Source organism: Pristis pectinata, chromosome 4, assembly GCF_009764475.1.
Source record: "Pristis pectinata isolate sPriPec2 chromosome 4, sPriPec2.1.pri, whole genome shotgun sequence".
NCBI classification, from domain to species: domain Eukaryota; kingdom Metazoa; phylum Chordata; class Chondrichthyes; order Rhinopristiformes; family Pristidae; genus Pristis; species Pristis pectinata.
Window position 1 is genome coordinate 101,882,637 of NC_067408.1, and position 72,089 is coordinate 101,954,725.

The window sequence follows — 72,089 nt, forward strand, 5'->3', positions numbered from 1 at the left end:
TCTCTTGTTTAACCCTCCCCATTGTATGCCCTCACATCTGAGATATAAACATTGGTTGTTAATAAATCCTAAATACTGGATTATCTGTTGAAGTCACTGAAAGAAATTGGAAGCTAATATCATTACTTCTACGATGAGTAACTTCAACAACTAAGATGAATGTTGACTCAAACCAAAGCAAAAAGAGAAATATGCTGCATTTTTGGGAGTTTTATGTAGAAGTAAATGTGGCTGTTGCTTCTCTGTTGGCCAATCCAATGAATTAGAAGATTTAAATTGCAGTATAAACCACATAAGTTTTGTTTTTAGAAATGAGAAAAGTAAGCTAAAGAATCAATTAATCAGTGTTATCATGTCATTGGTAATTGTGCTGTTACACAATGGTGAGAAAATGAATTGAGTAGAAAAATATTAAAACAATTATTTTGATGGCATCATTATTGCCCTGAATTGATGGGACATAAGTGTCAGGAAAACTTTTATTACAGAATGGTTGCTTTTCATGATTGGCTCAATGCTTAAAAGTTCAAAAAGTTTCCAAGTCATATCACTTGATTTTAAATTCTTGTTTTCAAATCTCCAAGTCCTGTTAGGTTTTAAGATAGTTTGCACTCCTCCACTTCTAGCCTCTCTATCAGACGTAAGTATAATAACTGCACTATTAACAACAATGTTCTTCAGCTGCTTAGGTCTCGACTCCACATATCTACTTCTTGTTCCTCCCTTAAGGTAAGTATTAAAATCTACCTTTTTACCAGCCTTTAGTTATATGTGAATCTGTGTTTTTTTTTGATAATGCTACTGTGAAGAAGCTTGGAATATTTTGCTATGTCTGCTACTATATAAATTCTAGTTGTATTTTGTTTTTGTCGAGAAATCCATGGGGAAAAGTATCTCTTTGCTTTCTCTAACCATGTGGAAATATCATACTTAATTCTGAGAACTTGAGTAATGTTTGTAAATTGCAAAGACTGTGACCCATATGTGCTGCCCAGCTAAAGATTTGACTAACACGGTATTGATTAGCTTCCCACTGTTTAGAACAACTGTTTCTTCATATACGAAACAGCCCAATGTGTTTCACAGGAAGTTGTCATAGAAAATTTGATGCTGAAGCACAAGGAGATGGTACGGTATGATATCTTTATTAGTCACATGTACATCGAAACACATCTTTTGTGTAAAGTGTTCTGGGGGCAGCCCGCAAGTGTCGCCATGCTTCCGGCGCTAACATAGCATGCCCACAACTTCCTAACCTGTACGTCTTTGAATGTGGGAGGAAACCGGAGCACCCGGAGGAAACCCACGCAGACACGGGAAGAACGTACAAACTCCTTACACACCAAATAATCATAAGCTTGGCCAAAGAGGTAGATTTGAAGAAGTGCCTTAAAAGTGCAAAGAAGTTCAGGGAGGGAATTCTACAGTGCCTTGGTAGTGGGGGAACACTGCTGGTTGTCCTCATTGTACACATGGTAACTGCTAACCCGGCCATCAGGTTTATGAAATTGGTTTATGAAGCCAAGGATAGATCATCGTGACACACCAGAGCTAATGGTGCAGGCACACGGGGACAGAAGACTTGAAAGAGATTCTCTGCCTACGTCTGGATAGATAAGAATTGAATTGGGTGCACGTGATTCCACTCAAATTAACAATGAGAGAGAACCCTTAAAGCTGAAAAGAATTCTGCTCAATGTCAGAGTATTGGTACATGGGTTTATTTAGGATAAAGTGAGAGAATCCTCGCTCTCAGTGACCAGCTTCCATGAGTGAGTTAATGGCAATCAATCATCCCCACTGCCCTGGAATGCTGTGGACTTGTTTGGGTCAATTATTTTGTTCCAGAGTCTGCTGTGAATGGTTTATTCAGATCAAATCTTTCATGTCCTCTCATAACAGCCAGAATGTGGACATCAGTAGTGGTGAAGTTACTGGAAGGAACTCTGAGGGACAGGCTTCACCAGCATTTGGATACGCAGAGTCTGATTAGTAGGAGTCACCATGGCTTTATGCGTAGAAAGTCATGCTTGACAAATCTTTTAGAGGTTTTTGAAGAGGTGACCAACGGGGTAGATGAGGGTTGGGCGGTGGATGTTGTCTCTTTACACTTTAGCAAGGCCTTCAACAAGGTCCCACATGGTAGGTTAGGTCTGAAAGGTTAGGTCCCATGGAATCCAGGGAGAACTAGTTAGGTGGATTCAAAATTGGCTCGGAGGTAGGAAGTGGAGGGTGGTGGTTGAAGGTTGTTTCTCAGAATGGAGGCTGGTGACAAGTGGTGTGCCACAGGGGTCGGTGTTTGGACCTTTGTTATTCATTATTTATATAAATGATTTGGATGCAAATGCATAAGGCTTGATCAGTAAGTTTGCAAATGACACAAAATTAGGAGATGTTGTTGATAGTGAAGAAGGTTATCGTAAATTACAGGGGTATCTTGATCAGTTAGGGAAGTGAGCCGAGGAGTGACAAATGGATTTCAATACAGATAAGTGTGAGGTGATGTGTTTTGGGTAGTTGAACCAGCATAGGACTTATACTGTGAATAGTAGGGACTAGGGAGTGTAATGGAACAGTGGGACCTAGGAGTGCAAGTGCATAGTTCATTGAAAGAGGCATCACAGGCAGATAGGGTGGTGAAAAATGCTTTCGGTATGCTTGCCTTCATCAGTCAGGGCATTGATTATAGGAGTTGGGACATTATGTTGCAGTTGTATAAGTTGTTGGTGAGGTCGCACTTGGAGAACTGTGCACAGTTTTGGTCACCCTGTTATAGGAAAGACGTGGTTAAAATGGAAAGAGCCCAGAAAAGATTTATGAGGATGTTGCCAGGACTAGAGGGCCTGAGTTATAGGGAGAGGTTGGCCAAGCTAGGTTTTTATTCCTTGGAATGCATGAGAATGAGGGGCAACCTTATAGAAATGTTTAAAATTACAAGAGGCATAGATAAGGTGGACGGTAACATTCCTTTCCCCAGGGTAGGGCGAGTCCAAAACTAGGGGGCATAGGTTAGAGTGAGAGGGGAAAGATTTAAAAGGGACCTGAGGGGCAACTTTCATGCAGTGGGTGGTGAGTATATGGAATGAGCTGCCAGAGGAAGTGGTTGAGGCAGGTACAATAGTGTCATTTAAGAAGCACTTGGATAGGTACATGGAGGGGCGGGGCTTAGAGGGATATGGGCCAAATGCAGGAAACTGGGACTAGCTGGGTGGACACTGTGGTCGCCAAGGACTGGTTGGGCCAAAGGGCCTGTATCCGAGCTGCATTGCTCTATGACTCTATCTGACCCTTCCTACATTCTGCTCACATTTAAAGTTGTTCCAGAATGGTTTGAGGTGGAGGAAACATTAAATTACTCATTTAACAGAAAGGGGGGAATCAAGTTATTATTCTGAAGACCAATGACAGTAATAAAGCAGCTGGGTAATGTGGCCATTCCCACCCTATTTTTACCTTGGAAGACTGCTTAAACAATGAGCAAAGTCAATAAAGTTCAGAGCTTTGGCCCACAAATTGGATTGAGTAGCATTGTATTGCTAAGTGCTACTTAATGGAACATCATTTATTTCAATAAATCATGAAAATGCAATCAGTCTATAAACAGCGTAGTTTGTCCCACCATTTCCAGTTGAGACACGTGCCAGCACATGCCAGGTGTTTGGCAACAAGGCATGGTCTGCGTGACACTATCCATACCCATTGCTCATTTGGAGCACTGGCAACCTTAGTCATGCTTTTCCGATTAAATGAAATCCTTGGTGACTCACAGGGAGCCATTGCACTCCATTAACTGCAGCTAGTTTAAGTAGTGTTACTCAGCCATTTAACACTAAGGAGACGGGCTGCCACAAACGTTTCTGCATCTTTGGGTGAGGTGTACAGTCATTCCTCCACGTTGAAATTTTCCTATGTGATGATCCTGTGGGATGAACTGCACAGCTGGAGTTATAGGACAGGTATTAGAGGCAAGGCACACATGGCTTGGGACAATGAGGAAGGAAGGCAAGAAGTCTCATGCTTATAGATCCTTTCCTTCAATGGTCTTTAGAGAGTCACATTGCTGGCTTCATCTATCTGAAAATCAATGTACTTGGAGGCTATGATTTGCTAAATCAGTGGTGCCAAAGAGCTTTGACCTGCAAGCAGAGCTGCAGTCATGCACTTGTGTCTGGAGAGCAACATCTGTAGAGATCAAGATCATGGCTACCCAGAACTTCCAAACCTCTGGACCGTTTCAAGCAACAATGGCTAGGTTATGCTGTGTTTCCCAGTTTACTGTGAAAATTACAGAGGTGACTTTGGCTCTTTTCCCTTGAGAAGACATTATTAGGCAGAGTGGGCACATGGATTTGCAAAGATTGTGAAGATCCCAAATGTTCAGGAAATGATACCTTAATGACTCTTTGAGCTTCCTTTCAAAAACTCACATTCTACATAAAGCAGGAGTAGCACTATCTGAAAGTACAACTCTTGAAAACCGTGCGGGAAGAATTTTCCTGACCAATGTAATTTACTCAGGGAATACTGGCGACTCTTTTAACTTTAGTCAATATGTATCACTTGCCACATTTTTGGCTGCCACACCACAAGGAGAGCAGAATCGAGGGGAATAAAAGGTATCCCCTCCTTTCATAGGTTCTGATTCTGACCCATCCCCCACTATTGAAGATGAACACCTGTATAACAAATGGCATAAGACACCAGAATTGAATCGAGAATACCATTGGAGTCCACAAGGTATGACTCCAGTGTCTCCACTGATTGGGATGCCCTGCAGTCATTTTGAGAGAGTTGGATATTCATCGTCATTCGCATCCTCCATAACTTTACCATTAAGAAGGCTTGGCCTGTACCTGAGGCTTACCGAGAGGAGAAGGAAATGAAGGTGCCAATGGACAGGTTAAACAGTAACAGGCTCAGTAACTGGCACAACAGATGGCAGAGGAGGAGGATCTCAGCAGAAAGCAGTGAAGGGAAACCTTCTCTGGACATGCCATCAGTACCAACCTGTTTGTCCAGAGATTTATCTTGAGACTTTCACCACATGGATACTCTGAGGTAATTTAGAGAAATGATGGACCAACTAACTACCACCTGCCTTTGGTATTCAATAAGTTGTTGAGTTGCTGAGAAGTTACTGTCTGACTCACATGCAATACTGCAACATGGTGGGCATCATCTACAGTCACTTCTCAAGGAATTAACATTTATCCACAGTGAAAACTGCAATCTGCTTGCATAAAATTGACCGTGACAGCTGATCAGCTTCCATCGAGAGACAAAGTATACTCAGGCATCCAAACAGCAGAGTTTTCTTACCTTGTAAGCTATTCTCTGCCTGAAGTTGTTAATTAGTCCTAACGATTCTGAGCTACAGAAAGGCTTCATCAACACCAGCTCTGCTTATGAAAATTTTATAGCATACTCAGAGGAATGATTCAGTATAATCAAGTACTTTCATTAAGGATCCTTCTAGAGAAAAGCTGTGCTGAAAATCTCCACATCTAATATGCAGATATCATCCATGCAAACACCTATCCCAAAATCCTATTGCACTCTCATTGCATCAATTACTTTTAGTGATCAAAACTTGGAAGTGCAATTTCTTCTACCACATAAAGCACAAATAAGAGTTTAACCTAAAATTTGCAATGCAGTGCAACATTAACAATCTATTGTTGATACTATTTTTCTGTTCTCTCTGATTCAGCTAATGCAATGAAAGGATTATCTGTCCCTTGGTTGTAACATTATGTGTATCAAATGAGTTTCTGCTGTATATATTGGGTCTTCATATAACCCATCACCAATTCAGCATTAACTAAATTTAAACCGATCATATCAGTCAAAGCTGAATAGCCTGAGAGGAAAAAAATCCTTCAGTGATGTCGCCCAGCACCTGCTTTATAGGAGAAATGGTACTTAAAGTCGTGGATCTAAGAGTGGAAAAGAAAATACTGTATGCAGTGTATCTAACAAAATTAAGAAGCTTTGTAGGACAATTGTTCTCTACCTTGAGGTGGAAGACGAACACTCGCTGCATCCAAATAACAATTAAATTATATAAGCTTCTTTTGCCTTAGTGTGATTTCTAAACAGTGTTGAGGCTGGAAAAATACAGCAGACTTGTCCCAAAAACATCAAAGAGAAAGGATGCCCAGCGGAACAAAGAATAAAGAAAAATACAAATAAATATGGCTTAGCATATATTCTAGTATTTTTGAAAATGCTCCCAACCATTTATACAAATAAATGACTAATTATCAACTCTTTAGAAGGAAAAAAATCTGTTATTTGGATCATGTGGGAATAAGTTATCACCTACTAATGATCATAACATCATGTTACCAAGATTCTTCTCAAAGCCTGCAGCACCTCATACTTGGCACTTAGACAGCCTGGCACTTCATACTTCTCAACAAAATAAAATTGCTGCAGGAGTTAGTTATATAATAAGTCTTTTTTGAGATTAAAAAACAGACACGGTCCAAGATGACAGCAATCTAATTGTATCCATCAGAGGCAGCTTGGTTGTTGGTTATAACATGTAGAGGAGGTGTTATACATCTTCCTTTCAGCCATTAATTCAAGTTGGAGTCTGAACCTTAGATGATTTATTGGAAATTTTGATTGCATAATTCATCTAACCATTCATTCTGGAGATACTGGCTAACCAAGCAAATTAAGATGATCTCTGGTTAATCATAGGAAACTTCTGAGTCTCTGCTTTCTTGTGAGAAAATAGACAGAAAACTAGACTTTATTAAAATTCTTACCATATGCTGAGGCTGGATACTCAGAAACAAACAAACTCAGTCAGCTATCCTCATTGCATTATCTCAACAGTATGCACAGGATGTGAAGAATTAGAAATTATAACACAATCTGTGAAGCATGACCCTTTGTCTGTCATTTGCACCTGTCACGATGTAATGTTGCAGCAGACACATATGCTATGTGTAGGTAATAGGTGATTAGTATATTTGTTTGAGCTAATGTTTCATTTGAATAATGGTACATATGTTCCTATGTCTGTCACCGACTGGCCACAAAGACTCCAGAGTTAATTTCGCTCAATTCCGTGCTTTTTAAGAGAAATTATTTTGAGGATGCAGTTTAAGAAAAAAATAACGCATGAAAGAATGTCAAGAAAGCTATCTAGCCGGCATGTTTCATTCCAAAATCAGGAAACAATAGAATATGTGTGCAATGACAATAGGAACAACCATGTGCATTTAACAAGTATCTTTGCCCCTGACAAAATCGATCCAGATCCGAAGAAAGATATATTAAGAAATGTGGCCAAAAGCTTCATCAAGAGTGAAATAAAAATAGATAACGCTGAGTAACTCAAGCCATGTATATGGAGATACAAACAGAGTTAATGTTTCAGGTCAAAGACTTTTCACCAGAATAGTGAAAAATGAGAAAAGAAACGTAGTTTCAAGATGCAGATGAAGGGGGGAAATGAAAAAGATCTGTAATAAGCTCAAAGGCAGAAGAAATGTTATGACAAAAGGGATGATAGCAACGAAGCTCAGAATAGGCTCGATCAATTACTGAAGTTACCAAATGAATTAGGAAGAAATTCCAGAATTCAAGAATAAAAGTGCAGGAATGTTGCTTATCTGACATTGTTGAACTCAGTGTTGAGTCCAGAAAACTGCAATATCCCCAGTCAGAAGTTGAGGTGCAGTTCCTTGAGCTTATGTTGAGCTCCGTTGGAATATTATAGGGGGCAGAGGAGGAGTGAGATAAAAATTTAAAGTTACAGGTGACTTGAAACTTGGCTCCTGCTTGTAGACTGAATTGAGTTGTTCTGCAAAGCAATCACCAGTCTGCAGTTCTGGAAATTTGCATTATGTGCTCATGTCTCTGGAGTGGGGCTTGGATCTTCTGATTGTCAGGTCAGAGCCCTAACACTGGGTCAAGGCTAAAGTGGGGGTTAACTAAAAAAATAAAGAGTCTGTATAGAGTGAAAAGTGGGTACCAGTGAATTTAAGTAGTAAACTGGGAATTTCAGCAAATTGAAACAATCAGTGATTTGCACTGGCCACCAGTCTCAGAAGCCTCAAATGAACCAATGAGTATCTCATGATTATACTCTATGATTACAGTAGCATGTGTGAGCATTTGCTGGGGAAGGGACCTTCCTGTTGCTCGCCCAATATTAGATCTTTTCGATCTTTATAGATGGATGTGAATAATAATTATTACTTAAAAGTTGAGCAAAGGATTTATCCCCTGAGGCCTGACCAAGATTTCTTCCTCAGTCAGCATCATTAAAATTAGATTATCTAATCATTATTCTATTGCAGTTTGTGGGAAACGTGTAATTTTGCACTTTTTTGTATAAGAATAGCAACTACACTTTACAAGTACTTACTTGGTTGTAATGTGCCTTGGGACATGCTGAGCCTATTACACTGGTAAGTCTGGGTTCCTTTGTTTAGATTTCATCAAGCCAAAATGTTGGACCACCCTTGTAATGCACCATCAAAAATATAGGGGAGAGGAGCTTGAAGAGCAGAAGAAGCACCAACAACTAGTGGTGCTTCCTATCTCTTCTCATTCCTTCTACTTTCAAAAGTATTCTCAAAGTGTGTTAATCACACCGTGGACATCTTTTCAGACTCCTAAATCTGCTTAGTATTCTGTAGACACTAGTGGAAGATTCACGAAGTTAAAAATAAAACTAAGTTTTCTTCATACGAACTGAGCTGTATGTATTTGGAATGGCAGTGGTGGCCATTAAGATGGGACAGGAGAGATGGCGGTAAGTGGTAGAGATAAGTAGCTCTTCTCAGTTCTGCGAGCTTTGGTAAAATATCCTTCTGCAACCCCTTTCAGTTTCCTCGCCCTTCCACATTCCCTTGGTAATTTCCTAATCAGCCCGAGGCTGTCATGTTATTCCATTGTGCGGCCGCCTGTTCGGTAGCTGGAGGCTCTCCGCTGATCCGCCGCATCTGTCAGCGGCCTTAATCGCCGTCTCGAATAGCGGCTGAAGCCATTCACCATGACTCGCCCACCATTGTCACCTCACCCAGCTCTGTACTGTGTTACTGGACTAATTGGTAAAATGTTTTGCTTGTTTCACCTACACAGATGTACGAAAGGAACGAAGTACGTCAACTCACGACCCATTAGTCTGTGATTCGAACACACGGATTAACACGCACTTGGTGGTCCAATCTTTGCCTACTGAAAAGAAGTTAGGAATTGGAAGGGTAAACATGGTTCCCCTCGACAGCTAGCATTATGCATAATCTAAAGTTTGTGATTGCAATTAATATGCACCATTCATTGGGAGGGGCAATCTCATTGATATCTAAAACGCTTCGATAAATGTAGCATATTAAACATGTTCATGTAAAATTCGTCCTGCCCCTGTCCTGTTTCAGGATGAAATCTCTCCATTACATAAGCAGTGGTTTAAACCCACTCGTTTCGTTTATCCTCTGCATTAAATGGCCGGGCAAGCTTATAAAACAATGGTTAGGCGAATCATGAGTTTAATGACTAATCGATTAGAACTAGCAAACCGGGACCTTTCTAACATCTTCTACAATAAGACCAAAAAGCAGGGACATTAAGCGTTTATCATTTCACTTTAGTAAGTCTGTCCAGTTTGATAGAAATCCTAATAAAGGACAATAATTCTGCCAGGATTTGTACTCTGAGTCAATAGTTCAGGCCTACGGATGGTAGTCTGGTAAGCACCATGCTCCCATGCTCCCTGAACATATACACAACGTGATAATTGGAAAGCAAAAAACTATTGATGTTGGAAATCTGAAATAAAAACAAAAATGTGGGCAACACTTAGCAGATGAGCATCAATTGTTGAGAGATAGACAGTTAGCATTTCGGGTCATCTTCAAAATGTTACCTGATTTGCTGAGCATTTTCAGCATTAATATTCATTGTGCAGGTGAGCCCAAATTTTCAAGAGGGAGAGTGCACAGCAGTTACACCAATTATATGATGTCCTGGTTGACTGCTTACATGAAATTTCCCTGGGTCAGCTCATTTTCACATTCATTGGATTGTCAATGGAATATGCCCATGTAAAATTAGTATGTTGCTACTCTACATGGAAAACTGAGTACAATGAAAACATACATTGTATGCATCAAAGTGGCTATGGTAGTCCTTTAGATGACATTAATGGATGCATTTGAATCAGTTTCCCAGAACAATGCATTGTAGATCCAACAAGGGAACAAGCAATTTTAGATGGATCATTTGTAATGAGTAAGGATTAATTAATAATCTCAGAGTTAAGAATCTTCTAGGAAAGAGTAAGCATAATAAGACAGCACCTAGCATTCAGTTTGATAGTCCAAAACTAGAATATTCAATTTAAATAGAGGAATTACAAAGGAAAGAGGTTGAGTTGGCTAAAGTAGACTGGGAATCTAGATGGTACGGTAGCATAGTGGTCAGCGTAACGCTATTACAGCACTAGTGATCGGGGTTCAATTCCCACCGCTGTCTGTAAGGAGTTTGTACGTTCTCCATGTGACTGCGTGGTTTCCTCCGGGTGCTTCCAAAGATGTACAAATTAGTAGGTTAATATGGGTGTAATTGGTTGGCACGGGCTCGTTGGGCCAGAAGGGGCTGTTACCGTGCTGTATAAATAAAGTTTTTAAAAAAATCATGACAGTTAAGCAATGGCATCCACTTAAAGAAATATTTCATAGTTCTCAATGAATTTGATTCTAGTAAGAAATGAAAACCGTGAGATTGGGAGACTTTTGGAACCCAACAAAATATTGCTCAAAAAATGCTGGAGGGGATAAATATAATATGCCCATAAATGAATAAGAAGTATAGTAACAGAGCTTCTACAAGTGTTAAATATTATTGTATAGTGATCTGGGTGTCCTTGCACTAGAAACACATAATATTGATTGTAGTTATAGCAGGTAATTAAGGAAGTGAGTGCTCTCCCTATTTAAGGCTTTAAGGCTACTTTTGGCTAGTGCTTGTCATAGAACTAGTGCGGCAAAAGTTCACAGGATTGATTCCTGGGATGAGCAGATTTGTAATGTGAGTTGAGAAAAATGGGTCCATACACAACAAAAAAATGATGATTTCATAGAAAAGTACGACTCTCCAGGGCTTGATAAGATAGACACTGTAATGTTTTCCTTGGAGGGGAAAATAAAGCCAGAAGGAATCATCTTACAACAAGTGGTCAACCACTTAAGGCTGAGAAGAGGAGAATCTTCTTCCAACTGTGAGTCTTTGGAATTGTCCACACCAGAGAACTGTAATGCTGAGGCATTCTGTATATTCAAGGTTGAGATTGATTTTAGACAATTAGGGAATGAAAAATTATGGGGTTCTGGCTGAAAAATTAAGTTGAGGCCAATGACCATTATGTTTTTGAATGACTCACGGGCATTAATATCCACCCCCTGCACCTACTTCTTACATTTGAATGTTTTAATGTTTCTTCTTCCAGCATGCAAACAAACAAAAATTTGCATTGATATGATTCTAGTTATAGCACCTTTCAAGGTACTACAAAGCATTTTACAAATAATGGTTCAATTCTGAAGTGTTGTAATGTAGGAAGTGAGGTACCCAGTTGGTGCACAGCAAGCTCCCATAAATAACCACATGTCTATAACACTATCTGTTATTATGATGATGGCTGAGGGCTAATAATGGGCCAGAACTCTCAGGATAAAATCCCTGCTCTTCTTGGAATTAATGCCATAGGATTTTTTAGGTCCATTTGAGAGAGCAGATGGACTTTATTCAAAGTCTAATCTGAAAGGCTCACTTTAGCAGCATAATGGCAGACAATCAGTTAAGAAGCAATCCATTTATCTCTCTCTCTCTCTCTCTCTCTCTCAATCCTCAGACAGGCACTTCATATCTCAATATCCTTATCAAATCCTTCAAAAAATAAAAGCAACTGTCTTCTTATCAAGTGCATAGTAAGATATTAAACTATGCAAGTGAAGAACACAGAAGCTCACTGATTCAATTGTCATGTTCTACTGTGGAAGATTAAAGTGAGGACAAACAGATGATTTGCTTCACCATCTATAGGGGGATGACACTGGCACCGTACTCTAATACTCTCACTTCTGAAACTGCATAGTTACAGAACAACTCAGAATCAACTGACAACATTCTAGGCCCAAACATCTTCAGCTGTTTTATCAATGACCTGTCCTCCAACATAAAGACAAAAGTGGTGACATTCACTGAGATGCCAGAGTGCTGTTTAATGCACAGTTCCTCAGATTATGGAGCAGTTGATGCTCACATGCAGCATGGTGTGGACAGCATCCAGATAAGGGTTTTGAGTGACAAGTAACATTCATATCACACAGCTTCCAGACAATTGCCGTTTCCAACAAGAGAGAGCCCACCACTTCCAATTGACACTCCTATTGAATTGATCACCACCGTTATCCACAGATGTTGCCATAATTAGACCAGCCTCGTAAATACTGTAGCTACACAACTGGGCAGAAGTTGATAAATCAGTAGTAAATATCTCACCTCCTGACTCCTCATAATCTTTCACACCTGCATCTCACCTCAGGTGTTTGATAACATATTCTTCACCTGCCTAGTTGAGTGCAGCCCTAATAAAACTCTAGAATCTTGACTTGAGCCATGGCAAAGTAATCTATTTGATTGAATGAATCCATAAACAAACAAACAAACAAATAAATAAATAAAGGGATGAATGAGTAATTAAAAATGAATGTAGATCAGCATGGATTCTTATGTCCTCCATTTAAACAACTCTCCAAAATGTCTATACTGGGCATTTCTTCAATTCTGTTCTCTGTACTTTCCTTTACATCACACTAATGTTTGTCCCTCCAATTGTCACAGCTCTACACTTGAGTATGCTTTCCCTAACCTTCCCAAATTTTTGTCTCTCTCTTCTATTAAGTCAATTCCTAAAACCTACTTCTTTGAAATTAAATTGGCAAATTGGTTTATTGTTGTCATATGTACCAAGATACAGTGAAAAACTTTGTTTTGCATGCCATCCATACAGATCATTTCATTACAATGGTGCATTGAGGTAGTACAAAGGAAAACAACAACAGAATGCAGAATAAAGTGTTACAGTTACAGTGAAAGTGCAGTGCAGGTAGACAATAAGGTGCAAGGCCATAATGAGGTAGATTGTTCACCTTATCATACTAGGGGACTGTTAAATAGTCTTATAACAGCAGGATAGAAGCTCTCCTTGAGCCTGGTGGTATGTGCTTTCAGGCTTTTGTAACTTCTGCCTGATGGGAGGGGGGAGAAGAGAGAATATCCGGGGTGGGTGGGGTCTTTGATTATGTTGGCTTCTTTACCGAGGCAGCGAGAAGTGTAGACAGAGTTCATGGAGGGGAGGCTGGTTTCATTGATGTACTGAGCTGTGCTGTACTAACCAGGCTTTAGGTTACCCATCCTAATCTCTTTATTTGACTTGGTGTCAGCATTTTTATAGCTGTTAACAGAAAGAAAGTAATGATGGACTGTTTGTGAAAGCAAACATTTGTGGAATGTATGCAAATATAGGCTGTGCTTTTTTATATATATTTTGCCATCCATGTAGTATAGTAAGCCCTTAAAAAGTCAGTCATAGCTAAACAAGTTACCATTGCAGGAAACTGAGGGGATCTGGCACAACTCCTGGCATCTTTTGAATCCAAATCTCTTCCATCATGCACAGAAGTCATGACAAGCTTGCAGCTGGCATCTTGTTTTTCTTAGAAGACCAAGGCAGAGGTCAATTGTATTGTTTAAAAGAGACCAATTGATTACTGTTGGAAAATTCAACTTGAGAAGCAAAGACAGAAGAACATTACAGTTAATTTTCCAGCTGGGGCATATTAGAACTGTTTAAAAGAGGGGTTTAGTCTAATTGTATTGCTTTGTATTTATACAAATAAAATGTGCTGAACAGTTTACTGCACACAAACTTTAACATGTTTGTCTAATCATTCTGTGTTTGCAATGCCACAGTAATAATAAGTCAACAAGTAGGACAAGAAAACAACCCAGTCATCAGAATTGTGCAGTTATAATAATATCTATATAATCAAAATTCAGTTCAACAGAAATGTTGTAGATTAAGCCCTATTTTGTAAGAGATGCATTCCACGTTCTCTGACAGAAGGTTTTTTAAAAAATATAATTTCACCAAGATTTTTCATTACATTTTTAGTGGCCTACCTTTTCCACAAATATCTTGTTTTTATAATTAGGAAATATTGATGTTAAATCAGTGTATCTGGAAAATAATTGGGCAATATAAAATGTTTCTGAATGTAATCAGCTCTCCATCTGTTTCTTTCCCTTCTCAGGAGGCTTTTTTTCCTTTCTCAATTTTAAGGGATTTCCTCCCTTCTCCCACACTGGTCTCTTCTCTCCTCCTTTATCATGCTGCAACAATACCTTTTAGGATTAGAATAAGGGATTAACATAGATAGGTACGTGATGGCTGGCATAGACGTAATGGGCTGAAGGGCCTGTTACTGTGCTGTTTGATTTCATTGACTATAGCACCTATCTTTCCACATTCCTGGCCAATGTCAATGCTTAAATAAATCAGATTTAGCACTTGTTCATTGGATGTAAATATGCTTATGTACTTCAGAACCACTGCCAAATCCAAATTGCTCAGTAGTCTTGTGGATTACATTATGCAATATATGAAAGGAAAGAAAGTTGTTGTTCATTTCAAGTTAATAAGGGCATTTTTGATTTTCTTTTCTTTGACTTTTTTATGTAATAAGTTTGTTTTGCCAGATTATGATGTATAAGATTTTGATGCAATTTTAATAGGAGCATTTTTTGAGGAATGTGATGGGAAGAAAATTGAAATAAATGAGAATGCTTGGCATAATGTAATCCCTAATTTACATGAAATAAAAATAATCAGTTAGAGAGAAGAAAATGTAATGATGCAACAAATGAAGGGAATAGAAAATTCATTTAACCAAAAATAAAAAAAAATGAAACCAGAAAAAGGTGGAGATACTCAGCAAGACAGGTCCAATGAAAGTCCATTGATCTGAAATGTTGCATCTTTCCCTCTCTCCACATATGCTCCCTGGACTGCTGAGTATCTCCTACATTGTCTGGTTTTATTTCAGATTTACACCTTTTTTTAAAAAGAAAATTGACAGAGACATGATACTCATAATGTAAATTGCAGACTGGATGCATATGACATATGATAAAGATGAGAATTTTAAAGCACTTTTAATTCAAGCACCAATTAGTTAATTGCATGCTTGTGTTTTATATCTTGGAATTGGTAGTGAAGTTACCCTTTGCAATCTTTACTGGTAATATCCTTGCATTTTTGAAATTGCTATCAAGTAAAAGTGCTGGGGTTGCCCTGTTTACTTTTGTAAAGGAAGGGTATGAGAAGGTAGAGAAATTTGTGCCTCACAATCATGCATGAGAAATGGAATATCCACGAGTGAGACTAATTGGATGACTTATGAGTGATTATCTCCCAAATTAGCTACATTTAATCTGAAAATCAGATATTCATTATTATGCTTGTAATACATTTTACTTGTAGATGCATCTACTGTTTTTGATTAAAAACATTTTAATGCCCACTCTTGTGGGAAAATGCTTTGTGATGTTAGAGTGAAATGGAAATGTTATCATAATGTCAATATTTTTCTCATCTTTGTCCCTCAAACGTGCTATCCCTTGATTTGTCACTAGTCGGGACCTACAACACATTTCCTGAAAGGGTGCTGGGGCAGAAGTCTACATCACATTTAGAAAGTACTTGAAAAGCTGTGACCTGAAAGGCCATGAACCTGGTGTTGGAAGTGGGGAATTAGTCTTGGTAAACTGGCATGGATATGATGGCCAAATGGTTCCATGATTCTATAATTCTAGAAAACAGATACAAAGTTCTTTCTTTATGAGTGAAAAATAATTAGATCGCACCTGTATGAAATTTCAAATCGATGGGGATAAAATTATTATCTTGGCATCTTTGTTAAATATTGTCTTTTACCCCTGGTGGTTTTTGAAATTGCTTCATATGATACTGAGCTACACAGAAACGTCCTGTGCTTTATCAGTTGGGTGCCCTTATAATCATTGGATTCAGGAGCTGATAAATTAACCAATGATCCTGCTCTTCAGCTTCCCAATGATTCTACTGAAATGCACATTTATGTAGATGTCAAAGGAAAACAGAACAGGTACAGAACCTTTGTTGGAGAACCTGTTTGTGTTCACCCTTCAAGCTCAAGTGAAAATAATGCTTACTTGAATAAAGCATCATTGATGCCTTTGAAATTATATCATAGCAATAATCAAATCACTATTATGAAAAAAGATAGAAGTAACAATGATGTGGTTTCACTATGAATGTGACAATGAAATGTTATAGATGTGTTTTAATATATTTTAAAATCACATCTTGAAATTGATTTTACATTATTCACATTTTTTTCTCATACTTAAGTTGCAGTCGATACATTTGTAACAACCTACCTATGGCTCTTCTAAACTTCTGGGTGCAAACAAATTGTATTGCCCTCTGAACCTTAATGTAATTATTACCTTATATCAGTTTTTAATACTCTTGTCACTAAATATCCTTCTCAGTTCCTAACATGACTGTCGCTAAATAAAAAAGGTCATGGTTTCAAGTTACAATCCAGAAGTAAAAATAATCATAGCCAATCTCTCATACTGGTGATGCATTGTTAGTTCTTTAAGCTCTCATCTCTTTAATAGAAGGTCATGGGTTCAAGCCCCACAGCAGAACTTAACCACATAATCAAGAGTAATAATTCAGTGCAGAACTGAGGGAGGTTCACATTGTTAAAGGTCCTATCTTTCAATATTATACAGAGGCTTTGTTGCATGGTCAGGTAAGTGTATAATATGCTGCTGATAAGTTATCTGCCATGAGACATAATAATGGCTATATTTCAAAAGCAATTGGTTATTGAGTGGTTTGAGGTAGCTGAAGAAGCTAGTGTAGAAGTTTATAAATGATATGTTTTTCTTGAGACACAAAACCCATTTAATGGTTCAGATAACCATTAATGATTCCATCGAACTGTTTAAAGTTTTCACAGCATTCATGCCAATATTTTACCCTTACCCAACATTGGAATTGCCAGGATCACTTGTGAACTTGCTTCAAACAAACACAGAAGAGCTGGGTCCCAGTGGAGAAATGTGTGTGACAGCACTAGACATCAAGGTAACATTTGGCTGAGTATGGCTTCAAGTAACCCTATGGAATCAGATCAATGACACTCTTTGGGAATACTGTCCACTGGTTGAGTCATACTTTGCACAAAGATAAATGCCCATGGATGTTAGGGATCAATCTTTTCATTGATGAATCACCTGAAAATAGTTTAGCCCCTTGACACTCTCCTGAGAAAATCCTCCAGTGATGTTTTGAAACATTGCTGCAGGGGATTCTCAGGACATTATTCAAACCCTTGCCATTTTCATCTGCTCTGTTAGTGAGTTCCTTCTATAATAGTCAGAAATGGGAATGCTTGCTGATGATTGCACTCTGTTCATTTCACTTTCTACTCCACAAACAATAAATCCTCCATGCCTTCATGCAATAAGCCATGGACAACATTCAGACTTGGGCTGACAAATGGAAAACAACATTTTCACCACACATCTGCTAGGGAACAGCCATCTCCAAAAGAGAGAGTCTAACTTCCTTCCTTTAACATTCAACGACATTACCATCCACATATGCATTAACACCAATATCTAATGGGCAACCATTGACAAGAAAATTATCTCCACAATAGGTCAAGTGCGGTACATTCTTTAGCAAGTGACGCACTTGATTCGCCAGACTGCCGATAAAAAAAACTATTTTCCTCACAGGACATTTGTGTACCTTCATCACACCGATCTGAGGAATTCAAGAAGGTAATTCACCACTGCCTTCTAAAATGCAGTTATAGATGGACAATCATTTTAGCCTTGAATATGAATAAAAAAGTTTCAACAAGTAGAATAACTAACCTTTGGTCTGATTATTATTGGCGAGATATTGGTGCTTGCAAAACGGCCGTTGTACTCATTTAAATCACAAAATTGACCAGCACTACCTTAAAATGAATGCAACCTCTAGAGAGCAAAGTTTTCTCATGCATAATACTTTTTAATATGGGTATCGAGGGAAATCCTGCAACATGAAAATTTTGTATTTCAAACCCTTACATCTGTATGCATTTCTCGTCACTGCTTTCCTCTGCAAATTCCTACGTGCGGATTTATAACAGAACTGCCAATGGCATTCGCTATGGTGTTCCTGATTACTCGTTCCCGCGGTGGAAACAGAGCAGTGCCGCCACTGGCAAAAAATGCAATTACGATAAGTTTACTTTAGCAATTTCAATTATAAACACGGACATTGCAGCCTTTAATGGGACTATGAAAATAATGACAGAATGTATATTTCAAAATCGGAGACAAAATTCCACCTGTAAACACTGGATGAATATATCCTGATCACTAACCCAGCTTCATGTGCTCAAGTGTTGGTTGTCCGCAGTCAGCGGAGATTGGAATTAGCAGGAAATTATATGCAATAAAAAAGGCAATTTTTTTTGCTTTGTGCGAAAATATCCTTTGAGATCTTGTCAAGTAAAACACAAACTTTGTGATTTAAGTCGCAAAGTTTATTTACTTAACCTGTGATTATTTCATTCAAAGAAATTCAGTCCTCGTATTTCTTCTCGTTGACAGCTCCGTGTATTGCTAAATGTTTATTCCTGCTCCATAAAGAAATGTTAATTAAATGCGCGAATGGCCAGACCGTGTCAAATAAACTGAATATTTCTTGAGAAAGCACTGCTAATATACTCCGACTGAAATATAGTCAACCTACTTTGCAGTAACAAACAGCTATAAGTTAAACTTTTGTACGATATCAATTCTCACATCTGAAGATGACAAGGTCTTGACTATCTGCAGTGTCACTGAACAACTATTATCATCGTCGTATATAAGTACGACATACAGCGCAGTGTCTTTTAATAGATGACAAAATATTTTGCCTAATGTGGAATTATCCTCTGTGGCCTAATTAAAACGGTTTTCCACAATAAAAGCATTTCGGGGACAGAACTACACAGAAGTCCCGATGAAAGGTCGTGGGATCAGTTTGACACAGTCTTGCCTACTTAATTTCAAATATTTTTCTGATTTTATTTCTGCAGTATTTTGGTTTTGTGCTGCACCAACGCAAATTCGGCACTCCCTTCTTAAGGTATCGGTGAACATTTGGTAATAATAATGGTCATATCTTAGGCCGTATAATATTTCGATCCTACACACTTCTGAACTCTCTGCTGATGTGGTCCGCTTTCTGAGACACCATGGCTGCTGTCACATATCAGCAAGTACTGGGCGCATCAGGTGCTGTCTCCAAGCCCAGACATTTAGCCTAAAACATGCGCTGTATTTGCTATCACAACAACTTGAGTGGGGTAATCGGTTTGGTGATTACTTCTAAAAACACTCAGCCAATTCCAAAGCACACATTTGGAGACTTCAGACGCCCTCAGTGCTCTATTTGAATGCGAGCTGTAGCCTCCAGTTCTCAAAAGCATGACTTATGTTAATTGCTAATTAAACAAATCTACATTTGCGGCCGATGTGTATTAGAACAGTGATCGCTCGAGTAATTGCTCATAATACTACTATAAATATTACATTCGCGTTCACACGAAACAAAACAGTGTCGAGTATTCCCACCGCCCCTATATGACCGCTGTATCGATGTCGCCGACCATTTTGCGATTAAGCCACCAACTAAGTCAATCACAGAATGTATGTCAAAATAACCACAAAGTTGCGATCTAGTAAGTGTATATTGGTCAAATAGAGCAATTAATCAGCAATTGAAGGGCAACCTTTTACTCTACTGCAAGATCGTTAGTTTTGTGCAGTTAATGTTTGCGATCTGTTTTCTATACAGGCTCGTTTTTAAACAACCTCCGCCACCCACACACGTTTCTTTCACTGATCCAAGTAAAAGTAACTCTGCCAGCATGTTGTACCTCTCCCACACTCAATGTTCCACTTTATATTTAGTTTCTAAATTAAAACTTCCAAACTAAAATCGAAACGCTGCTGCGTTCGGCGTCGCCCAGTTATTCATTCAAATGTGTGAAGTTCACTTAACAAAAAGTCGCTTTTCTATCCCGTCGTGATAGTTCTATCACAGTGACACTGTGTTATGTAAACAGGCTTTCTCAACGGGGGCACCGAGGTTTCTATTTGACAGTTCGGTTCTCTTGGTGCTTCTGACGGCCTTTCGCTTTATAATTAAAAAAAACTTAAATGTTTCACTGAAACTTTTCAAGTTATTATCACCCCACTAATTCGTTAAAATAAAACGGAACATTTTACATGTGCCAAGATCAATACTATTTAGCAGGATTACATAACCACACATTGTATGTACGTGTGGTACTAACTTGTAAAACAATATAAAATAATAAAATAAAATGCATTAAATATTTATTTATGAAAAATCAAACTTTACTGATATAGGCAGAACGCTGTCAAAGTGAGGTAACCTCATGCGCTGATCACATTCGCGGCACTCTGCAGAATTCATGCGGCCCCCGCCCTCCCTACCGCACCTACGTTATAGAGAGCCTCAATTAAAATGATTCAAAAATTATGTATTTATTTAAAATCCGTGAAAATGTGGGGCTGTTTGCTGCGAGATGTCCTCCCTATAGTTCGCTTCTCATCGAACAATCACGTCCAAATGTTTACTCCCTTTGTTTTTGTAAGTTTTGACGCAATATTCCGGACGGCAACGGTCCTGGGAATACATCTGTGGGATCTATTTTTCATTTGCATGTCCCTTTTCAGCATGAGCAGAGAAAGACGGTTATAACTCAGTCTATGCAATTTAACTGATTATATACCTGAGAATGTTTTGTTTTGGTAAATATGCATGTGGCACTCTCCCATTATTGCTTTTGTTTAATAATTCCATTTCTTGCCGCAGTGCAAAAAGGGTACGATCGAAGCAATCCGTGGCCAAGTACAAATCCCTGCAAAAGTCTATGTTGCTCAATATTTTACAACCAGTAATTATGTGGGCTGCTACTTGGCTGTTAAAACGGAATCGCTTAGTGTGGAAAGAATTGCAAAATTCAAAGTCGTCAAAGTGAAAATAAATATATTTTATAAATATTTCGTAAATATTTCCTTAATTTTAATCATTTGCTTAGATTGCAGTAAGGCAGCTAGCTGGAGACAAACTTTATGTGTAGTCCGCGTTTCGTAAATTGAGATATAAAAATCTGAGATCCTTCGGCGCTGCATTTTGGACTAGAAATAGTGCAAGAAGGCGAGAAAGTTCTGGAGAGAAATAAAAACTGCAGATGCTGAAAATATGAAACAGAAAATATTGGAAACAGTCAGCAGGTCAGGCAGCATCTGTTGAAAGAGAAACGGAGTTAACGTTTCAGGTCGAAGACTTTTCATAAGAACAGACGAGAAAGTTCTGATTCTCGGGTCGATGCAGAAGGGATAAGAATATAGACGTAAGAATATTTTTCTCAAGAGTTCAAACTGAAAAGCACGCAAGATTTATTTATTATTAATTTAAAATCTCGACATTTAAAATCGGTCAGGAAAAAAAAGGGAGGAATAATTGGATTCCACAGGCCGATGCGAGTCCCAGGTTATGTTCGGTGGAGCATTTGGTCGTTGGGTTTCAGTTCTCCTCCCACGAAGTGTGCTGTACAGAAATGGAAAGGTGAGCAAAAACGTAACCCTCGTGATTCCTTGTGCGAGCTTCTTCGAACTGGCCCCTGGATTAATAGCAGGTGATTTATTCGATTACAGAATGGTTTTATTTTGGAACTGGACGTGGGGGCGGTGCACTTAAATCATGTTATTGATAGAACTTCCCTGTAGTACATTATAACAGAAATATGTAAGGCAGAGGTGTGTGTATCGAGTCAAAGGTCTGAAGTCGTGGAGGTATATCTGGAAATTCTTCATTGCTATTGTCGTTAAATTTTACTCATTTCACTTTCCCCAGTTCTTTTCTCTGCGATTTCCCGGAAATTATGAGCGAGGATTTAGCTGAACAAGGCTGGGCATCCTACTAACTGGGATTTGGTGTGCAGGAAATGGCTCTTTTATTCACCGGCGTCTTTCGGATGATTTTTTTTTTGCAATTTCCCAGCAACGTACAGTTAAAAGAATATTTTTCTCGAGACTTCAAATTGAAAAGCACACAAGATTTATTTATTTTTATTAATTTTAAAATCTCGACAGTTACGCCACCAGTCACTTCTTCTCCGAACGAAATAAGTAATAAATATTATTTAGCACATTTTTTTACAAAAATAAAAAGATGAAAAGCATTTTTTGCATTTTTTTCCTCCTTAATTTTCTCTCGCGAATGGGAAACAAAAATTTGTTATGGTAAGACGTTACAGGTGGTTCTTCGCAAGCAACCCGCTTAAGATGGGGGTGTGTTAAGCGCGGGACAGCGGTTGTTGTAAGATAAAACGGGTTAAACAGCCAACAACATCTCGGATCTGCGATGGAAACAGCGCAGAAATGATGCAGGTGAAGTCAGTCCAAGAACAAATGGAACACAAGCAGAATTCTCAGTTCACAAAATAACTCTGGGGTGCGGTCGGGGGGAGTGGGGTTCGGTAATCGATAAAAGAATTCATACAGTCGCAATGGATACCGCTTACCCATATTTCATAAAAGTTAACAACTACTTTACAGGAAAAGTATACAAACTTGTCTTTGTAAATTCAGGGCTGGAGCAAATATTCCAGACGCATTTGATTCTAACTGAACCGCAGGAGTGAAAGTTTCCAAGGCTGCACAGCTACACAGGAAATCATGTCCCGAAGTCTTTCCCATATATTCCTTTCTAACTGTTCCAGGCATTTAGTCAGTCGACCTTTTACGTGCAGACCCCAAAGAAAATCTGCTCGACTATTCTCTTCGTCGCGATTTTCTCGTCTCTTTATTTTCCTTCTATGGTCATAGTTGATTATGAAGACCAATGAACTTCGTACGTGTGATTTTAGAATCGTTATTTAGTGTAACACTATCGCGGAGTGGAGCAATGTTGCATAAAATATTTCCAAATGTAACTTACAGTTGAAAGCTATCATCACGTTTCATTGCTGGTGGGTCACTTTACAAAGAAATTCACATTAAATAAAGCTGCAGTACTCTCTTTCCACCGTTTCCTTCGACCTCGTTCCAACGTGGGAAAAATACATTCAATTTTCTCCGGGGGAGGGGGTTATCTAAATTGTGATGTTTTTCTTAATTCTGCTTACAGATATCCGCTTCCTTATCCGTTCTCTAGATACACGGACGCTGAAATAAACGAGAGCCGAAGGATTGGTTCGGAAAGGGGTTACTGCAACTTCCATTACAGCTACATAAAAAAGACACCTCATCACAAAGATAACGATTTAACCCGGTGTAAGATTTACCTCGGTGTACGGATAGGAATATGACAAGAAACGACCTGATGTTACAACCTGTCTGAGTTTAAATACTCAACTTCTAAAGGCGATTGGAAGAGTCTCTGCGCTTCTGACACAGTCTGTTACTTGCTGTCAGAGGATAACCGAGACATGCCGGCCGTGGTCATGCTTGCCACATGATGGGGCGGTGGTACCTGACACATGGTACACGGGCACGGTATTCCTCCCCAGTGCTGGAAACCGCTGCCCAGCGGGCCGGAGGCAGCCGATGCGGATTTGAGGAGACCGTGAGGGGGTCTGATACTGTTCACGGCTGGAATGCTGCCCCCGGACAGAGAGGCTGAAGTGACGGCCGGTGCCATGATGGGATGATGAACTTGGTGAGCCGCGTGTGAGGTCGGGTGTCCCGGCAGAGGCGCCCCGCCGTGGCTGAGTGTCCCGCAGGCAGCCGATGGATGGAAGCTGCTGTGATGACCACCATAGATCTCACTCACCAGCCTCTTCATCTCCTCCAACGAGTTAGTGAGCATGAGGATGTAGTTTCTGGCGAGGAGCAAGGTGGCGATTTTGGACAACTTTCTGACAGAAGGTCCGTGCGCGTAAGGCATGACTTCCCGCAGCCCGTCCATGGCGATGTTCAAGTCGTGCATCCGTTTTCGCTCCCGACTATTTATCTTCAGCCTCAGCTGCTGGAGCTCGGGCTCGCTCATCTGTTTCTTGTCTTTCAGCCTGATGTTGTCCTTGGCTCTCAGCGGCCCGCCTCGCTCGCCGCACAGCTGAGCTCCGCAGTCGCTCTGCGTGGACGACACGGTGCTGGTGAAGCCCGAGCTTGGCTCGTCAGACAGGAAAATGCCGTCTGCCTCCGGAGAAGACGGCTGGCTTGATATCAAACTGGCATCGGAATCCATTCGACAGCCTTGAGGCGGGGTGGGAAGAGAAGTTTAAACTTGCTCTGGGCGCCCCAACTGCTCATACATAAGAATGCCTCGTCCTGCCTAGCTCCCAGGTAAGCTGAAATGTTATCAGGGTTTGCGGAGCCGCCGTTGGGCTTCTTCCGCGTTTTATAAGCGGATCGAAGATGATTCGGAGAGTATCTGCTATTGTTTCTGGCACTGGGCTATCCAATCGTGACAAGGTAACGAATTACTGAATGGGAGTCTCCTCCAATGCCGGGAGATGTGGGAGGCGCCAATTCCATTTCCAACTAAACAGAAGGGGGAGAGAAAGGGGGTGGGGGGGGGGGGACAATAGCTGGAGTCAGCGACTGGGACATCTGCTAAAATAAGAGCTCGGACAATGTGCACTCCTTCTAAAAACAATAACACTTCAAAACAACACGGCCTCCATCCCCAACACCACTCCCTCGGCACACCAAGCTTCAAGGGATGCGCTTTCTTGTTTTCGAACTGAGTTTTATTCCGTGAGCAAACGAATCGAGAACCAAACACGCTCGAAGCTTGTATCAAAACAAAATAACAGGGGCCACAGCAAAACAAATCCAACCATATTCAAAACCTAATCATATACTCTGTGACAGAGGAACAGTAAAGCAATATTTGGATCGGAGCCTTCAAACATTGCAGCAATTTTACAAATTCCTTTCTTTATCCGTGTCGTAAGCAGAAATGGCTCTCAGATTTTTGTATAATTGCATAACATGTCTGGTATCACTCCGTGCAATTTTATGAATGAAAAGAGCCAAAACATTTTTTGATGGCATACTCCAGTATAGAAATAAAATGCATGCTCAATAAGCACTTCTAAGCTAGAATGAGCCCAACACCTGCAGTATGAACTGGGGCGAAATCTGTCTGTAATCCCCGAAACAATTCGATTCTCGGGAATGGAAGGTGGGTCGGTGCAAAGTGGAGTGGGGAGTGTGGCGGTGGCTTGGGAATTGCGGAATCGCATCTGCTTCGGTGAAACCAGCTGAAGGAGTTTCATTGCAAATTTTCAAATTCGATTCCAAGACTTTCGGTCGCTGGCTGAGGGAATAAGACCACTTCTATGTAAGGAAGGAAAGTGCTTTTAAAACATTTTAGCCCGGTTAAGTATCAACTGATCCACTGGATCCTGCCTTTCGCTGATTCATTGGTCATGACAACCATGCGACAGATTAAGCTGTCAGTTTAAAGAAATATCAAGTATATCTTCGACTTTCAATGGCGAGCTACAAACTATTTGAAAGTTGAAACCGTACTAAACAATCTGGTGCACTTTGCTACCGGGACACGCTCGCCTCTCAGTCCCTCGCTGTTTAACAGCTGACCCCACACGCATTAATGAACCGTTGAGAAGTTGTTGAAAGAGGTTCAGTATTAAAGCGTTGTAATTGTCCTTTAACGGTTATGATCCATGACGGTTCGATTAGTCAAGCTGTTAGTTTTAATCCTGTAGAAAAAGCGAGGAGCGGGGGTGTTATCTTGCCCCTTGGACAAAGCTGCATTTAAAAATGGACAATGAGAAATGTACAAAACGCTTGGTCTGTATAATAGCAGCATATGTGCAGCGATGCAGCAGTGCACAGATTTAGTAACTGTGTCATTTTGTTCCGCTATGATTGAAGTTTGGATGCCTGGCGTTTCCACTCCCCCCAACACCTGGCGACTGAAACTCCTTTGCAGATCCTCGTTTAACGCGCCATCTAGTGCCCATATAGAATAATGGCCAAAAATGATATATTCACCCCCTACAGCCACTCGCTCACCCGTTTTTCTTTTGTCTATGATTCTTGCTGCAATTTTGTCCTCTTGTTATTCCTTTGACTAACTTCGCTAGAGCCTCTTTCGTTTATCTGTCATAAATCGTTGATTTATTTCCACTTGGGAAGCTCCTGGAGGGGGTAAACAACTTGCCATTTTTTTTCCACTCTTTTCGATCGACTTCGTCGTCTTCTACAAGTCTCCTCCCCACACCCGCCCCCTCCCAACTCGTGGGTCCCTAGTGCGCGGAGAGAAATTGTGAACTTTCTTGAGGTATTCTGGTAATAAAAGCACTTATCGTGTGGGAAATGATCCGGTTTGCAACGGCGTGGGGAGAGAGAGCTGTTTTGGTACAACGCCTGCATACTGTACAGCACCTTTAAAAAGCTTGCCGTTGGGTTCCCCCCTGTACTCCTGATTGAGCTCCGCCCTGAGCTTTTGAGTCATTACACTTTGTGGTGGTAGTATGTCTAGGAAGGACGCATCATGCTTAAAATAGGTCACTTCGTTAGCGAAGTTTGCACATTTAATTGAAATATTTCTATTAAAAGTTGCATATACATTTAATGGAAATATGTTGCAAGATACCTACCGGTGCGCCCTCAATGACGCTGTTAGTCACATCTTGTCGAAATTGTGATGGCATAAGTTGACAATGGGGCGGAAGATAATGTTCCTCTGTGTTTAAATTTCAATTATTTTCAATGTTATCATATTCTCTAAAATTGATTTCTCATTATAATTAGTTTGGCATTTTTACTCTACTTTTTAAAAATTGGTTTTGTACTGAACCAAGAACATAGAAATTTTGACAAAATATATCGAATGAATATTAATGTTGTGGATGAATTCCATCTTCACAAACATACAGATTATTTAAACGTCCTTTCACCTTATGTGTTGACACCACAAAGTAGCATTCAAGTCAAACTTACAGAACTTGTTTTCAAGTCTAAAAGGTTATAGTATGTGCCATAGATACGCTGTAGGAATTAGTGGAAACTTCAAAAGTATCGACATGGTAGAGAAAAAAATCTTATCGATAGGATCCTTGTTCACTTTCTTTTTACATCACTGTAAAGCACAATCTTCGCCTGTTTTCAATTAAGGAATGGAGAGAGTCGTTTAACACCTTATCACAATTGTGAAACTTCAAATGAAGTAATGCCCTTTAAAGTACCTGCTGTTATGTCGGCAAATGTAGCAATGCCCCTTAAACAGCAATGCCACAGCCAAGAGTCAGTGTCATACAGCACAGAAACAGGCCCTTCTATTCACCGTGTCCATGTGGACAGTCGAGTAACCCGTCTTTACTCAATCTTGTTTTCCAGCACTTGGCCTGTAGCCTTCTGTGCCCTGGTGATAAATAAACACGATAGTTTTCAGCACCTGCAGTTCTTTTGATTTGCAATAAATGCAATCTGTTTTCTGGAGTTCATCGATAGAAGAACACTGGAAGAACTTACCGAATAGCAAAATCTTTAAGGAGTGGCCTGGGATCTTTTAAAATGCGCTCTAGTCTTATACATTCATCCAAAAAGCGGCAATACCGATAAATGAAGTACCCCACTAATATTACAACTAATGACGATGTGTTCAAATTCTTCACTAGAACTTGAACCCCGCTGCTTCAGAGATATTACTAGAGCCTTACTGAAATTTGGCATAGCCAGATTGTCATGTTCAAAATAGAAACTGGAATATCTGGAAGTATTATACACTATCTGATAAGACTTTTTGTAGACCACCTAATACTGGAACATTAGATCTGACTCTGTCCTAATAAATTAACAGCTACAATATATTAAGATATTCAGTTCATCATGCACAACATGCATTTCCTCTGGTACATTTGTCTAACCCTGTAACTGTGTACAACATTTCTGAAATATCTTTGTGGCATTCCTAATCATGGATGAATTTATCCAGACAAGGTTACCAACAGATTTATTGTGTTCTGGTGGGTCATCCTGCCTTCGTGATTGTCTTTCAGACTCAATTGTTGTTTCCTCAAAGTGCAAAATACAATGTAAAACAGACTATGAGCAATTAAACAATGCCAAGCCAGGTATAAATGAGGAATGGCACAGTACAAGATCCCTTTCCCAGCTTTTTCATTGATTTAATCAGACTCAACCAATTTCAATCCCCCTCCCCAGCACCACCACCCCCCTCTCTCTGCGGCTTTTATTTAGATGAACATTCTGGCATTTAAAAAATATATTTAGATAAGCACTTGAAATGCTTTGGCACAGAAGGTTATGGGCCAAGTGCTAGAAATAGATTTGGTATTGATAGGTCCTTGATGGCCAGCATGAACACAGTGGGCTGAAAGGCCTGTCTCTATGCTGTATGCCCTTTATGACACTTCAGTTTCCCCCCCCCCCCCCCCCCCAGTCATACTTTGCCAATCTTCCTTTGAAAGGTATGATGAAATCTGCTTCCTCTAGGCTTTAAGGCAGTTCATTCCATTTGAGAGAATCTCAGTGTACCACCTCTGGTTATGTTGTCAATCACCACAAATTGCGTCCTCTAGTGACCAAATATTCTGCTACTAGAAATTGCTTTACCTCATTTTATCAAAATCTCTCATGATCTCAAACACCTCTATCAATTTTCTGCTGCAAGGCAATGACTTCAGCTTGACTAGTCGCCCCATGTAACTGAAGTCATGTAACCTTGGCACCCACTCCAAGGACTTAGATATCCTTCCTATTGTGCAGCCTACAATTGACCACAGGACATCAGCTGAGACCATTTGATAACTTGCTTGCATTTGCATTCTCTATATTTATTAATAAAGCCTGCAGTCCTCAACCCTTTTCAACTTTCCTGCCATTTTCAAAGACTTGGATGCATTCACTTCAGATCTCTCCACTTCTGCACCCACATTAAAATAGTGTAACAACTTATACTGCGTTATCTGTCTTACCAATAATGTATTGCTCCATGCTAAATTTCTTGAACCATTTTTGTGTCCATTTCACTAGTCTATGTCCCCCTGAGGTTTGCTATTATATTGCCCACCATCTATTTTTCTGAGTTACATGTCACCAGGAAACTATGAAAATATGTTCTGTGTACACAAGACCATCTGATTAATACATTTCAAAAAAAGCAGCAGTATTGATGCAGTCTCCCCAGAATGCCATACAGTTATTTATCACTACACCTCACTTACTGTGTATGAGCCAGCTTCATAACCCAGTGACACTGACCTTTTCATCATGGAGGCTTCAATTTTGATAATAATTATTTTGTGATAGCTGTAAGTGAGATTCTGATGCCCGTGACCCTCATCAATTTCCCCCATTATTTACCAAGGGAGAACTTTCCAAAAGTGACTTTTGCAAGTAGAATATTTTGCACATTTTATTTTATATACTCAGACTGTATCAGCATGATATGCAAATAGTATACTAAGATGCTATTTGTGTACCATTTCTGTACAGTCTCCAATTTATTAACTGTCCTACCAATCAAAAAAGCCAGGCATCTAATCTGCAACATAGTCTACAAGAGATACCACAATTCACTTCAATTATACTTTCTAACTTCTGTATCATGTTCCTGTCCTTATAAAACAATACAACCTCTGACTTTCCATGCATGGCCCCATGGCATTGAAATACTAGTTGGATTCCACTGCTTATGGAATATATATCAGAACATTTATTAATCAGTTTACGTACTGTTGTTCATGGTGCATTGGGAGAATTCTTGGGTCTGAGCTGATTCAGGACTTCACCCTTCGGCACTGAGCATAGCTCACAATCTGAGAGCCTCCTGTAGTAGGGAAGAGGTTCACAACTTCACTTTTATTCAGATGTATCAGTAATTAATACCAGGGATCAATGTACAATAATTACTACAAATTAATGGCAAGTGAGAACTTTCAGTCACCTTGATCCCAATCTTACTGGATATGGGGATTAGAATGGGGCTGGCAATGTAAGCATGCTTGACCAATTTTAGGTTAGACTTGACCCCTTTCTGAATCTGCCTTTAAGGACATGGAGCTAGTGAACTTTGCATTTAAGTTTACTATTTTTACTATTTAGTGTGAATTGTTAAAGTTAATATGTGGCTTTCTCTGCAAGGCACCAATCTGCTTGACAGACAAAGTGGAACTAACATTGATTCAAGTGTAGTGATATTGCTCATCTAATGTCAACTTTAAGTTGAAAACACTTTACAAAGACACAGTTGAAAATTAAAACAAAAAGCAAATGCTGGAAATTAAAATGCTGGAAATGCTGAATTAAAAACAGAAAATTTTGAAAACATTCAGCAGGCTAGGCAGAATCTGTGGAGGAGAAGCAGAGTTAACATTTCAAGTTAGCAACCCTTTATCAGAATTGACAGAAGTTGTAATATCCAAACATGTATTGTAGACAAGTAGGATGTGAGGGGATCTACACAAATTTTATTCCTAATGTTCAAATTATATCTCAGTAAGCTATTTAAAATAATGCTAAAAATATAGAACACAACTTGAGGTACATCATTTCAAATTTAGTAAGAAAAATCCACCCACTTTCCTTCAAAAAAAACACCAGTTGACTTCACCCAGGTGTTTTTCCTTTGCATTATCATTGAGGTTTTACCTAGTAGATTTATTTTTAATATTTTGTTCCAGGTATTTGGTTTAAATTAATGGGTATTGAACTGCAGAGTAAAATCATTGTGAAAATGGGATTGATCCTTCAGCTGTGGGATAGAATTGAGGCCAGACTAAGGAGACTGAAGTAAAAACATAAAATGCTGGAAGTGTTCAGCAGATCAGGCAGCATCTGTGGAGAGAAAACAGGGTCAATGCTTCAGATACATGATTTTTCTTCAGAACTATGAAAATACTTACACTTGAAGAAAACAAGATGGAATGGAGAGAACAAAGGGAATGATTGTACTAGGATAGATAACACTGAGTGGTGTCAACTAGGAAAGGATGCTGAGAGCATGTTAATGGTAGCTCACCAGCCTGGAGGAGGTGTAAATAGAGGGAGGACATAAGAGAAAAGAAAACCTGCTGGAACTGTGTGAAAGAGAACAAATCTGAAATAAAAGAGAATACAGAGAAAGCCCAGCAGGTCTTAGAGCAAAGAAAGAAACTACCATGCATCGGAACTGACCGGAGACTGAAATACAAAAATAAAACTGCAGATGCTGGAAACATTTTGAAGGTCTGCTTCAAGAGACTCAAACCTCATCTGTTAGTAGTAAATGTTCAATGTAAAATCTGTTTGCCCATATTTTGCTCACTTTCTAGTGGCCTTGACCCCACGGCACAAAACGGACATTACTTAGAATTGAATTTGCTAATTTCACTCAGAGGCTACTGGATGGCAGGAGTGTTATATAAAATTCAGAGCACAGAGGCAGCCCAACTGTTATAGACCAATGTTTATGCTGCACAAGAGTACCCTCACAACTGATGTCATTGCAGGAAATGGCAAAATACTATGAATTATTGGGTTGCTTATTTGCCATCTAACTAAGCTATACCTGACAATTGAACACTTGATGCTGACAGAGTGTGCATGTAATAGCAAGAACTTATTTCCATTATTGGTTAAAAGAAAGACATGAGTTCCTCCAGCCTACAAAATACAACAAAAAGGGGGCCATATAATAGCTACTATTCATGAATGGTGTATTACTTCAGAATCAGAATGATGTAACCAGCATAAGTGTTACTGGATCAGATTAATTATGACTTAAAAATAACTCTGCAATCCAGCTGCCAGTTATGCCTTCTCATAAAGAGACAATATTTCATCTAGAGCCTGTGGCAGCCATGTCTTCTTTGGCTTCCCTCACATGTGAAATTATCTTTATGCTCAGTAGATTTAAGCTGAGGGCCTCATAAATATGAATGTGTTAACCCTCACCCTGTAGTATAAGCAGAACATACCATATATCTGGCATAAAAATAGGATAATGGACAGAGTTTCTATTATTAGTGGTAATTAATTTTAACATAATTAAGATAAGACTCTGACTGCATATTGTGAAATTGTTTAGTAAATATATTATTGTGGTGCACATAAAGATATCATGGGGAACATATATTCAGAGCCACACTTACATTCCACAATGCCAAAAAACTTCTGCAAACATCACCATCTAGGTGGCATTGTTTGCTATTATCAAAGCAGATGGCAAAAAATATTCTCAGTTCAGTCAAGAAGAAGCTATATGCAATTATAGAGCAGCACCTATAAGAAGAGGCACGATCACACTTGTTATTTGTTACTGTGTCCTGTTCGCCTGCTCTAAACCCTCTTTTAGCTGTGGTGTCAATCCTTGTGTGTCTTTATTCAAGTTTATATGTTTACTTGTGCTAAATAGATTATGCTAATGAGATACATAAATGCATTCAACTAGTATTTTGGCATTTTAATCAGAAGGATTTTCCTCTGGAAGCCTTCATTAGGATTCTTATAATCTCACTTGTCAGTAAGAGAAACAGTAATAAATGCCAAAGGATCTTGTTTTGTATATGAGGCATTTAAACATGAAAAAGACAAACATGAAAATAATTTGGAAATTCTGCATTTCTATTAAAATGTCAAACTAGCAGAAAACAGTGCACTTATTAATTCACTTTGCTACCTAAAATTCTAACAAAATATTCTTGTAAACATTACTAAGTGGCTTTGAACCACTCCTTCCATTTCAACACACTGGCAAGGAATTTTTGGACTTTTCTTTGTAACATTTATACTACTGATCTGAATATTCATTTTTCCCCATGTTAAATGCTAGTACAGATGAATCGCAGAGGATAGGGGGAAAATGTAACTCATCTGCCAGGAGATGCATATGGTCAGGATTATGTTTAATTAGGATTGTAACAGACGTGCAAAACATTTGTTGTTTGACTCATTTAGTCAATAATTATGCAACTGAAGATAAATCAAGTATCACAAAAAAGACTTTGGTAGTTGGCAAGAAGCTAAAATAAAGTTAAAAATAAAGCCAATTAAAAGTCAGAATTAGTTCTAAACACAGGAAATACACTGCCTAAACTGGCTGTTGTCAGAGTTTCGATGGTAGTCTTTCATTTACCCGGAACTAATTTGTACACAGATGTATGAAATTGCATGTGATTTTTTCCACTGATTCTAATTCAATTGGCCTCAGTGAAAGTGAACCTACCTCCACAGAAATTACAACTCAATTTTCTCTTAAAGTTTAAATGGGGAAGTTGAATGGGACATCCACTAGGGATAGTTCAAACAATGAATTTGGACAAGAAAACTGCTTTCTAAGTTATTAAGTTAAAATTTTGAAAAACATCCATTAAAAAAACGACTATGTGACTTTGAGCCATGCCTTGGATTTCAACACACACAAACAGACACACACACTTTATTTGTTTCAAAGTCATTTTTGAACTATTCTGTCTCATAACTTTGCTTTATTTTTATTAACACTAGAGTATCCACCTATTTCTTAAGTCCTCTCTATTCATTCTAATGTTTCTACTCAATAAAAATTAGGACTTGAATTTTCTACTTAGTTGCACTCAAAGAAAAAGGCATTCAGGGCATAAAACAAGTACGTGCTCTAAAAGAAAACAGAATTATGTAAATACACTATGTCCAAATGTCCGCAATCCTTTATGGTTATTTATTGATTACTGCATTAAAATACAACTTGCACTTAAGACAAGTTTTTGCATTTTCACATTTCCTGTGGGTTTTTACAAATTAAAACCAGGTTTTCAGTCGCTTGAAACTGCTGCAAATCTACTGCCGGCTCTGAAGGAACTTTTTCCTCAAACTTTTTTATAGTCATCTTGTACTCCAGCACCTTAAGGCTGCTTTGGTTCTGATGCAATTATGTTTAAAGAATTACTGATGATTTATGCATGTTTACACATATTTTATGTTCAGACATTTAGTAATGAGATTAACAGGAAACATAAGCATAATGACTTCAGGAATGAACACATTAACTTCAAGTTTGACCATATGCAAGAAATTCCAACACTCCATGTTTGTTTAATATCCTAATATTCTCTTGGCCAGCTTCCATTATCCTAAAATTACCTAAGGCACTAATGCCTTTATCCTGACCTCTACCAAGTCACATTCACCTATCAACCTAATTTAGGCTCCACATGTGCCAATCTCTACAAATTTCTTTAGTATGTAAGAACATAGGATGCAGGAGCAGTAGTAGGCCAATCAGCTCCTCGAGTCTTCTCCACCATTCAGTCAGAACATAACTGATCAAATCTTGGCCTCAACATCACCTTCCTCACCATAACCATTGACTCCCATGCAGTTCAAATATCTGTTGATCTCCATCTTGAATATTTTCATATTTTCAATGACTCTGCCTCCACAGTGCCAAAGAGTCATGACCCATTGAGCCATTGAGAAAGGAAATTCCTCTTCAACTCAGTTTTAAATTGGTGACTCCTTATTCTGCAACTATAACATTCTCACCACCCCCCACTGAGGTAAAACATCCCCTTAGAATCCATCCTGTCAATACCCCTCAGAGGCTTGGACATTTCAATAAGACCACCTCTCACTCTTCAAAAGTCCAATGACTATAGCCCCAAACTGCTCAACCTTTCTTCATATATCAACTGGTTCAGCCCAGGAATCAACTGAGTGAACCTTGTCTGCACTGCCTTCCATCTTCCTCAAATATTGAGACTAAAACTTTATGCAGTACTTCAGTCAGATCAGCACTCTATGTAGTTGCAAAACTTCTCTTCTTTTATACTCCATAACCTTTGCAATAAAGGTGAATATTCCACTAGTCCTCCTTTTTACCTGCTGTACATGCATGCCAACCCTTTGTATTTCATGCACCTAGACCCCTAGATCTCTTTGCACCACAACTTATAGTAGCCCCACTCCATTAAAAAAATGCTTTCTTGTTCTTCTTTCCAAAGTGGATAGCCTCATGTTTTCCCACATTGTACTCCCTCTGTCAACTTCTCCACTCACTTAACCTAATTGTGTCCTCCTCACAACTTGATTACCCACCTATTTTTGTACATCTGAGAATTCTGCATTCCCCTAACTCTAGGCTCTTGTACATCTGCCACTTTATTTGCCTCACTATTGGCAGCAGTGACTTCAGCCATCTGGGGCATAAGGATTGGAATTCCCCTGCTGATTTACTTAACTTGAGAATATTAAGGCAAAATTTTCACTTCAGCTGTTCTGAATGACATTTAGCAATTTGTTGCTATGGGGTCACACTCAGTAGGAAGTAGACTGAGGTGGCAAAATTATTTAACTTGGAACTGAGAGTGAGAGAAGACTTTTGATTCCTCATGTTGAGTTGGATTCAAGCTGAGGACCCCTGAGGTGAAAGCACAGTGTACCAGAATTCAGATGTTTTTATATTTTAAAGGCCCTTCTTCATAAAGTGACAGGACTGCAAGTATCTATAGATGATGAAAGAGAATTAACCGAATAGATTATCTTACACTTAGAATATCTGTTTAATCTTACAATAATCTGAAGAGGCTTTTATCAATAAAATCTTTGAATAAGTAGAGAATGTTAGTTTGTTCTTAAAAGTACAGCAGATATATAAAATTAATTCTTAAATCCAATGTATGTCACAAAATTCTATTAGTCTTTTCACAAACATGCACCAAGTCTCCAGAATCAAATCTCACAGTTTGGTTTATGTTAACGTAAGGCATGGGAAGGTAGGTATAGTAACCAGTTATTTGGTCCCTTGAGTCTGTTCTACCATACATGATTGATCTGTGAAGTAAGTTCTCATAACCCCCCTTTGCCTCAAGTCCCTTAACACATTTGGTTGACAAAATGTATCAGCCTCAGATTTAACAACTGATCAAGCATCAGTAGTCATTTGCAGTTCTAGGTATCTATCACCATCTGCAGCCCTGTATGTTAAAAGAGATTCCTACCTTCATCCTTGAATGGCTTGGTCTGAACGTTTAGAATGTGTCCCCTAGTCCTAGAATTTCCAACCAGCAGAAATATTTTCTCAAAATCTACCTTAATATATTCAATCATGTAACCTTACAATCTTCTAATACCAGGGAGCATGTTAAATTTACACTGCACTCCAGTATAGGTGGGTGACTGGAAATTCGTCCTCAGTGAAACTGTTAAACACTCTATATAAAGCAGAAGCACGTTTTACCCTGCCTCTGAATTTCTTTTCAAAACACGGTCTCTGCTGGTACTTCTGGGAATGCACTTCTAGGCAGCATTGTGCTCAGAACTGCTCACAGTTTTTCAGACATGATCTGTTGAGGGGTTTGTATAGCCATAACTTAACCTCTACGGTTTTGTATATCACTTGTCTGGTTATAAGGGGCAGTATTTCATCAACCTTTTGTTGCTTTCTGTATCTGTCCATGGCACTTTAATGGTCTGCAAAGATAGTCTTCCAGGGAACCTTAGAAACTCCACAGCTTCTAGCTTTTTATAATTTAGAAAATACTAATTTCTTTATTTTTCAGGCCCAATGTTTATCCTTTTACCTGAAATGAAATCTATTTGCTCAATCTATTATTGTCTCTTCATAATTTACTACTTCAGTCTATGCTGCTTATGATGCCGTCTATCTTTGTGCCATCCATAGAGGTGAAGTCAAGTGTCATTCACAGATTGCTGTAGGGGTGATAGAAGTTGACATCCTAGGAAGCAGCTCATCCATATAAGGAAAGCCAGCTGATGGGCACTTGAGGTGCTCAGCAGCAATGGATTGTTGTGAATGGACGAGCAGAGGGGAATACTGGAAGAAGTCATTGTCAAGTCAAGTTGAATTTATTATCATATACACAAGTACAGTGAGGTACAGGTGCAATGAAAAACTTGCTTGCAGCAGCATCACAGGCATGTAGATTCAGACAACACACAGACATTAATTAGACATAAATTATACAAGACAGTGAAGAAAAAGACTGTGCAAAGCAGGACATTAGTACAAAAAACACAGTCAGAAAGAAGTCCATGGTAGTGCAAGAGGTACATAGACCAAGAAATTGATGGCAATGAATTTGACAGTGATGGGCAATTTGTATCATCCAGGTCTATCAGAGAGCAGTTCTCCTTGGAAGAGGCTATAACCATGAGTGACCATACACTGTGTAACACTGGGCCTCAGGAAGCAAAGCATTTCAGACGGGTCTAGGAGGAGCTCTGCCATTAAACCTTTCCTTCATTCTAGAATTTAAGAGTTAGATTATAAGAAACACTGTACTCATCCATCAAAAGCACTCAGGATATGGTTTAGGAGCCACACCAGTGAGCTGGAGAAGCACTAGAGTGAAAGCCAAATGGCCAATATATTTCTTCCTCAGAAAGTCAACAGCATATAGAAGATGCTCTTCACATTCCTGAATAGATGTGGAAATCCCCTTCAGTACTTACCAGTAATATTGGTGTACTGTATTGCACAACATTGCAAAGCAGAAACAATTGCAGATGGAGAAGGCTAAGAAGGCTCATCACTCATCTTAAGATGTGGAAAGCACAAAGGAGGAGGACGATATAGAAGTCTAATACCAGTCGCCAAACCAGTCCCTATGTTGCTGGTCAGGACGCCTGAATATCAAAATGAAATCCTTTGATCTGTTTCCCATTGTCGCCTTTCCTATGTACTGAACTAATCTTCAACCAGCACTGGCCAATGCATAAAGTTGTTTATGGATATTCATCATGATATAAGTGTAAGGGCAAGGTCAGCAGTTAGGGTGCAGTGAACAGCACTGGTAATTTCTAAACTTGATTTAATGTTAATAAACTTGACAAAACATTTTGTCAAATGCACTTGGTGAATCACAATTTCTTACACTTCCAACTCTTCTACATGATGCATGCCATCTGGTTTTAGCAGAGGTTGAGACTGCTGAGGCCTTTTGGCCTCTGGGTTTCAGAGTCCTCACTGACTTGGTATTGATTGACCCATCTGCATCTGTACAGAAGCAGACCAGCTAGAGCAGCAGTACATTGATGATGTAGGTAATTTTGAGATCACCTACAGTGTAGAAAATGGCCAACCTCATTGAATTTCACAAGCTAAGAAGTGAGCCTGTGGGACCTGTGACCACTTTCAGGCATACTTTGGATGCCTGTCACCATAAGAAGGATAACAGATACCTTATCTGAGCCCTTACAATGATTCACTGACTTTTACCGAGCAGTATAGGGGTATTGTGACCTCAGGGAGGGACGATGGTAAAAGGAGATATGGAATTGAGAACTCCACTTAGAACACTCATTTCTCATCTGGTGCCTGTAGAATGTACCTGAAATGCAGCGTTGTTTATAATGTTTGTAATATTCAAGCCCTATTCTTTGGCCTCCTCCACTGCATTGTTTTAATGATTTGCTTGGCTTGGCTCGGTTTGTTTACACCCCCAGCCTGTGACAGCTTCATTACCAGATTTAGCACATTGAAAGTCTAAACAAGATACCACATCACCCTTGCTCTCACAATATCAAACACATTTCAATTTGTGTGCATTGAAACTGTTTGTATCAAAATTTATTTTTGTCCCAAATTCAGAGCTTGGAAGAATTTAGCTCCCACTTAAGCAGCACCACTATGCTCAAGAAGGTACCTGTGGCAAAATCAAGTCCACAAAAGTCAGCCCCTGCTTTCTTGTCATCTTTGTCATAACCTTTCTTAAATTATGTATAATCATGCTGATTAATGCTTCAAGTGTGCATGTGACCAGTTGGTGCTCTGGTAAGTGGCACCTCTGCCTGCATTTCATTAATCATAGGAATTTGCTTGTTTTGTTAAGAAACCAGATGGGAAAACATAAATACATAACCATATTAATCCTGTTTGCCATTGTAATATATCACATGCACTATTTTATACTTGCACACAATCACAATGCATGGATATTTTGAAATAATGCGTGAGGCAAATTACAGAAGGTATGATTAATATGATGCTTATCAGCTAGTCCACACAGCCCTCCAAAATGCTTGGGATAAAGGTTGTCCAGTATCCCTTCCTGAATCAATCTAATTTCTTCCTGAATAAATATATTTGTTCATCTTGTATTTGTGTTGTTTGCACTAATGGAGTCCTCATTTGTTCCATTTTGTAGCATGAAATTTTCAAGCATTTGTGACTTCAAATGTAAAGCAGCAGAGATACAGATAGGGCAATTTAGTCTATGGAAATTATATTTTCCAGAGCATTCTCTTCACCATCATGACATAGACAATGTAATTCAGTTAATTTTTTCTCTTACAATCCAATACCAGAGGGCATGCATTTAAGGTGAGAGGGGGTAGGTTCAGAAGAATCGTGAGGGGTAAGTTTTTTACTCAGAGAGTGGTGGATGCCTGGAATGCATTGCCTGATAGGGTGGTGAAGGCAAATTCACTTGGGTCTTTTAAAAGGGGCTTGGATGCGCACATGAATGAGAGGAAAATGGAGGGATATAGGCATTCTGTAGGTAGGAGGGATTAGCTATGTTGGCACAACATTGTGGGCCGAAGGGCCTGTTCTGTGCTGTACTGTTATGTGTTCTATGTTCTACATATTCTTTCTTATTTGCTGCATTCAATTTACTCAGTCTGGTATTGAAATATCTCCAGGTGCATGTACAGTATATTCTGTGTTTAGTGACAATATTGTTAGCTTATATTTGTGCTTTATTTTAGAAATCATGCACTTTATTCTGCATGATCTTCCCAATGCTTCATGTGTTTATCAATGATTGCACATTGTTGATAATGTACCTGCTCAATTGCTGGCTCTGGACAATAGTGCTGCCCATCTACTTGGAACAAAAAATATTTTCCTTTACCAAGTTCACAAGCACAACTACATATTTCTTACGATGTTCTGATGGAGAATCTTCAATGTGAAATTTCAACTACATTTCTTTTTCTACTGATGCTGTGTGACCTACGGAGTATTATTTCAAATTTCTAGCATCTTCAGGTTTCTTTACTTTCAAAGACTTGTTTCTTTCAGTGGTTTTTAACTCTTTAAAATGTTCTCTGCTTTACAGCTGGATTAATGGCTCTGCCAATATTAAGAGGAGTTACATGGCTTGTTAGTTCCTTGTGAATCGTTAAAGATCAATAAAGCCTGTCCACTGTGATTGGCCATTAGATTCTTATTGCCATTAATGAGACTCCATTTTCACAAATTGCATGGTTCACAGCCACGTGTTCCTGCTCTTTTGTTAATGAGCTGTAAATTAGAATGATAAATTAGACTATTAACCTGTGTTTTGACGTGGGGAAGTTAAATGTGAGTTGGTATTTGGGGAAAAAAATGTTATTCTTGAACATACTGGGGTGGAATTTTGTATGTACTAAATATGGCTCAAAAATAATCCTGAAATATTATTACTTGATGGGTTATAGTTTGTAACAGAGTCAGTCAAATCACTTAAAAACCCTGAATGATAATAATCATGCTTGAATCAATGACCCATCTATTCTATTCCCCTGTCCCAACCAAGCAGGGCTGGCTTGAAAGTGGGAGAAAGCTTTAACCAAAACTATGGTTTTCTAGTTCACCAAAACAAATTTTTGATGATGTTTATTAATTTTAATTTTTTTCTGTTACCTGATTAATGGTCTGTACTCTGTCATCATTAACATTAACATTTGTTCCCAAGTTAGCTGCCTCTAACCTGCCTAAAGCTAGCACGCTGTTAAATATAGAATGAGTGTCTTTGGCATTCACAGCTCACAGTTCACAACTGAGAAAAACTAATTTCAAATGTAAACTGATAAAGCAATGAATGGAAGGCTGCAGACCAAATGCCAGTAAGTGGGAATAGTGTAGATAGGTATGGTGGTCGGCATGATCACAGTGTGCTGAAGTGTCTGTTTCTCTACTGTATGATTCTGAAAGCAGATTCCACCCCCCCATTCCCAAGGGAAAATGTTGAAATTAGAGTTTATTTAAATGCAGACCAATCATCAAAATTCAGGGTAAAGGGGGGGGAGGTGGTTAAAAAGCTAGCCTAATTTGTCTAATGTTCTCAAGTAGTATCCATATTTATGGTTATTTGTCTCTTTAATAGTGCAAGTAATAAGGAATCCAGTGGAGTTATTGCCTTTGAATGCATTCAGAAGTGAGCTTCAAGACATTTGAGAAGGGTGAGCCAATGGATTATCTGGGCATGTTCTTATGTTGGGAGAAATAGAATGATCCCTGTGAAATAGAATCAGATTTATTATCACTGATTTAGATGATGTGGAATTTGTTGCTTTGCAGCAGCAGTACAGTGCAAGACATAAAATAACTATAAATTATAAAAATAAATATATAGTGCAAAAACAAAGGAACAACAAGGTAGTGTTCATGGACCTTTCAGAAATCTGATGGCGGAAGGAAAGAAGTTTAGGATTCTAAAGTGTCCAGATAATGTGAATTGTGATGATCAATTCTACATGCTCAAGATTGATCCAGAAGATCCAAACAGCACTTAAAAATAGATAAGTTCAAAACTAATATGTAGAAACAATAGCCCAATGTTATTATTCCTACCTATGGCAGTCTCTTTCCACCAACTGCCCTACTTCTCGTTACCAACTTCCCTAGTCTTAAATGATGCTGCTCACTCCCAGCTGTGGCATTCTGGTGCTTGTGTTCCTTACATCTTCCTGATGGAACTACAATGTATAATGATGTCTTTTTGCCTTCCTTATCATTTCTGTTTTCACCCTTTATAGGGTGGTTGAGGGAATAAATTATTGAGCAAGGGGTCAATCATTGGAACATACTCCTTTGGAAAGCAGTTGGTATTGTAGCAGAAGGTCCGTATTAAATTAAGAAATAAAATGGATTTCTTTCAAAAAATAATATCTTGAGATACATATGCACACACAAACATAGAGATCAGGAACAAGAGGAATACCACCCGGTCCCTCAAGCCTGCTCTGAAATTTAATAACACGGCTAATCTGATTGTAACCTCATCATCATATTTGCATCCACCCATGGTAACTTCTCAACCCCTTGCTTATGAAATATATGTTTACCTCTGACGTAAAATATTCATACTCTGCTTCCACTGCTCTTTGAGAGAGAGTTCTGAAGACTCATGGCTCTGAGAGAGAAACGTTTTAACCTAACTCCACCTTAAATGGGTAACACTTTTAAACAGTGACCCCCAGTTCCAGATTCTCCCACAAGAGGAAGTATCCTCTCAAACTCCACCCTGTCAACACTTCTTAGGATCTTGGCAATCAAGTCCTCTCTTCTAAACTCCTGCAGATAAAGACTTGCATGTGCAATCTTTACTTATAAGGTTAACCACATATTCCAGGTATTAGTTGAATAAACCATCTCAGAACCGCTTCCAGTGCTAAAATGTCCTTCACTAAATAAGAAAGATTTGAAATACACATAGTAAGTGCAGCATGCTTTTTTAACATGGGCCAATTTTCATTGGATCTTTTTATCAGTGACTTCAGTAACCTAAATATCAAATATGCTTTTTGAAGAATGTATATCAACAGTTAACTTTGGACCTATGTTTCTTAAGGTCTCCACCACTAGAGGAGGAATTCCTTGCCACGTGTCTGGATTTGTTGCAGACTAATTGGTAACGATCAATTGCTATGATTAGCCAATAACTCCACTATTCTTGCATCACGATAGAAGGCAAATAAGGTGAGTTTTAGTCTTTCCTATCTTCCATTTCCTGTGATTCTATCATGGTTAAGATGGAATTGGCTGCAATAAGAAATAAAACAAAAGTTATGAATATTCTTATAACCTCTGAATGTCCCAAAGCATTTAATAGCCAATGAAGCACTTTGTAGTCCCTGTTCTAACATATAAAATGCAAAAGCATTTGCATTCTGTAAGTTTGCACAAGTAGATAATGACTGGACAATCTGCTTTAATGGCATTGGCCAAGGGACAATTATTAGCAAGTACTCTGGGAAGAAGTCTCCTGGACTTGTTTGAGCAGTGATGAGGGGCTTTTTACATCCACCAAAGAGACCAGATGGGTTTAGAGGCTATGGGCCAAATGCGGGCAGATGGAACTAGCTCACTAGGTATTACAGTTGGCATGGACGAGTTGGGCCGAAGGGCCTGTTTCCATGCTGTATGTATGACTCTATGACTTAAAATTTATCTAAAAGGTTTTACCTCTGGCAATGCGGCGTCCCATGGTACTGCATTGCACACTCAGCTTCAATCATATGCTCAAATGTCTGGAATGGGATCTGTGCCCACAATCTTCTGCATCAGAGGCAAAAGAGACGCAACTGATTCCTTGAGTACTAAATTCTATTTGATTTTTACCTCAATGAATAAAAGCTCAAAGCACTGGCAAAAGGTAAAATTACAGCAACCAAAAATATCGCCAACTTAGCACAAGGTCATTAAACATATACAAAACTCTATGAAAACTCAATAAGGAGAGGAGATAGAAAATGTCTGGACATTCACTCCAAAACTAGTAAAGAATGGAGGTTTAATGCAACAAATTTACCCTGCCGTCAAGATGGAAACTTTAAACCTTTTATAAGCGAACAGTACGTAACTTGTAATACTCTAGAAAATAAAATGCAAAATATTGCAACTGAGTCACGTTTTTCACAGCCTTGGGGAATCTCAAAATACTCAGCAGCCAGTAAAATACTTTGAAGTGTAGTCATTGTGGTAAACAAATGCAGCAGTCAGTTTTCAGGAAATCCGAAAACAGTGTGAGACATGACTGGAAAACCTGACATTAACAAACAAAAACTGCCAAGGATATTTGATCAACTTTAGCAGAGAGACATTCCAGCACTGTGGTTTTCCATCTAAGGGAGGACAAGACCTCAGTTTAATGTCCTGCCTGAAAAACAACATACAGTGGTCTTGCAGTATTCTACCGATGACACTTAATTCTGGATGGGAACCTGTAACCTAGTGACTCAGAGGTGACAATACTGCGGCTGAGCTAAAATTGATACTTACAACTTGGTCCGCCTATATTTTTGAAACAATTAGCTGTGTCCTTTTTGGTTTACGTCACTTTATGAAAAGCCCATTGCTTGTGGGAAACAAGTGCTTTTGGGGTGTTGGAAGTTTAACAGGTTCCCCAGTTGGCCAAAAAGTGGAAGGGATTATTTGTGGTGGGATTTTACTTCAGTTGAAACCCTCTGAGGCTTTTTATGAAATCATAAATTTCATTCAGCTTTCTGTTAAATTTTATTGGCTTTTTCTTCTCTTCACCATACCAATGTTGATTAATTGTGTATGACATTAAAAGCAGGAGATCCCTATGCTTTTAATTTGTAATATTTCTCAGAATAAATGAGTATATTTTTAGTCAACTTACGTACAAACAGATACATAAATATATATCTGTATTTTAGTTCAAGATACAAATTATATTTCACTACTTTTTCTTTTATATTAATAGAAGTTAAGCTGTGAGAAAAGATATGGTACATAGAATTCTGCCAATGAACGTCAAAAGAGAGTCCTGGTATCTAAAATGTTAATGATGTTAAAATAAATAATAATATAAACCTTCATTTATAGGGGAGTTTTTTTTCCTTTCATTTTGTTGTGGAATGATAACACACAACTTGGTATCATGTTTGGCACAGATATTGTGGGCCGAAAGGCCTGTTTCTGTGCTATACTGTTCTATGTTCTACATACTTTAAAAACATTTATATCTGTAAGGCACTGCCTGAAAAGGTATGGAAGCCAATTCAATAATAATTTTCAAAAGTGAGCGAGGTACTTGAAAATTCAGGAGAAAGAGCACTGGAGTAGGACTAATTGGATAGTAATTTCAAAGAGCCAGCACCTATATGGATCGAATATCATGCTTCTCCGCTCTACTATTCTATGGTGTGATGTTAATTTCCCTTTTATTATGTAAAAAGTTTTAACAGATTTTCATATCTGTTTGTTTTAGTTCATCTTTATTGTACTAATTTGCATTTTATTCTCCTTCATTATTTTTCAATAAGAACAATTCCATTATCTGTCAGCCATATGTATTGATCACATGGTTAGATCCTTGAGATTTCAGGGTTACCTTTTGCTTCATAGTGATATCCTTACTTTTATTTGCTTTGGGATAATCCTGAACTGCACATTTACTGCTATTAAATCATACTATTCTCAGACATTCCAACACACAAGAAAAACAGAGACAAGCTCTCCAAGGCCATTGAAAACAAAAGTAATTGATACTTTATTTTGCTGGTTTGTTCATCGTTCAAAGCTCTTGACTCTACTACATGTAATTAAAAATGAATTTACAATGATACACGTTTGATGTTAGCAGAGTTGTCTTGCAATAAAGAGCAATGATATTTCCTTGGATTCCAGTGTATAATTTGTGCATTTTAGACCAAGAAATGAGTCATCTATCTCTGGGCACTTATATTATTGAATGTTTGGATCACAGCTTTTGTCATTTCTTCAATGAATTTGATTTCCTTGTGCTGAAACCTTTTTCCACAGCAAGCTTTGACTATCTGCTTTTCCATGAGTTACATTTGGCTTTCACTTTCCAAGCCTTCAGATCATCTATAATTATAATTATGGCCCAATTCCGAATTGGCAAAAAGTACTCTTCCTAGAACTTGGTTGTGTTTAGGCAATTCTGAAAACATGATAAAAATGAGATAAAATAGAAGAAAAAAGACAGCTATCTTTTTCCAATAATCCGTGTAACTTTGAGGACAACTTTATAAAATCAACTAAGATACTCCAACTCTTTTAGAAAACAGTTCTGTGAATAAATGTGCATACTGCAGTAAAACAGGCATTGGAGAGAAAAGGGAAAGAAAAGCTGCAAATTTTCTGACAGGGATTGAACTGGATGTGTGAGAAGGTAAAGAAGTAAACAGACTGTCCTGCTTGGGTCTCATGCTGAATTTGATTAAGTAATTTTTTTCACTAGCTGAGTGTCTGTCTCCGTTATAGATTTCAAACTTCACTCAGAAACTGTCTAGCTCTCTCTACGCCTTCCTGGGTGGTGGCAGCGCTGTGATGTCCTGAATACCAATAGTGAAGCTGAACATATGTGAACCTTTCTTAATCCTTCTAATCTGCCTTCAAAAAAACCTCTCTGAAAGTGTAGGCAACATCCAGATCTAAAAAGCTACTGAGCATTTTAATGACAAATAATCTTTGTAAAGGAGTGTCTCGGCTGGAGATGGAGCTTATAAACTACAGCAGGTAGAAATAACCGCTGTATTACCTCATGTAATCTCCACTATTCAATGTCAGATTAAGTTTGAATGCTACGCGAAATAGACTTCTCTTTAAAACAGGAGGCTTTGTCCCAACGACAACTATTAAGCAGTAATTAGTTGTGACACAGAATTACTAGAGACACAATTGTAGCTGGATTCTTACAAGAGCTTTGCTCTGATTAGACAAAATGAATAGACTTTGCTGATTTTCCTCCTTCAAAATCCATCTGGATGCGAAAGTTATGAGGAGTTTTTGCAGCTTGCTACCTCAGAATTACTGACAGGACATGCATAACTCAGTGTCATTAGCATTCTCGCTTTTTCAATCTTGATTAGTGGTCTTGTTACTAGCGGAGAAGTTATTGCCATGTGAAGACAGTCATCCTGGATATAATGTAATTCTCTTGCCTCCAGCAAAGCAAGAACAGAACTCTAGTAGGTCATTTTTAATGCACATCCACACACCTAAAGCCTGAAATGCAATTCTAAATCACTTAGAAAAGAGAAGCACCAATTTTGCTTTGTTATTTCATTTTGCTTAGTCTTTGTGAATTGATGACATTGCTCTGTAACCTTGATGTCCATTTCTCCAATCCAATCATTCACTAAAATATAACTTCCTTCTCTCATTCCATTAGACTACCTCATCTGTTGGCTCCATTCCTAAAACTGATAATGATTTGTAAATAATTGTTTGTTGTCACCATGTAGCTGACTAAACTTTCATCACTGTGGCAGCAGTATGTCTATGTTCATCTCTGGAGAACAGCCATTCAATTTGTTGCTGTTACTCTCTCTTTTCCTCCTCAGTTATTACTATTTTCCAAATAAAATAATACTTAACTGGGGCTCTATTCAACTTTTTCTACAAACAGTGTTGCAACTTTTATGCAATTAACGTAATGCTGTTCATCATTTTTATTCCTCACATCCGTCAGATGCAGATGTGTACATTGACTTCTCCCCCCCCTCAAAAAATTAAAAAAGACATAATTAGAATCGCTACTATGGAAAATAAATTCATTGAAAGGAATGCACGGTGGAGAACTGATGATAAGATGTATTTCTAGCTTTGATTTGCACTCTTATGAATTGCATTTCTCTTTTGGGATAACAAGATTGGTCAATTTATCATAGGCCATAAAATGCTTCTTTTGACAAATGTGAAAAAAAGCTGTCATTTCTCTTTGTAATTAATGTCCCACTAATGAAATCAAGAATATTGTGCATTCTAAAGCCAGGCTTTCCCACGACGTTATTAGTATTTATGGATTAAAACAGGAATGCTCTGATTTTGAATGAAATAGTTTCAGCTCCTAATTTGCACAGATACAGATGACCTTATAATCTGAAAATTTGCTGTAATTTTGCATTTGTTGATCTGGACTGAAAAGCTCTACTACAAAAATTACTGCAAATTTTGTTTCTTCTGTAGCAAGGGAGTGTCTCACATTTAGAATCAACTTAGGGCAAGATAGTTCACTTTTGGGATATTCTTTAATGTGAAACTGTATCATTTATTTATGCAGTGCCTCGCTGCCATCTTTTAAAAGGAAATAAAACTTTTCTACAGACATTTTTTCTTTTACATTTTGATGAAGAATGATGTTCTTGAAGCAGTATTTTCCCTCACATGTGTATTCAGTTAGAGTACTTTTATCACACAGATAAACTTCTACAGTCTGTGAGACTACCTCTGTAGTCAGAAATTAAAACAAATTCTGGAACAGCACAGCAAGTCAACTTTAACCCAAGAAAGAGAGAAATCTCTAGGTTTTGCCACTCATTATGTTTTTAGTCAAACTGCTGTACGTTCTCAACATTTTACGTTTCAGATTTCAGTACATGGCAATTCATTCTTGATCTTTTCACTGATTAAAGTCCAGGTTTTCTTCAAACTACAGTATTTATTATTCTTATTCTGACTAATATCAATGGAAGTGACATTTTGTAAAGGGGAATTTTCCTTCAGCTTCTTTCTGCTTCTCTGTCTTTCTGTCAACATTTTCCTTGGTGAACTAAAAATGATGTTAACAAGAAGTTATCAGATCTTTCTGCTATAATAGTTTTCAGAATGATTGGAACTGCACCACATAACTAGGCCATTTTGTTCAACATGTCCAAGCCAGCTAAAATTAGAGCTATAAACAGAAACTACTCAGCAGGTCAGACAGCATCTGCAGAAAGAGAAACAAAGGTAATGTTTCCGGTAGAAGGCCCTTCAATCAGCTCTGAGAAAGTGAGAAAACCAGTTAGTTTTAAGTTGCAGAGGGAGTGGGGAAGAGATGGATAGGGGAAAGGATTGTCTGTAATAGGATTAAACCAAGGTTCCCCAGAGTGTTTCAAACACTTATGGCACTGTCTGGTTAATAGATTAATGAAGGCAGTTAGTGAGAGGGAAAACTCACTGAGAGGGAAATTTTAAACTGTGTGATGCAGGTCAGAGTTGCTGCTGAAACCTGAAACCAAAAGCACAATACTGGAAGTGCCCAGTGGATCAAACAGTGTCTAAGTAGAAAGGAAAACTGAGTTAATTTTGCAGATCAATAACCTTATATCAGAACTGGTCAGAAACAGAAAAAATGAATTAATTGAAATTGTTGAATTCAATACTGAGCCCTGAAGGTTGCAATGTACCCAGACTGAAGATGAGGTATTCTTCCTTCAGCTTACATTGGGCCTCATTGGAACAGTACAAGCAGCCACAGGCAGAGAGGTCAGAGTAAGAGTGGGATGGAGAATTAAAGTGACAGGCAACAGCAAGCTCCAGAGGTAAACCACATTGTAGTTGCCCAATCTGTGGTTGGCTTATACAAAGTAGAGAAGGGATATTGTGAGTACTGAATGCAATGCACAAGGTTGGAAGTGACTCTTAATACTTTTATTAATTTTAATTAACACATCTCAGGGAATAGGTTAACTGCAAATATTCATTAGAAGCCACTGACTCCCACAGCTATCTCAACCGTACTTCCTCCCACCTTGCTACCTCTAAGGAGTCAATTTCACTTTCCCAGTTCCTCCATCTCTGTTGTATCTGCTCTGATGAAGAGACTTTCCACATTCTGAGAAGTCTTTTTCTATTTTACCTTAATTAATGATGTCTTATGAGGATAGGTTGAGCGAGCTAGGGCTTTTCTCTTTGGAGAGAAGGAGGATGAGAGGTGACTTGATAGAGGTGTACAAGATGATAAGAGGCATAGATCGAGTGGACACTTTTTCCCAGTGCGACAATGGCTAACACATGGGGACATAATTTTAAGGTGATTGGAGGAAGGTATAAGGGGGATGTCAGGGGTAAGTTTTTTACACAGAGAATCGTGGGTGCATGGAACGCACTACCTGCAGAGGTTGTGGGGGCAGATACATTAGGGACATTTAAGATGCTCTTAGATAGACACATGAATGATAGAAAAATAGGGGGCTATGTGAGAGGGAAGGGTTAGATAGATCTTAGAGCAGGATAAAATGTTGGCACAACATTGTGGGTTGAAGGGCCTGAACTGTGCTGTAGTGTTGTACGTTCTATGAAAAAAATAGTTTAAAATGTAAGTGAATCATTGCCTCACTGGAAGGGACTGTTTGGGTCCCTGAATGGTGAAGGCATGAGATAAAAGAGTGGGTGTTGCCTCTCCAGTGGTTGTGTGTGAAAGATCCATGAGATTGAAAGTAGTAGGTGGAAATGTAAGAGTGGATGAGGGCTTTGCAAAGGGAAGGGTCGCTCAGAATGCTGAAAGAGGAGGGGAGGTTTAATGTGTCTGGTGGTGGAATTTCATCAAAGATGACCGAAATTGCAAAGAATAATCTGTTGTATGCAGTGGAAGGTGAGGATCGGGGAGTACTACTCTTACTGGTTGGAGAAGGGGTGAAAGGAGCGGAGGGGGAAATAGATGATATGTGGTCAATGACCCTGTCAACTATAGCGGAGGTGAAGCCATAGTGAAGGTAAAGGGAGGATATCTCATAAGCACCTGTGTAGAATGTCTTATCATGAAAGCTGATGTTATAGAGACAGAGGAAATAGATATTGCTGTCTATTGGAGGTTAGACACAAATATCCATTTCAAATCTATGGGCTTGAAATGGATATTGGTGTCTAATCTAGATAAGATATCTTTATTAGTCACATGTACATTGAAACACAGTGAAATGCATCTTTTGCGTAGAGTGTTCTGGGGCAGCCCGCAAGTGTTGCCACACTTCTGGCGCCAACATAGCATGCCCACAACTTCCTAACCTGTACCTCTTTGGAATGTGGGAGGAAACCGGAGCACCCGGAGGAAACCCACGCAGAAGTGGGGAGAACGTACAAATTCCTTACAGAGAGTGGCTGGAATTGAACGTGGGTCGCTGGCCCTTGAGACAGAGACAGAAAAATCCAGAAAAGGAAGGGTAGTCTTAGAGATGGACCACGTGAAGGCGAAAGCAGGGTCAGGAGTAAATGTAATGAGAATTTCAAATTCTGTACAAGTGTGGGAAGCAGCACCAATACTGTCATCAATGTACAGGAAAAAAGAGTGAAGGGAGGGGGCAGGAGTAGGACTGAAACAAGTATTGTTCCATGTCCCCAACATAGAAACGGGCTCAGCTTGTGCCATACAAGTTCCTAAAGCTACACCTTTGATCTGGAGAAAGTGAATGGAGTTGTTCAACGTGAAAATGAGCTCAGGCAGACATATGAGTGAATTGGTGGAAGGAAACCAGTTGGTCCTCTGTTCAAGAAAAAAACAGAGGAGCCACCAGAGCTCCCTGGTGTGGGGTGAAAGCTGTAGTAGGATTGTATGTTCATTGTAAACACAAGCTGTTTGGGACCAGGAAACTGGACACTGTCAAAGTGATGGAACCCATCATGGAAATAAGTGGGAAGGGGATGGAACAGGCGAGAAAGTACAGAATCGAAGTAGGAGGAAATAGTTTGGTGAGGCAAGAGCAGACTGAAGTAATGGACCAGCCTGGATTGTCCCGCTTGTGGATCCTGGGGAACAGGTGGAAGCATGCTCTGTGGGCTTGGTGGATAATACGGCTGGAAGGAATGTGTCTTGAGGAGATGAAGTCAGGGAGATAGTGACCTGGTGTTCAGTAAAGAAGTCATGATTGAGATGGAGGTATCAAAAGTATCTGACTGTGACATATGGCTGCTGTGATTATAGATATCAGTTGGCTAAATCACAAAAACACCACTTTTGTTGGTGGACTTGCTGACAGTTCAGTGTTGGTCCTTTTTAATTGACTTTAAAAACAGAGCTGATTAGTTAATCCCACTTCTCGTGTTCAGTCCCGGGCCATGTAGGTTACCACACAGTAAGTGTTCACCAGAGTACTTTTTGAATGTGATACAGTGTCTCCCCCTTCCTGCCAGTGAACTATGGGTTCCCACCTCTCTCTGAGTGAATTTTCTTTTTCTTCAAGATCCTGTTAATACCTTAACCAGTTGCCTTAAATCTATGCCCATTGTTATTGATGTCTCTGCAAAAGGGAGAAGATTCTTCCCATTCACCCTGTCTAGGCATCTCCTAATTTTACATCACTCAATTAAAGCTTCCAACATTTTCATTCCAAAGAAAGAAGCCCACCCTAGACAATCTCTCCTCATCTCTCCAGCCCTGGTAAAAATCCATAAAAATCCTTTGTAAAACTAGACTGCTTCAAAGAAAATGGTATTTGCTGATTCCAGAACATAGTTAAATTATTATAATAAAAAAATCATTAACTCATTGATGAATTGCCGTTGTCGATTTCAAAGTGATAAGGAAACATAAATATATTTTTGTAATATATTTTTGTAATTCTAGCTAATACTTTAAGAATCTGCAGTGAGTAAATGCACTACAAGAGCAGCTGTCAAATCATAGACATATCTCTGGTCCATAATTAATCTGGTCCATTACTTCAGTCTGCTCTTGCCTCACCAAACTATTTCCTCCTACTTCGATTCTGTACTTTCTCCCCTGTTCCATCCCCTTCCCACTTATTTCCATGATATAGATAAACTATATCTCTGGTCCATGTTGTTATCTGATCTCACCAAAGTTGCTTGTACTGAATGCAATAATTGGTCACAATATCCTGGATATAAAAGGGAGGGAAGGAGATGACAGTACTCCTGTTCACTTTCTGGATGACTGTTGTGAAGGCCCTTGCTTAGGTATGGCAGCTGGGATTAGGACAAAATTAGACAATTATGCATCCCCTCCACCCTACCAATCACATCAATGCTGAAAAATAAAGAACTTATACTTTCCTGAAATATTCCAATTTACCATGACATTGATCAAAAAGCACAAACTCAGCACTATACTTCTCAGAATGTATTTTTTGCAGATTAGTGTATTTCCATGGGGAAGGAAAAGGAATTTGATCAGTTGAGCTACCCAGGCGTATCCTTATATGCTTTAAACTTCTTAAGATCAGCACAGGAAGAAGGCATCATCTGTTAGCCACCATCCTTATTAACTGGAAATAAAATCACAAAAAGCCTCTATTAAAAAAGTAAAATAATAAAAATATAAAAACTCCTTTAATAATTAATAATGGTGTTTGTATACTGCAGCAAGGTCTGAAAGAGTTGTATAAGGTAATAGTCCCTATTAATGTTATCTATTTCTATGATTAATAGCAAGATTTAATATCATTATCTCTAGTGAAACTAAGTCATTACATTTAGCTAAAACACGAATGATTGGACATGTTTACAATTAGAGCAGCAGTATGAATTTCAGTGTTAAATGAGGATCAATGGTGTTGCTTAAAGGACTTTGGTACGCTGTTTTGTGAGCAGCTCACTATGTTTGAAACAGCTCGAATTCCACTGGGGTTAAAGTTAATTGGCAAGCATCTAAAATCCAAAGTGTTGTTCAGGAAACAATTAACCTGATGCAAAATGAAGCATTCAAGTTCCTTTTGGAACAGCAGTGACATTTGATTGAAACATCCAGTGAAGTTTATGGATTAGATTGGTAGGTAGATAACAAAGAAATAAATGGAAAAGGGAACAGGTGGATAAATGTGATTAAGGGATATTTGCATAAAGGGTAAATGATGACCCAGACTGGTTGGGCTAGATGGCCCAATACCCTGGTGTAACTTCTACATACAAACAATTAGTTATTCATTTCCTCTAAATAGCATTTGGAAATCATCCCATTTTAAACTTGTGAACATTCTCATTCATAGCTCTGTGTCCCACTGATATCCTTAATCAAGATGCTAACAGCCCTTTCATATCCCATGGCCATTGCTTTTATTCTTGTTTATAGTATATTCTCCCCACAGATTGGATCCATGGTAATGCCAATCTCAGCTCAGCATAAATTTGGCTTCGACTGTTTATATATCAACATCAACCCATGAGATCCAATCTAATTATGTAGGAGAGGTCGCCCCTACTCTCCCATACAAACGTCAACACTAAATCATCATCATGATCTAAAGGTAGCTCTGAACCATAAAGGTTCTAAGCTGAAGTCTTGAGATGATAGATAGAAAGTAAACAAAATTATCCTTCCTGTGATTTTCATACTCAAATAGATTCATTTTCCTTTAAGCTATTCACAAGTAGATAGAAAGCTGATGTCTTTGCTAATATTTGGACGTGTTAAATCCTGGCAGCAGAGCTGAAAGATCTGTTGAATGGAAAAGCAGCTGAAGATGTACCTAACTGAGGATGCAGTTGCACTGGTGATCTTCAGTGCATGTATTGTGCAGTTACATTGCCAGGCTTTCCACATAGTTATGCTTAGGACATCCATCAAACTTCTCTCATCACTATTTCAATGGAAGAATTAAGCCAATAATGATTTTAAATAATGTTCTTCCCTTAACAATTTGACCTTCTTACCTAAGAAAGGATGTACTTGCCATTCGAGGGAGTGCAGCACAAGTTCACTAGATCAATTCCTGGGATGGCTGGTTTGCTGTAGGAAGAGAGATTAAGTAGGGAGGATTGTATTCTCAAGATCTTAGAAGAATGAGAGGAGATCTCATTGAAACATTAAAAATTTTAAAGGACTTGGTAGGTTACTTGCAGGAAGGTTAGTTATCCCTAGGATGAGAGGTACATTTTGAGATTGAGGGGGAGGCTGTTTAGGATTGTTATGAGGGGAAATTTCTTTACTCAGAGTCTGGTGAACCTTTGGAAATCTCCACTTGGGAGGGCGGTGAAGGCTAAGTCATTGTATTTATTCAAAGTAGAGATCGATAGATTTCTCAGCATTAGGGGAAATCAAGGGAATGGGGATAGTGCAGAAAATATGGCACTGAGGTAAAAGATCAGTCATGCTTTTAATGAATGGTGAATAACCTAGACCAGCTCTATGAATTTGTTTTATTAATTCAGGTACAGTCATTGCTGTTCTTTTGACTGTAGTTTTTACAGCAACACAGAAGTGCCAAAGTTAGAAATTCAAATATGTAGAGAGTGAAAGGAAAAAGTCTCTGCTCGCTAAAAGAATTAAATTCTGGTAGTCAGCCTCACAAAGTATCCATGGAGTCCAAGTCCTGAAAAATTTGCCAAGAAAATGTTAATTCACACTGGATATAAACTCAATGCAACGTCAAAGCAACGTGACATGACACCATCCTTCCAAGGAATATTTCATTCATGTATATACTTGCAGTATTAATGCATCCCAAGTAACAATGAAGAGAGCAAGGTGCTTTGTTTTAGGAGCAGCCTCAATGAGCTGAGTGATAAGAAGCATGTTTGAATATGTACGTTAAAGCCATTGCAGAGGAGCTGGACAGACTGTTGGTTGGTTTATTGGTGGGATTTGAATAGCAGGATTCTATTCTCGGATGAGGTGTCCTTTGATTTGCACTGCATCAACATACAACTGTAAAATAGTAAAATGACGATGGCTGATTTTACAGTACTGAAGCTCTTTTGAAATAAAAACAGAAAAGGTGCCAACAAGCCTCAGGCTGAAGTGGGGTCTTTAAAAGGGCTGATAAGTAGATGGATCACGTGTATCCCAAGATACTTGATAGTGTTTAACTGGAATAGGAGACCACATATCATAACTGAATAAATATGTGATGAAAACTCACTATTAAAAAAAATCATTCACAAGATGTGGACATTGTTCAGCATTCATCACCCATTACTATTTGATTTCAGCCGTGTTCTTGAACTATTGTAGCGCATTTGCTGAAGGTGCTACCATGTGCCAGAAAGAAGAGAATTCCAGGGTTTGAGTCCAATGATAAAGAAGAAACCGCAATGTATTCCCAAGTTTCAATAGTAAAGGGACATAACAGGACTTTAAATTTGATAGCTTTTGGAGGGACACATACGTGCTTCCAAAAGTCATAGTGTGAATGTGTGCACACATGTCCAGAATCTCAAAGGATTATTGTGAGTGGGTTCTGTGCCCCTGATTGCCACTTCTTGTGCAGGCCCCTGAGATAGTGTGTAATTAGGAAGGTATTTTGGAGATGGTTGTGTTCCCAAGCTCCTGTGTTTCTAGTTACCAGATGTTCCTGGATTTGGGGGCCTGTTTGCAAGACCTTGGTGAGTTGCTGCAGAGCACCTTGTAGATGGTACATAATGCAGCCACAGACCACTGGTAATGTTTTCTGTCATGATCTGCTGAGTGACTATGGGTTGAGGTGTTGTTGTTGGTGAGTTCAGTTATTTGTCTTCAACTTTCTTCTTCAGCAGAAAAAAGAATTTTATCTCAACACCTTTGAAAAAAATCTGTTAATTTACCCATGGAGCACATGTATTGGAACAAACTTCAGATCAAATAAACTGATCTGGTTCCAAAGTTCATTTGTCTCCAGTTCACCAACTTGAATTTGTAAAAGGAAATCAATACTCTCTCTTTAAGTTGTCATGTTGTAGTTTTGACTGAGTGGTAGCACATTCAATTCAGACTCTGAATGATATGGGTTCAAGACTCACTCCAGAAATTTGTTTATATTGTTGAAAGTCCTGTTCATAGAGTCATAGTGTCATACCACATGGAAAAAGGCTATTTGGCGGGTCATGTTTTTTGCTCATCATTGGGCACCCATCCATATGATTAAAACATGTATGGATGGGTGCCCATTAAATGAAACCCTTGTATATCTTCTGAAGTAAATGTAAAAGACCCAACCGAAGCATTTGTCTTGGTTTTCATACAGAACACATAACTCGAAAATTTTCTGAATTGATAGGTGAATACTAATACGTTGTCAAATCAAAAAGCTTTTCCTATATCCAGTTCTTTCACTCATTTGTTGATATCATGTGGAGTGAATTGATCTGATGAGAACTTCAGGAGGAGGCAACTTGGATCTTTCACTTGGCATTTCTGGCGAGATGACTGTACACACTTCACCTCAGGTCTTCTCCACCATTCAATAAGTTCTCATCTGATCTTATTTTTTCACCTCATTTTCATTTTCTTGCCTGATTTCCATAACCCTTGATTCCCCCACAGTCCAAAAATCTATCAGCATCAGCCTTGAATATACTAACTGGCCTGGATTGCACTGCTGGAAAGCCAGTGGTAACCTGTTAGTGCATTCCAGGCTTCCATGCTTGCACAGTGCAGCCTAGAACTATGGAATGGGCTGGGAGAGGTCAGATAACACACCAGGAGCCATTTCTCAACAAGGATAGACTCTGATGATATAATCCACCAGTGCCTCAGCACCATTTGAGGAAAAGAATATTTGTTTTTATCAAGACTTCAAAACCAAGTCAGTTCACATTTTGAATATTGTGTGCAATTCCAGGCACCTACCACCTAAAAGCCTTGCCTCATATATCTCCTTTAAACTTTCCCCCTCTCACCCTAAAGCTATATCCTCTAGTATTTGACATTTCTAATCTGGGAAAAAGACTCTATCTACCCTATCTATGCTTCTATCCAGTTGCCCCTCAGCCTCCGATGCTCCAGTAAACAATCTGAGTTTGTCCAACCTCTCCTTATAGCTAATACTATCTAATTCAGGCAACATCCTGGTGAACCTGTTCTGCACCCAAAGCCTCCACTTCCTTCCTGTAATGCAGAGACCAGACCTGCACACAATATTCCAACTGCAGCCTAAACCAAAGTTTTATTCAGCTGCCTTGGCAATTCAGATGCTCCTCCAAATACTTTTAAATGTTATCAGTGAGCTTGCCTCCATCACCTTCTCAGGCAGTGTGTTCCAGATTGTAGCAATCTTCTGGACGAAAAAAAAATTCCTCAGATTTCCTCTAACCCTCTTACTCCTGACCTTAAACCTATGCCCTCTGGTGAAGAATGGGGAAAGGTTTCTCACTATCCACCCTATCCATGCCCTCCATAATTTTGTATACCTTTATCAGGTCCCCTCTTGGATTCCTCCACTCCATTGAAAACACACCCTCCCACTCTCCTCCCTCCATCATCTGCCTATCAATTCCTACACCTGGATCCACCTATCACCTGCCAGCTCTTGCTCCACCTTTTCCCTCCACCTTTTTATATTAGTTATCTCCCCTCCTTCCTTTCAGTACAAATGAAGGGTCTTGACCTGAAACAACGGCTGTCCATTTCCCTCCTTAGATGCTGCCTGACCCGCTGAGTTTCTCCAGCACTTTTCTATGTTGCTCTAGCATATCCAGTCTCTCTTCATCATTGCCCAGGCAACATCCTGATAAATCTCCTCTGTACTCTGTCCGTGCATTCACATCCTTCCTTTTGTGTGGGTTGGTTAGTTATTGGGCTTCTGTAAGTTGCCTCTAGTGTGTAGCTGAACAGTAGAATCTGAATGAGAATGTGGGGGAAATAAAAAGGGATTAATGTAGGATTAGTGTAACTGGTTGCTTGATGGTTGGCACATACTTAGTGGGCCGAAGGGCCTGTTTCGATGCTCAGTGATGCTGTGACTTTATGACTCTATTTAGTGCTAGCAACCCCAGAAATGCCTTCACTCACAGCAACTTCTCCAGTGCCCTTTCGTAATATCTGAAGTGAAACCACAATTACCTAATTTACAACAATTTATTGAGAGCTTATTGACACTGCAGAATGTAGTACAGCTTACCTTTGAGCTCTATGAATTTATGATCGCAGACATCAAGCAAAAATATAATTTTAACTGCTGAAACAAAATATCCGTCAGCAATTTATTTTACTTGTCATCCAAAGAAACTTGTGAGATCTGAAGTGTTTCATTTCTTTAAAGCAGTGCACTTCTACAGATTTTCCTGGCATCTTTTTAAAAGCGATAAAGTAATCAGGGATTTAAAATTTTACGTGTGAACTTCTTCCAGTCAGTGTCTGCCAGCCATTCCATGTCCCAGTTGAATTAGAAACTGCAATCTAATTTATTACAGTTCTTTCTTGTTGTTTGTTTTAAAATTTGCAACATAGAGTGTCCCCATATTCACCTTATTCTCTAAAGTAGGTGAACACAATGAGGTTGTCTCTTCTAAAGGAGTCAGGCGATGGCTTTCACCCAGCTCCATTAATTGTATCCAGAACACAATTGACAGGAGTGCAGTTGGTGTGATTTTCACTTACCAGATGAGAGCTATTAAGAAAATGGAGAGTGTCATCTTCAGAACACAAATATTTTCCCTAACCATATGCCCTCTTACAGCATGTGAAGTGGATGAGTATTGTTATGCCTCTTATATTCACGTACCAACCATTTTTAACTGCCACAGCAGACTTTTAAGTGCAATCCAGAAGAAGTTACCACTTGTGGCTATTATGGTTTATCCTTTCGGACAAAGAATCCACCAGGCCCTCTGTTCATAGCTGAGAGAGAAAAACTCATTCCTTTTTTTGGGGTGGGGGTCATAATCGCGCTTTTTCAGGGAAAGTTAGATAAATGTATCCAGGATAAGGAAGGTTTCAGATTCCCCTTGTTTTGTTTTGTCCTATTCTTTTCTTTCTTTCTGGCTCTTTGTTAAAATCACTATAGAACAGAGAATGTTTTTGTTAGCGTGGATTGTGAGGATTGTTTCACATCATCAGGCTATTCATCGTTTCCCCTCCCCTGTTGTAAAACACAAGCTAGTGCCAGCTAAACAGTGGTGGCATTGTGCTGGGGCTCAATACCACCCAGATTCTACCTCAGCCAGTGTCCCACCCCCTGATCCTTTTTTGTGTTGGAAAAAGATAAAGCAGTTGCTCAGGGGAGGGAGGGGTGTGCCTGTTGCTTCAACCAACATGGACGCTTTTTAAAAAAAGGCAAGATTGATGGGAGAAAGTTCTCCAAGAAACCAGGATAAATTTCTTCCAGGCCAAGGCCAGTTGTTCTATTGTTCGAAGGCCATGTGTTTTGTTCATTATCTCTTACTCTCTTCTTTTATCAAGAAAACTTGCAGAAAAGCCCAAAGAAAAGAACAGGATATAGAGGTCAGGGGTTCTCAGTTGACCACCTAGGTGTTCCATTTCTAATGCCAAGGAAGGGCAGGACAGAGGCTGAGTTCCAGTTACACAGTGGAATGTATTTCATTAAAACAATAAGGAATGGAAGGCATAATTTATAGCTCAACCTCTCTACCCCAATACTACCAACCCCCACCCAACCCTGCCCTCCCTTTCAGGGTTAGTATGCAAGAAAATGGTAAAATTTACTGAAGAAGAGTCGTTTGAAACAAGGGCCTGTTGTCAAGGGAATAAGCCTAGCTGAGTGTAGGCATGATCAGAGCAGCTGCTGGCTTTGGCTGGTTTGGGATACTGCTGGTGAATGGTAGTAATTCTATGTGCTGGCAAAAGCAGAGGGAGTTGGGGAAAGGAGAAATGTTTTAAAAAAATTGAAAAGCTGCTGTGGACATAAATGGCCGAAAGAAAGTACAACCGTGTATGCTAAAAGCAGAGAACCATTTTGTTTTCCCTTAACCATGTACTACTCTGTTTAAAAAAAATGTAGATTAATTAAATGGTGACAATGTACCTTTGACAGGCAGCTGCATCTAACAAACAGAGCTTTTACTCAGTAAATGATACTGCTTCCAGCAACAGAACAGAGAGAGAAAAAAAGATAGAAGGGATGGAAAAGAAATTACGTATATCAAAGCAGCTGCAATGACAATCTGATATAATGAATGTCTTTTTCTCGATGCCTGTTTACATTTCTGAAATTAATGGAAAAATAATTCCAAGAAATTGCTAAACGGGTCATAGGTGATCATTCAGAAAACTCCTATTAACTGTCACTTCATTACCTCAGCTTTATAATCTTTCATGGAAGCAAATTAAGATTCAAAAATAATTATCTGGCATTTTAAATATCTCTGCTTCCTGTATTTTATTCTAGGTAAATGAGGGAATTTGTATATAAATAGAATCATTTACTAATTGTGTTTGCCATTGTTTAAAAAAGGTGTAGATGCTGGAGAGGGTGCAAAGGAGATATTCAAGGAATGATATCAGAAATGCTGGGCTATATGTATCAGGACAGGATGAACAGGCAGACAAGATGCTGGAAATCGGAAATAAAATGGAAAATGCTGGAGATACTTAGCATCATGGAGAGAGAAACAGAGTTAATGTTCCAGGTCAAAGATGTTTCATTTGAACTGTTCTGATGGAGGGTCATTAACTGAAATGCACTCTTTCTGTCTCCATACTTGCTGCCAGCCTGCTGAGTATTTTTTATTTTTAATCATGAACAGACAGTTACTCTTTCCTCTTGAGAAAGGTGATCTAACGGAGGTTCTGAAAGGGTTTGATTAAGACAATACAAAAAGTGTTTCCACTTATGGGAAAAAAAATCAAAGCTACAGGATATCAATATAAGATACTTTCCAAGAAATTCAATAGGGAATTCAGAGGAAACTTCCTGATTCAGAGAGTGGTGAAAACGTGAAACTCACTGCCACAGAGAGTGGTAGGGCAAACACTGTTAGAGGGAGATGGGAATAGAAGGTTGTAATTGAGAGATAAGTAAAGACAAGCAGCTTGAGTGCAACATAAATGTGTCCATGGACTGGCTGGGCTGAAAGGCCTGTGTCAGTGCTGTGCACTCTCTGTAATTTGTTTTCTGTTTCTAATTGAAGAGGATGCCTGGAGTCCTCCAAGACAACTGCAAGCAGTTCAAAATTTGTCAGAAAACAGAATGCAATTAACGCGAGCAGACAATACCATTATTATAAGAAGATGGGGATAAATAAACAGTTGTCTATCATGAATTGCTGCTTTCTAGCCTTTTACTGATTGAAAGCTCTTGTCCTCTCACTGTACACTATGGTGACAGTTAGAACACCAACTTTGGAACCATTATGACTGGCAACATCTGACAGGTCTTAATTAATCAGTTTTTTCTTTGCCCCTCTCTTTCTAACGATGGCTGAATAAAGAAGAACAACTGAGAAGCCATTGTTTTGGTCGTGTGTGTGTGGTACGAGGCTGGCAGATGCAAGACTTGGCTCATGCTGCACAGTGGCAGGTAAGGCACCCTGCTGCTAAGGCCTGCTGTTGTGCACACTCCTCGAACCAAGAACAAAGTGTTTTCAATATTCTCCCCTTTGTAGACATGATCAACACAGATCCATTCACTTCTGATGAGATATTAGAACTCATTTAGAGATGACAAAAAAAACCTCTGAAAGATAGAATGAAGTTCTATGGTACTGATTATAATCCTAAAGGGACTGGTATTTCAAGCAGACACTTTCTGTTTATTATACAATCAACTTCAGCAAAATTATACTTGCATCTCTAGAGAACAGATTTAAAATAGAAAGGGAGTTGAAATATTGATAGATTCATATTATATTAATATTCTATTGTGTTTTAACACTAATGTAAAGACCTCCTTTTCCATGTTTTTACAAGAAGTTTTAAAACAATTAAAAAAAGAGTAATGAGAATCTCAGTAGTAGCTAACAGACTTGAAAATACAGCAAAATATCTCAATTAGTCCTGGAAATTTACTATTAGTCCACACAACAGGGTTTCTGTTTACTTGTTAAGTTAGGAATAAAAATTTGTGATCTGATTTTTTTCTTTTTTTGGAAAAAAAGTCCTGAACTCTCAATCTTATCCATCTGTCTGCCCTGCTGTGGCAGTGTGCCACCAGCTCATTATTTTCTGTTTCCAGAAATTCGAGAGAGTCAGGGGACAGAAGTGAGTGTAGTCGCTATTACTAAGGCAAAGATGCTTGGGAAACTGAAAGGTCTGAAGGTAGATAAATCACCTGGACCGGATGGACTACACCCCAGGATGCTGAAAGAGGTCGCTGAAGAGATTGTGGAGGCATTAGTAGTGATCTTTCAACAATCACTGATCTTTCAAGTCAGGAATGGTTCCAGAGGACTGGAAAATTGCAAATGTCACTCCAGTCTTTAAGGAGGGAGGGAGGCAAAAGACAGGAAATTATAGGTCAGTTAGCCCGAATTCAGTGGTTGGTGAGATGTTAGAGTTCATTATTAAGGATGAGGTTTCAGGGTACTTGGAAGCTCATGATAAAATAAGCTGAAGTCAGCATGGTTTCCTTAAGGGGAGATCTTGCCTGACAAATCTGTTGGAGTTCTTTGAGGAAGTAACAGGCAGTGGATGTTGTTTTACTTGGATTTTCAGAAGGCCTTTGACAAGGTGCCGCACATAAGCTGCTAAACAAGATAGGAGCCCATGGTATTACAGGAAAGGTACTAGCATGGATAGAAGATTGGCTGACTGTCAGAAGTCAAAGAGTGGGAATAAAGGGAGCCTTTTCTGGTTGGCTGCCGATGACTAGTGGTGTTCCGCAGGGGTCGGTGTTGGATCTGCTACTTTTCACATTATATGTTAATGATTTGGATGATGGAATTGATGGCTTTGTGGCCAAGATTACGGATGATACAAAGATAGGAGGAGCGGCAGGTAGTGTTAAGGAAGCAGGGAGTCTGCAGAAGGATTTGGACAGTTTTGGAAAATGAACAAAGAAGTGGCGGATGGAATACAGCGTAGGGAAGTGTATGGTCATGCACTTTGGTATAAGAATTAAAGGCGTAGAGTATTTTCTAAACATGGAGCGAATTCAGAAATTGGAGGTGCAAAGGGACTTGGGAGTCCTAGTGCGGGTTCCCCAAAGATAAATTTGCAGGTTGAGTTGGTAGTAAGGAAGGCAAATGCAATGTTAGCATTCATTTCGAGAGGACTAGAATATGAAAGCAAGGATGTAATGTTGAGGCTTTATAAAGCATTGGTCAGACCACATTTGGAGTATTGTGAGCAGTTTTGGGCCCCATATCTAAGGAAGGATGTGCTGGCATTGAAAAGGGTCCAAAGGAGTTTACAAGAATGATCCCTGGAATGAAAGGGTTAACGTATGAGGACCATTTGATGGCTCTGGGCCTGTACTCGCTGGAGTTTAGAAGGATGAGGGGGGAATCTCATTGAAACCTACCGAATATTGAAAGGCTGGATAGAGTGGAAGTGGAGAGGATGTTTCCAGTAGTGGGAGAGTCTAGGACCCGAGGGCACAGCCTCAGAATAGAAGGACGTCCCTTTGGAACAGAGATGAGGAGGAATTTCTTTAGTCAGAGGATGGTGAATCTGTGGAATTCATTGCCACAGACAGCTGTGGAGGCCAAGTTATTGGGAATATTTAAAGCGGAGGTTGATAGGTTCTTGATTAGTAAGGGCGTCAAAGGTTATAGGGAGAAAGCAGGAGAATGGGGTTGAGAGGGAAAAATAAGTCAGCCATGATCGAATGGTGGAGCAGACTTGAAGGGCCAAATGGCCTAATTCTGCTCCGATATCTAATGGTCTTATAGTCCAATCAATGACAATTGGGGCAACTGACAATAAACAGAAATCTGTCATGTGGATCTTTGCTCAAGTGGCTACTCTCCTGGTGTACAATCAGTTACAAGTTAGGGCAAGTTCTTGCCCACTGGCCAGAAATCAGAAGCTGTCATTTTGCCCAAGTTGAACAATTGCCCTTGATGCCAGTCCCAACTTTTGAGTGACATTTTTAACCCTTCTCACTCGCTTCTACACTTCCAATTTAAAATGAAGATACGTTAGAGCCAGACTACCTCCATAAATTTAAAGCAGACAAGTGTGATGCAATTCTAAAATAAGGTAATAGCTACCAACTTGTTTCTGTTTCCTTTGCATCATCTGCCAAGAGTCGTATCAAATGTAAGTTGGTGATGATATTTCTCTAGGATATCAAGTTTAGCAGAATTTGTCTGGGTCCCGCAGGAGTAACTCAGCTTAATGCTGCCTGATACGCTCTTGCACCTTCAAATTATAACGATTCTCCCATAGCCCACCACCAGCACCATTCTGCCCTCCATCCTCTCTACCCTTGCATCTACTTACTGGGACTGACCTAATCAATAGATTTCTATTAGCTCCCCAAGGTTTTTCTGTTTGATGTAAATGAGGCAGGAGAAGCAAAATACTGCAGAAGTTGTAAATATGAAATGAACACAGAAAATGTTGGAAGTATTGAGCAACTTAGTCAGCCTCTGTGTGGCGAAAAACTGAGTTACCATTTCAAATCAATGATGTTTCAAAAGCTCTGGTAAAAATTACAAAGTAAAAAAGCTTTAAATTGTAAAGTTGAGGGAGGGGATGGAAAAGGCTTGTGAATAACAAGAAATATGTCTCGGAGAAGTGTAAATAGAGGAGATGAATGAAATCTGCAATTGCCAGAAGAGGAGAGTGATTAAGAACGGAATGCTGGAAGTATGAGATACAAGGCTAGAATGGCTAACAATGTAAAATTGTTGACTTCAGTGTTGAGTTATGCCTTGTTGGAAGATGAGGTGCTTTTCATCAAGCTTACATTGCGCTTCATTGGAACCTTGTAGAAAGGCAAAGTCAGAGACATCAGAGTGAGAGTGGGACGGACAATTAAAGTGTTAAGCAACTGGAAGCTCGGGGTCACCCTTGCAAACTGTTGTGAAAAGACATGTAGAGTGGGGGTTTTGACCAAATCTTGAACAGTTCTGGAATAGTCTGTAATCCAATGTAGAGATTCTTCAAATTCAAAGTTCCTCTGTCAAATTGATATGATTGTGCAATGATGTAAAACAATCCTAGCGTTTAAACTTTCTGAATCCACAACAAAGTGAATTTTTTCAGAAATAAATGTAAAAATGTGGTGAAAATATAGCTGGTGGTAATTTTTCCACATTTCCTTATGCCATAGGAGGAAGTAATTCAGTCCATCAAGTCTATGCCAGCTCACAGAGCAACTCCAACCCCCCCCCCCCCCCCCCCCCCCCCCACTAATGTTTCCCTGTAGCCTATTCTCCTTACATTCCTGTCAACTCTCCCCAGATTCCACCACATACCTACATAACTTAGTGTGGCCAATTAACCTGCTGACTTGCAGTCTTTGGAATGTGGGAGGAAACCAGAGCATCCAGAGGAAACTCACATATTCACTCACAGCATTGGAGGTTGGGATTTAACCTGGACCGCTGGTGCTGTGAGGCATCAGCTCTGCTAGTTGCTCCACTGTGCCAGCCATTCTTATGTCAATTAATGCAATGAGAATAACACTTAATTTAACATTAGGATAGAGTTATCTTATCCCACATTTTTGGAAAAAAAGTCACACTCACTTTGATTTGAAACATAACCTCTCTCTAAGATCTCACTTTTCAAACATAAACACAGATCAATAACTTCAAATACTATACTTGTAAATACATAATACAAACTTATTGTTTGATAATAATTAAAAATTATGTCTTCTAATATAGGCAGATTTAATTTTTATTAGGTTAGCAAAACCAACAACAATTACAGAAGGAAAGGGGACAGAAGTACTCAAATAATTTGAAGCCTTGCATGTAAAAATTGCAGGGAGCTTAATTCTCACCAAAAAAACAAAATTTCAAAAATGTTAAATTGTTAGACATTTATGTACTTTATAGACTTTAGAAAAGTGTTGGTTTAGCAACTGCAGCTGACTTGAGAAAGCACTTTAAACTAAGCAACACTGCTTTGGCAGCTTGGTTTGCACCAGTTTAGTACAAGTAGTGATATTCTATCATGCTAATGGCCCAAGGTATCACATGTAATAGAACAGGACTTGCACTGCAAGCCAGGCAGATCACTGAGACACAAGAGATTCTGCAGATGCTGGAATCTGGAGCAACACACACAAAATGCTGGAGGAACTCAGCAGGTCAGGCAGCATCTATGGAGGGAAATAAACAGTTGATGTTTCGGGTCGAGACCCATCATCGGGACTGGAAGAGGGCAGAAGCTGGAATAAGAATGTTGGGGGGAGGGGGAGGAGCACACGCAGGCAGGTGATAGGTGAGTTCAGGCAATAGGCGAGTCCAGGTGGAGGGGGGGATGTAGGGGGGGGGGGAGGGGGGAGGGAGGAGTAGGGAGAAGTAAAAAGCTGAGAGGTGATAGGTAGAAGAGGCAAAGGGCTGAAGAAGAAGGAATCTGGTAGGAGAGGGCAGTGGACCTTGGAATAAAGGGAAGGAGGTGGGGAATAGATAGATAGATAATGAGGGCGGGGTAAGGGATGGGCAGGTCATGAGGGCGGGAGAAGGGGAAAGTGAAGGGGGAAGGGGGCCACAGGAATGAGTGAAGACAAAGGAGAAAAAAAAGGGGCAAGAAGAGGGGAGGGCTTGGAGAAATTGATGTTGAGGCTGCCAGGATGGAGACTACCGAGGCGGAATATGAGGCATTGAGTAGACGAGGCCATGGATAGCCATGTCAGTATGGGAGTGGGATGTGGAATTGAATTGGGTGGCCACCGGAAGATCCTTGCTTTTGTGATGGACAGAGTGAAAGTGCTCGACGAAGTGGTCACCCAATCTGCGTTGGGTCTCCCCAATGTAGAGCAGGCCGCACCGGGAGCACCAGATGCAATAAATGACACCCTCGGATTCACAGGTGAAGTGCTGCCTCACCTGGAAGGATTGTCTGGGACCCTGAATGGCGGTGAAGGAGGAGGTGTAGGGACAGGTGTAGCACTTGGTGTGGTTGCAGGGATAAGTGCCGGGAGGGTCATCGGTGGGGAGGGACGAGTGGACAGGGGAGTCACAGAGAGAGCCGTCCCTGTGGAAAATGGAGAGAGGAGGGAAGAGGAAGATGTGCCTGGTGGTGGGATCCTGTTGGAGGTGGCGGAAGTTGTGGAGAATAATATGTTGGATGAGGAGGCTCATGGGGTGGTAGGTGAGGACAAGGGGAACCCTGTCCCTGTTATGTCGGGGGGGGGGGAGGGGGAATAGGGTGAGGACAGACATGCAGAAAATGGAGGAGATGCGGGTGAGGGCTGCATTGATGGTGGTGGAAAGGAAACCCCATTTACTGAACAAGGAGGACATCTCTGATGTTCTGTAGTGGAAAGCCTCATCATGGGAACGAATGTGGCAGAGGCAGGAGAACTGGGAAAGAGGGGATGGCATCCTTGCAAGTGACTGGGTGGGAGGAGGTGTAGTCAAGGTAACTGTGGGAGTCAGTAGGTTTGTAAAAGATGTCAGTGCTTAATCTGTCTCTGGAGATTCAGGGGAGAGAGGTGTCAGAGATGGACCATGTAAATTTGAGGGCAGGGTGAAAGTTGGTGGCAAAGTTGATGAAATTGATGAGTTCAGCATGAGTGCAGGAAGCAGCACCAAAGCAGTCGTCAATGTAGCGGAGAAAGAGTTGGGGAGCATTCCTGCTGTAGGCTTGGACATGGACTGTTCCACGTAGCCGACAAAAAGGCAGGCATAGCTGGAGCCCACGCGAGTGCCCATGGCTACATCTTTAGTTTGGAGAAAGTGGGAGCAGCCGAAAGAGAAGTTGTTGAGGGTGAGAACCAGTTCTGCCAGCTGGAGGAGGGTGGTGGTGGAGGGGAGATGGTTGAGTCTGTTGTCCAGAAAGAAGTGAAGAGCCTTAAGACCTTCCTGGTGGGGGATGGAAGTGTACAGGGACTCGACGTCCATAGTGAAAATGAGGCCGTTAGGTCCAGGGAACTGAAAGTTGTTGAAGTGATGGAGGGCATGTGAAGTGTTACGGACATAGGTGGGAAGGGACTGGACCAAGGGGGACAAAATGGAGTCGAGATATGAGGACACGAGTTCAGTGGGGCAGGAGCAGGCAGGAACAATGGGCCTACTGGGGAGGTAAGGTTTGTGGATCTTGGGTAGGAGGTAGAAATGGGCAGTGCAGGATAGGGGAACTATGAGGTTGGAGACATTAGAGGGGAGATCTCCAGAGGTCATGAGGTCAGTGAAAGATCACTGAATTGTGTGGACAATGGGATCTGAGCACAAGATTCATTAATTCCATACAAATTAACGCAGCACATAAATGAACTTAGTTTTTTTAAAAAGACTCTCTATAACTTTTTTGCTCAGTGGCTTCATGGCAACTATATCTAATGGCCACTTTTCTGATGTTCTCCCTGCTCTCCATCTGGTGTTCCTTGCCTCCACATCTTGTAAAATTCTCAACTCAAATAGGAAGGAGGCTGGTATCTAGCATTCCCATATCCGAATCCTCAGAGTGCCGTTAGAGTCTATGAGTTACAGAGCTGATTTCTTGTCTGTTGAATTCATCTCACCTGTGTGGAGATGTACTCAGTGCTTGGACAGCACTGTAGTTCATGCTATTGCCTGCTGATGATGGTTTGCCATTATGTTATCACTCATTAGTTATTGGTTGTTTCTTTAACTTTTAAAGTAACAAACTTAAGGAATTTACAAGTATTCACCAGTTATATCAGGAAAAGACTCATTCATTTCCCATCTATCCCATGTGTATCTTTGAGCTAGGCAGCTGGACCCTCAGGATTTTCTTTCAGGAGAGTCTGTAAGTTGATGAGCAGCCAGTCACATGTAGAGATCTAATAGGGCAAATTCATGGAAAGGTATTTTTATCAGGCATTTCCTGGTCTTTCCAAAGGGTCTGATGCTGGAAGCTCTTCATAGAACAACTCAGGAAACTAACTTGATTTTTGCCGGGCTAGGAGGAGCAGAGGTATTACTTCCAGATTCAGAGTAAAACTCCAGCACCACACTAATTCGGAATTACTCCTTCATCTCCATTCTGGAGTTTCCAGAACTAGTCAGGGGCAGCAGAGTGTTCATTCCCAATCACAGTTCCACAGCAATTCTCATGCGTTGCCTGAAATGAAAATTCACTGGGGTTCCAGATGCCAGCGCTGGAATTTTTGGGGAGGACCTCAGACAACCTGTTGATGCTCAAGATTTGCTTATTGGTAAGCTCTCTGCCAAATGTAGCACTCATTTAGTACCAACGTGCAGTGGTATTCAACAGAAGTACCACTCAGGCTCCACTGAATAATTCCAACTGCTACTAGGTCAGGATTGAATCTTACTCCCCACTCCCAACATATTGGTCATTTAACAATGGAAGCTGGCATGATTTCCCATACTGACGCAGACAGCAACAAAACGGGGCATACAATTTCTACCTGTACTTTAAATAAGCTCTCAGTTGAAAGCTGTTGCAGCTTCTCTCTGCTGAGCATGGCTCCTCAGCCAGCTTCATAACCATACCACATGGAGTGTCATTATGGAGAGGTGCTTAGTGTAAGGGACATTTTCATCATTCTATGCATCTTCATAAAATGGGATTATATATCAGTAATAAGAAAACAGTAAATAGAAAGGATATGTAAACAGAGAGTGCAGAGAGGGCAATCATACCATACCAATGGTACAATTGCCAGAGTTCTTTTCTATTATGATATTAAATATTTTTGATAGTCAGTATTCAGGCAGCCATATAAACAAGCATCTTCAGCAGCTGTGGTTGTTTCCTTCGCTTTCCAGTCGAAACCCCTCTTCCTTCTCCTCTCTTCCCAGTTTTGTTGGCTCACTTAATTCCTGATCAGACCCTTAGCAAAGTCTCCAAGTTCTACATATTGAAATGCACAACACATGTCTTTCATACGTCTGAGTGAACAGAGCACACAGTGCAAATCATTCAAGCCCCACAACAGATGTGTGAGAACGGCCGAGCTCGTATGTGGCCGTTCATTTGAGACTTGTTAAAAATAACTCATGGCATTTAATTAGTGGCTGGAAACCTCACCTGCACTCAAGTTTATGGCCCACGTCTCACAGTTAATTTTCATCATGTTTCTTGCCTTTCATCTTCACTAGGTAAAATACTTAAGTGTAGGTGCAGTAAGCATTTGCAGCTTCTACTATAGTAGCTTGTCGATAATTCCACATCATACAACAGGGTTCCTTTCATTATTTACAGATAGGACAATATCTCCAGGGCAAAGCCAGACTCATTGATAATAACTTAAACTTTCTTTTTAGTGTTTTCCATGTCCAACAAGGAATTACAATGTCCTTTATGTCAACAGGGATAAACCACTGGACCCAAACAAGAGTTGAGAAAGGGCAAATGAAGGGAGTTATGGTGTTGACCATAGGTACAGTCAAAGGGAAATCTTCTGAAGTTTTTAAAAGCATGGAGGGGGATGATGAGACTGGAGGATCTTGCAGGGAGATTAAGAGACATAAAGGTCTGAAAATGTGGCCACTAATGGCAGTGTGGAGGAAGCAGAGAAGGTAAAGCCTGGTCTTTAAATGGCCAATAGACCATAAAGGGATTGGAAGCAAGGGGAAGTATTTTGAAGTGAACTATGGCGAATGAGGAGTTGGAGCCTGAAGAATTGGAATGATGGGGTAATATGAACCAAAGGATGACATTGGCAAGGTACTCCTAAACGAGCTTAGTCAATGAAACTATCTATTTAAAAATATCCAATGATCTACAAATATATAAAGAATGACGATCAGGCAAGAACCATCAGACTGTCCCACAAGACAGATACTTTACGTTCCACTGAAAATCATCTGATTTGGAATGAAAGAAAAATCCAGGCCATTTTGAACATCTCAGGCAGTGGGAGGTATTGCTCTGAAGGGAACCAGTTATTCTATTTGCAATTGTTTGCTAAAACAAAAAATAGGGAATGAATTTCCTTCCTTCCTGTTTTGCATATGCTAAAGAGCCACTGAAACCCCAGAAAGCAGCAGTAACATTGTTTACCCCTGGGATTTCTCAGCTCTTCGACCAAAGTTATAGCATATAGTCATTCACTCTCAATGTTCTATTTAAAGAGACATTGATCGTTTAGGCTGACAGTGGAGAATGTGTGTGACTGATAGGGTACGAAAGTCACTGCACTGATATTTCCCACTACCCAGAATACAAATTATGTTCCGATTAAATAAAACAAACTAGCAGAACTGTCCTGAAGTGCATGTTACATTTTCCCTCAATAGGAGATTCTCCATTTCTGCTATCAGAATATTTACGTTAATAAATCTAATAATATTAATGAACAAAATTAAAAAGAGAAAATGCTAGAGATGCTCAGCAAGTCTGGTAGCATCTGTAAAGAGGGAAACAGAATGATATAACACTCTCCCCCATGTACTAATTGTAATTCTCCAATGTGTTAATTGTCATAATACCAATTCAATATCTGATGATTATGATCTTCAGCACAATGTTATTTAACAGGCTTCTTTCATTATTTCCAGATAAAAATTAATTGGTAGTAATCTTGCACTCTCACAAATTATTAAACCTATCTGTTAGTACTCATTCTGGCTCCACCAACACATTAGTTAGCATAACCTCAATCATGCCAGCTAAGTTACAGAAGCCAGTTTAGGCGATTTCAAAATATAATTTTTTTAGTTACAGTAAAATGAATGATTTGTTTATCTGAAGTGTAATTATGCCACTGTGAGCCTTTCAGTGGATAGATCTCATCCACCTGACCCAGTAGAGGAAAACAGAATCAATCATGAAACATTTTTGTAGCCACTGAACAACCTCTTTAAATGCTGGACAAAAGCAAAAATC

General features: G+C 39.5%; 1 protein-coding gene and 1 long non-coding RNA gene across 2 annotated transcripts; one reads left to right on the top strand and one right to left on the bottom strand.

The window, feature by feature from the left end:
• Positions 1-22,312: 22,312 nt before the first annotated feature.
• LOC127569545 (oligodendrocyte transcription factor 2-like) lies at positions 22,313-24,531 on the bottom strand. Its single transcript, XM_052014295.1, has one exon. The coding sequence runs from the start codon at positions 24,407-24,409 to the stop codon at positions 23,624-23,626; it is 786 nt and encodes a 261-aa protein (XP_051870255.1). The 5' UTR covers positions 24,410-24,531; the 3' UTR covers positions 22,313-23,623.
• A 957-nt stretch (positions 24,532-25,488) lies between these two features.
• On the top strand, positions 25,489-42,747 carry LOC127569035 (uncharacterized). The gene is made up of 3 exons (XR_007956134.1): positions 25,489-25,510; positions 41,229-41,304; positions 42,696-42,747. It is a non-coding gene; the product is annotated as an uncharacterized LOC127569035 (long non-coding RNA).
• Positions 42,748-72,089: the final 29,342 nt, after the last annotated feature.

Bases quoted from the DNA above. Each gene is read 5' to 3' on its own strand.
- LOC127569545 (XM_052014295.1), bottom strand. From the start codon at position 24,409: ATGGATTCCGATGCCAGTTTGATATCAAGCCAGCCGTCTTCTCCGGAG.